Source organism: Oncorhynchus nerka, linkage group LG9b, assembly GCF_034236695.1.
Source record: "Oncorhynchus nerka isolate Pitt River linkage group LG9b, Oner_Uvic_2.0, whole genome shotgun sequence".
Taxonomy (NCBI): domain Eukaryota; kingdom Metazoa; phylum Chordata; class Actinopteri; order Salmoniformes; family Salmonidae; genus Oncorhynchus; species Oncorhynchus nerka.
The window spans coordinates 2,591,210-2,642,820 of record NC_088424.1 but is presented as its reverse complement, the minus strand read 5'-3'; the positions used below and the strand labels follow the sequence as shown (position 1 = coordinate 2,642,820).

Genomic DNA, 51,611 nt, shown 5'->3' with positions numbered 1-51,611 from the left:
CATGTCTGCAAGTCTTCAGCACCATGCCCTTCTGCTACTGCAACACCTGTGACTACGCCAGACGCAACGGTAAGTCCTACTGGCTCTCCACCTCTGCGGCCGTGCCCATAATGCTCATGTCGGGCTGCGAAATCCTCGGCCACATCAGCAGCTGTGCCGTGTGTGAGAGACGCCCTCGCAGCCAAGATCACAACGCCCCCAGCTGTCCCCTCGGATGGAGGAGTTTGTGGGCCAGCTACTCCTTCCTTATGGTGAGTGTGTTGGGGGGGGTGGGGGATCTCTGTATGTGTGTATGACTTTATTGTCTGCAAAGTTGTTTGTTGATGTGTGTGTGTGTGTGTGTGTGTGTGTGTGTGTGTGTGTGTTTGTGTGTGTGTTTGTACTATCCTCTCCTCTCTCCAGCACTCCGGAGCAGGTGGCGAGGGTCAGTCTCTGACCTCGTCGAGCAGCTGCCGGCGTGGAGTGGCACGTGCCAATACTTTGCCAATGTCTACAGCTTCTGGCTGACCCTTGTTACCCGAGCCGAGCAGTTTGGCACCACCCCCGTCCCTGGCGTGTTCCTCCAATCAACAGCGCCAGCAGGTCAGCCGATGCCACGTGTGTACCAAGGGCTGATGCACACACTGTATATATGCACACACCTTATGTCACCTATTTATTTTCTTTATTCTTTATTGTATGTTTATTGGATTGAGAGAGTTGGAGGTGAAAGATAGGAGAGAGAGTGCTGAAAGAGCAGTGGGACGGATTTGAACCCAAGCTTTAAATGTGCTCCAGAGGCAGCGGCATAGACCATTAAACACTCCAGGCCACGTCACCTCCTATTTCATCCATAAGTCAAGTTACCTCATACTATGATTACCGAACTTCCCTGACCCCTCTAAATCACTGCTATTTTGGTTTTTCCCAATTCTGTGCTAGCCCTGTCGGTTTTCCACTGTATAGCCTTATACATTTGTCAACTCTTCGGGGCTACCACCATCATCTACCATTTGATCATGGAGGCACGGGGGCAGAGGGGCTAAGAGGCAGAATTTTCACTAGCGTGCCCAATTTCAACTTCCTGCTTCTCATGCCAAGAATATAAGATATGCATATTATTCATAGATTTGGATCGAAAACACTCTGAAGTTTCTAAAACTGTTTGAATCATGTCTGTGAGTATAACAGAACTTATGCATCAGGCAAAACCCAGAGGACTAACTGTTCAGAATTATTTTTTTTTGCCTCTCTCTGTTCCCTGCCCTGTTATTGCCAAGGGATATTTCTTAGGAACCTGTTTTCATTTCCTACCTCTTCCACTGGATGTCTCCAGTCTTTGGAATTTGGTTGAGGTTATTCCTTTGTGCAATGAAGAAATAGGCCAACTAGGAACTGGGTCCACTTTTGTGAGTTGCGCAAGACGTGAAAAGTGGCGCTGGTTTGTTGTCTTCCTGTATTGAACACAGATTGCCCTGTTTACAATTTGATAGATTATTAACGTTTAAAAATACCTAAAGTTGTATTACAAAAGTAGTTTGAAATATTTTGGCAAAGTTTATAGGCAACTTTTGAAATATTTTGTAGTGACGTTGCGTTTTTTGTAAGCTGTTTTTTTCTGGATCAAACGCGCTTTATAAATGGACATTTTGGAAATATATGGACGGAATTAATCAAATGTGATGTTTATGGGACATATTGGAGTGCCAACAAAAGAAGCTCATCAAAGGTAATGCATGTTTTATATTTTATTTCAGCGTTTTGTGTAGCGCCTGCAGGGTTGAAATATGCTAACTCCTTTGTTTACTGCTGGTGCAGATGGTGCAGGCTATCAGATAATAGCTTGTTATGCTTTCGCCGAAAAACATTTTTTAAATCTGACATGTTGGCTGGATTCACAACAAGTGTAGCTTTAATTGAGTATCTTACATGTGTGATTTAATGAAAGTTTGAATTATATAGCATTTTATTTGAATCTGGCGCTCTGCATTTTCCCTGGCAATTGGCCAGTCGAGACATTTGCGTCCCGCCTATCCCTAACTAGTTTTAACAAAACCATATTGTGGATTGCTGTCTATCCCTGTCGATGGACTGCTTTCAAGGTAAGGAAACAAATATATAAAGTGTGGAAGATGATGTAATTTCGCTGAATAATCCTTTTAACTAACTTCTTGATGGTGGGCATTGGCCAGGCAATAGGCACACAATGGTTAAGCACTGATCAACCTGCATTGAGCACCTCCCAGACCAGGAAGTGAAAGCTAAAAGACACAGCATGCCTTAATCAGAACTCATCTTAACATGTGTAGTTGAAGTAACCAATAATATTATGTTCTTATATCAATACCCATGTCATAGTGTTGTAATGTATATCATTTACACTACTGATATTACAGCTTCAAATGCACTGGTCCCATTTATTCGTACATCATACAGTATCTGTGTTATATTCCTGTTTGTAGTTGTGCAAAATGAAATGACAAAATGAAATAGTTTCCTTTCGTTGCCCGTGTCGGTGTAAATATTCATTTTGTTGGTGCTGATAACAGTGGTGCTCTTATGGTTTTGAATTTGCTATCAAATTGTGCTTTTTGTTTGTATTACAGATAAGTACAAGTTTTTATTCTTTAAAAGTTTCATCCACAAGAACAAAAATCCCTTTAAATCATGTTGTGATTTACAGGGACCTTTTCCATTAACTTTACCAAGTGCCCTTTGAGTACTACAATGTGGGTTACTATTGAAAAAACATATGTATCAGAGTAAACTGTAAAGACCAAAAGCACAATCACATATTCCACCAGGAGTCCGAGCTCTTCCACAGCGGGTTGAAGTTCATATTTATTTCTATCGACAACAGAACCCATGTGACAATCAGCATACAGTACTTCATTTTCGCAAACATTTTTTTTCTTCTTTTCCTTTTTAGAAATAAGACAGATGACTCTGACAGTGCTGTGCTCTCTCTACCTTTCACAGTGCTGTGCTCTCACTACCTTTCACAGTGCTGTGCTCTCACTACCTTTCACAGTGCTGTGCTCTCTCTACCTTTCACAGTGCACATATTCTATACAGACACAAAAGAGATTGTACATCGTTATACATTTCAGACCTGCGCCGACCAACCGTGTGGGGCAGAAAAGTTCATGTTTACAACAATCATTTCAGAGTTGACCTGCATACAGTGTAGCTTGGCACACACTAACACACACTAACACACACTCACACACACATACAGGTATAAAGGACTCGGTGGGACCTCCGTGTTGATTTCTCAATGGAAGGGGTACTGCACTGGCTTAACCAGTTAGGTTGTTCATGCTACTCCTAGGTTTCCTTTCCTCCATTCCTGTAGGACTGCTGCTCATGTCTGCCAATGAATGGACAGATTTGGAGATCTAGCCGTTTATTGGTCTCTCACCCATGTTATTCCCCAACAGCACTACAGTACACTGCACCTTAAACAACCTCAAAGGGATTCATCGCTTGATGTAGGACCATCCCCCAACACAGATCTATAGTTAGATTACCCAAATCCTAACCTTAACCTAGGAGATCATTAAGAAATCTGGCCCTGGAGCAACTGTTAGAGGCAACTCCTGAGTCACCCATGACTTTAGTCACACCCCTATTGCCCATGCAGGTGCATGCTGGTCTATGGAGGACAGGAATAGGAGGGGGGGGGGTACATCTAAAACAGTTTGGCAATGTAGACATTGCATTTCTTACGTGCAAAAGATAACCTCTTTAGATGATGTAGAAGGTAGAGGGGGAGTGGAGGGGTAGCTGGACATGGATCCAGCCTAATTCAGTGTGATGGAGGATGATGGGTAGTGCAGTTTTTCATTATTAATCTTTACTTTACAAAGCCTTGATCTGTAGGCCCTTGTGTAACCCATGTCCTTATACTTGGGCAGAGCTGTGGCCACCCATAGGTCCTTATCATCTGATCCCTAAAATGGATGCTGCCAAGCAGCCAATCACAGGGGACAATGCGTCACAGACAGCCAGTCACGGATGACGGCATGTCACAGACAGCCAATCATCTGTGATCATACCACCCAGCCAACCAGTGATAACGTATTACATGGCACCGCTCTACTACTCTACATTTTACCCAAAAATATATAAGCACATTTTTCCAAAGTTATTTCTCAAGCAAGTGCATAATATACACATATTCTGCCGTAAGTTTAAGTTTTTGTCTAAAAGTTCAGGCGTGGATTGTTCCGGCTGGTTGTTGGTGTGGATTGAGTTCCGTATCTACTCTGTGGGAAGATGCCCTCAATGTGCCTGGCAGAGTAGGAGAGCTGACCTGTGCCAGCTATTGCCACCAACCCATATTAGATAACCAACCCTTGCAAAGTGCAACCTCACCAACAATTTACCTCAGCAGGCTGGTTTGGGATAATAGGTTTGTCCTTAGGTTTATCTCCCTGACCCACCCTCGTTTCTATCTTAGTGTTGTGTACTATGTACATGCTAGCCAACCCATCTCATAACAAATAAATCCTTGTCAAAGGCTCTGACTGACTACACAGCTTGTAAACTTACAAACTGAAGCACAAGATTCCTGACCTGTTCTAGGACTAAGTATTGTACATACTAGAACACATTGGCCCAAGGGCTAATGGCAACCAGAGCCATGTATTTAGATCGAAATATATGGCTCTGATAGTCAGAATATCCTCCATTCAAAAGAATGCTTTGAGTACTGGAAATTCATTGAGCATTTGGCATAAATAATTATCCGTGATAGATTATGCTTTAAAATGTAAAATACCAAAACGAAAACATAAAAGAAACATTGGATTGCTCTACATCTACATAGTTTTTGCTGCTTTATCCCTTTTTGTTTAGAAAATATTTATTCGTACTAAGTATTTTACATGGAGTCACTTGAAATAGAAAAATATCAAATATCACCAGTGATGATGAGAGAACATTACAACCTGAACAAGCGGAAATATTGCTATGGTAACCACCATTGTCCTTTGACATCAGCGATCCCCTCCCTGCTCTTATTGGCTGCCCCTGACCCCCGTGATGCGGAGTAGGCCGATCAGTAGGCACAAAGTCTAGATGGGGATTGGGCGTGGGGCCAAGTGGGTTATAGTTAATCATTGGTTATAGTCAGATGGCTGTGTCCCAGAACACAGTGGTCTGAGTGGGGTACGGGGGCGGCTGGATCTTTTTGGCCCCGTTATTCTTCTGCTTGCACAGGTTCCTTTCTGGGTGGTTTCTGTCTGGGGGCCGCTGCCTGGAGCGGATCTCCATGCATAGGGTGCGCTTCCTCTCGATCTGCTCCAGCATGGTGCTGTCCCCACACATCCACGGCATCTTGGGTACCTGGGGAAAAGTGGAGAAGAGCAGTAGGCAACCAGGGAACGTAAATCAAGCACTTCCCAAGAATGAAAGAAAACAAGATAGATATTGATCCAGGTCTCCAGTAGGGGCCAATCTGTTTTATTATTAGTATTTTTTTTCACCTTTTTTAACCAGGTAAGTCAGTTGAGAACAAGTTATCATTTACAACTGCGACCTGGCCAAGATAAAGCAAAGCAGTGTGACACAAACAACCACACAGAGTTACACATGGAATAAACAAACAGTCAATAACACAATAGAACAGCCTATATACAGTGTGTGCAAATGAAGTAAGATTAGGGAGCTAAGGCAATAAAAAGGCCGGCCATAGTGGTGAAATAATTACAATTTAGCAATTAAACACTGGAGTGACAGATGTGCAGAAGATGAATGTGCAAGTCAAGATATTATTATGGGGATGAGGTAGTTGGGGGGGGCTATTTACAGATGACCTATGTACAGGTGCAATGATCTGTAAGCTGCTCTGATAGCTGATGGTTAAAGTTAGTGAGGGAGATATGAGTCTCCAGCTTCAGTGATTTTTGCAATTTGTTCCAGTCATTGGCAGCAGAGAACTGGAAGGAAAGGCGGCCAAAGGGGGAATTGGCTTTGGGGGTGACCAGTGAAATATACCTGCTGGAGCGTGTGCTACGGGTGGGTGCTGCTAAGGTGACCAGTGAGCTGAGATAAGGTGGGGCTTTACCTAGCAAGGACTTATAGATGACCTGGAGCCAGTGGGTTTGGCAACGAATTTGAAGCGAGGGCCAGCCAACGAGAGCATACAGGTTGCAGTGGTGGGTAGTATATGGGGCTTTGGTGATGAAACGGATGGCACTGTGATAGACTGTATCCAATTTGCTGAGTAGAGTGTTGAAGGCTATTTTGTAAATGACATCGCCGAAGTCAAGGATCAGTAGGACAGTCAGTTTTATGGGGGTATGTTTGGCAGCATGAGAGAAGGATGCTTTGTTGCGAAATAGGAAGCAGATTCTGGATTTAATTTTGGATTGGAGATGCTTAATATGAATCTGGAAGGGGAGTTTACAGTCTAACCAGACACCTAGGTATTTGTAGTTGTCCATATACTCTAAGTCAGTGCCGTCCAGAGTAGTGATACTAGGCGGGTGGGCAGTTGCGGGCAGCAATCGGTTGAAGAGCATGCATTTAGTTTTATTTGCATTTAAGAGCAGTTGGAGGCCACGGAAGGAGAGTTGTATGGCATTGAAGATCGTCTGGAGGTTAATGCAAAGAATGGCCAAAAGAAGGGCCAGAAGTATACAGAATGGTGTCGTCTGCGTAGAGGTGGATCAGAGAATCACCAGCTTCAAAAGCAACATCATTGATGTATACAGAGAGAATTGAACCCTGTGGTACCCCCATTAGAGACTGCCAGAGGTCCGGACAACAGGCCCTCCGATTTGATACACTGAACTCTGTCTGAGAAGTAGTTGGTGAAGCGGGCGAGGCAGTCATTTGAGAAACCAAGGCTGTTGAGTCTTTATTTGATTTATTTTACCTTTATTTAACTAGGCAAGTCAGTTAAGAACAAATTCTTATTTTCAATGACGGCCTAGGAACAGTGGGTTAACTGCCTGTTCAGGGGCAGAACGACAGATTTGTACCTTGTCAGCTCGGGGGTTTGAACTTGCAACCTTCTGGTTACTAGTCCAACACTCTAACCACTAGGCTACCCTGCCTCCCCAGTCTGCCAATAACAATGCGGTGATTGACATAGTCGAAAGCATTGGCCAGGTCGATGAATACGGCTGCACATTATTGTCTTTTTTCGATGGCGATTATGATATTGTTTAGGACCTTGAGCATAGCTGAGGTGCACCCATGACCAGCTGGGAAACCAGATTGCATAGCGGAGAAGGTATGGTGGGATTTGAAATGGATGGTGATCTGTTTGTTAACTTGACTTTCGAAGACCTTAGAAAGGCAGGGTAGGATAGATATAGGTCTGTAGCAGTTTGGGTCTAGAGTGTCTCCCCCTTTGAAGAGAAGGATGACTTCGGCAGCTTTCCAATCTTTGGGGATCTCAGACGATACGAAAGAGAGGTTGAACAGGCTAGTAATAGGGGTTGCAACAATTTCGGCGGATAATTTTAGAAAGAGAGGGTCCAGATTGTCTAGCCCGGCTGATTTGTAGGGGTCCATATTTTGCAGCTCTTTCAGAACGTCAGCTATCTGGATTTGGGTGAAGGAGAAATGGGGGAGGCTTGGGCAAGTCGCTGCGGGGGGTGCAGAGCTGTTGACCGGTGTAGGGGTAGCCAGGTGGAAAGCAAGGCCAGCCGTAGAATAATGTTTATTGAAATTCTCGATAATTGTAGATTTATTGGCAGCATATCTCATCGAATTACCTGTGCCTCTGGTGCTTGCCTCTGTGGGGTCCCCAAGGGAGAGGGTGTAACTGGGGCAGAGAAGGAGCGGCCATACTTCGGAAGTGCTGGTTTCAGTTCTATAAAGAGGGACAATGTATTTAAATTAATACATTTAGTTGACTCTTTTAATAGTTTATATGCAACAAAACTAAAAGTTATGGTGAAGCAATACACAGTTATAAGCCTAATCACAATCGCAAACCCTTACCAATCATCTCTCAGCATGTTTTATGTCTTGTCTATAAGATAACACTTGGAATCACATTTCATTTTATGTTGTGTAGCCTAGGCTTCTAGCTATTTAGACTACAGTGTGTTTCAAAGGGCACCTGCACCTGGTCTCAGTATTCCCGCCAAACCAGAGGAAATCACCTTTCTTGAGTTTGAAACTGCACCCTGATGAGAACAGTTGGCCTAGGTAAGTTTCTTATTTCGTGTGAAATGTGTAAAATTGTGTTTGTTCTTTTAATTTTCAAACTTGACTGATTTAGTATGAAATATCCGTATAATTAATTCAAATTGTCTTCAAATGACAATCAAGGTGACGGACAATATGCTAACTAAATTAGCCTAGCAAGCTAGCTAACAAGCACACTCAAAATATGTTTTATTGTCACACACACCGGATAGGTGCAGTGAAATGTGTTGTTTTACAGCATGTGTCAAACTCATTCCACAGAGGGCCGAGTCACCCGAGTGCCTGCGGGTTTTTACTCCACCCTTGTACTTGATTGAAGAACTACCTTTGTTTTATGTACATTTTAGTTACCCATGTAACCCAGTCAGAGAATGTTCAAATTGTTTGATTATGGATATGCTACTTGCATGTTATTGCAATCAACAGTATAGCATCTCTAAACTTTGCAGATTATTGTGCTTGATGAGGACATGTTTAGTGCGTGTCAATCATTTACCACAGTCACTTCCTTGTGTCTGGTTGTGTTGAGCTGCATGTGCATTTTAAAATAGGCTATCCTCACCTGTATTGCCAGTTCCCAACATCATTGGCGGACTGCCAGCAGGTCTTCCATGCCGAGTTGGTGTGGCCGTCGATGATTGTTGCCCTGATACACCGTTCTTCTCTTGTGCTTTTGATTGCTCATGGTTGTAGGTCCCCCTATCTCTGCTATCACGCCTGGGCAAGACATCTGAGCTGTAACCCACCCGGTCTTTGTCGCGCCTAGGATCTACCCCATTGGCACTCTTGCCATAGCTATCGCGCCGGGGGGGCAGTTCTGAGCCATTGCAGCTTCTGTCCTTGCTGTCACGCCTGGCTTCAAGGCCATGTCTGGCGGACTCTTTGATGTCCTGTCGGGGTAAGAGCTCCATTCCATTGTAACTTCGTTCTTTGCCCTCTTGTCTAGACTCCAGGCCGTAGTTCGCCCTGTCTCGGTCTTTGCTATTACGTCTGCACTCAAGGCCATTTCTGGGTGAATCTTTGCAATTTTGTCTGGGTAGGAGCTCTGGTGGCTGATCAATTCGTTCTTTGCTGTCATGTCTCGAATCTATTTCGTTCCTGGTTCGGTCTTTGCTATCTTGCCTGGGTAGAAGTTCCGGTGGGTTCTGGTGGCTGAGCCTTTCTTTGCTGTCTGGTCTGGACTCCACACCATTCCGGGGAGAGTCTTTACTGTCCTGCCTCAGTAAAGGCTCCATGCAGTGGACACTTCTGTCTTTGCTATTGCGTCTAGGCATCAATTCTATGTTATTGCAGCCCCTGTCCTTGCTGTCCCGTCTGACAGGCGGGGGCTCAATATTTGTGCAACCCCGATCTTTACTGTCTCTTGTCATAGGCAAGGGCTCCACACTATTACAACCCCGGTCTCTGCTGTCCCGTTTGATAGGCAGGGGTTCAGCACTGCTACAGCCCCTGTCCTTGGTGTCGCGTCTGTGAGAAGACGACTCTTTGCTACGTTCCTTACTCTCCCGTTTGGACTCCTTGCTCTCCCGTTTGGACTCCTTGCTGTGACTGTGCCGCTCCTTGCCGTCACGTTTGGACTCGCTGTTAGGCTTACACTTGGACTCGGCTATAACAGAGGATAAACACAGTCAGACACCAGAAAACACCAAGTTTCTTTAAGTCCCTAGTTATTAGTTAGGCCTAGTGGTATCTACTGTTATTTCCTAGGAGAAACACAGTCAAAAATCTTAAAATGCCAAGTTCCTGCATGTCCTTACCAATTAGTTAGTAGTTGTGGCCCAATGCCATATTCTGTTACTTCAACACAACATAACTAGTAAACATAACCTATATAAAAATGAACGATTGTATTAAAGCACTGCACTAACGCTATACGGCCACTTGGTTTCACCCATGCGCTGTGGGTGCTATGAACCACTGGGATGAGACAAGGTCCTTTTGCCTGAATTACTGGGAAATGCTGTGCATAGATACTATTACCAATGGGTAGGTAAAGGCTCAGTAACCACTTTCAATGCATTCTTGTTTAACACATTTATTTGCTGTTTTAATCGGTCATATTTGGTGAAATATTTCTAAAACAATGCAGTAGGTATACATGGCAATTGTAATGTTCTGCTTGTCTCTCTCTATTAGGCTAAAAGACAACACAAAACTGTGCATCAATAAGACATTACTGCATATGCATGAAGAGGACAGAGCCAACAAATGATCCCACAAGCCAATTAAAGCTAAGAAATACACAGAATTTGCATAAAAGGCCAGATGCAAACATTTGCCAGAACCACCAACCAATATTTCCTACATTCAGAGAAGATTTTGGTGTTACAATTCCAGGAAGTCAGCATCTGTCATAGATTGGGGCTTCTTTCTCTCTCCTGATTGGTGACTGTGAAGCTGTTTCCCTGATTGGTTCAATCTTTACTAGCTGATTGGGCCAAGATAGGAATAGAACTCTCTAATCAGGTGTAAATGTCTTGGTTGTCTCTTAGGAAGCCTACTGCTGCTGCACATGATCAGTTGGAAGCTGGAGTGACCTGCACTGCGATTGGCCCACTTCCCCACAGGGAGGGATGCTGCAAATAAGAGAGGCTCCTTCTTCTGTTGCTATGACTGGGTTGGAGTTGGTGGTTGCTATGAAGCTCTCGGAGTTAAGAACAGATTGACACGTGCCCAGTCATTTTTTATGTATAGCCCGAGATGGGTTCAAATGCACTCAACCAGTGGGAATTCCCCCATGGAGTTAGTTGCTATGTTAGATCTCTCTCCAAATCATCAGCCAATCTGATAAAAACCCAATAACACACTTCACTGCTCTTGTGACCATAATTAAGTCCTGGATACCTACACACAATTTACTCTTTTACAATTTGTAATACAGTATGGTGTGCATATGCAATGAATAGCCTATGTGGTTTCAAACACAAATTCATATTTTATTCCTTTGCATTAGGCCCATTTAAATTTCAGGCCATGTGTCAACAGGGGTCATTAATTAGGAGAAAATCAATGGCTGAATTATACATACAAATTAAATAAATAAATCCACGATTGAATATAAAGATTACAGGATGGTTGACAAAGCATGAACATGGAAAACCGGTTCTGAAGTTTTATAAATAAGTATTAACCTCTGGAGTTGGGTAACTATCTGGATTCACCATTTGTGCAATTTTGGAAAAGTACTGCACTGGATGCATTGGTCTCCTGTGTTTAAACATGTTTACATATTTAAGAGTAATGCTGTGCGGTGGCTTAATGCCACTGCGTGGTTTGAGAGGCATGACGACCGCTTTACTCCCTAATCCGGGCCAGATTAAATCATATGATCTGTATCAATCTATGTTTGGTGGGCATAGATTAAACGGGCTCACAGAGGAAATGCTTGCAAAGAGCCACAAACACCCACCGCAAACATCAGCAGCAGCATCTCCTAATTTAGTGGGATTGGAAGTTGTTTAACCAGATGAAAAGGGGTTTATATTAACGCGACACTGATGAGAAAACGAATAAATCATTTCACAAAAAAAATTGAGCCATTGCTGTAGTTTGTGCATCAACGTGTCAACAAACGTGTCAATGTTACACTGTGGGTTATGGCATGGCAGTCAGTTTGGATCAGACTGGATAGTGGATACCTGTGTAGGAACTATTTTTTTTACTCTACCTCTATGTTCATGTTGACTGATTCTGTAACTAGATTGACAAATAGATGATGTGATGCGTTGATTGACTGATTGATTGACTGACTGAATGATTGACACTCACTCTCCCCGGGCTCCTTCGACTTCCTTCCGCTGGTGTTCTTCTTCATCATGTTCCTACCGGCGGTGAATAGGTTGGTCAGCTCGTCCAGGGGGCTGGTCGGTGTGCGTGAGCGCCCCGTCGACACGTTCTGCATTGACCCATGCAGCCTGCCCCCAGCAACGCAGTCCTGGGGTGGCGAGCCCTTTCCGTGGGGCGTGGCAGAGGCACTGCGCGGCAGCCCACCTGGAAAGGGAATGGGGGCGTCGAAGGGTGGCGCACGCATCAGGCTGAGGGGAGTTAGGCAGCGGCCCATGCTGACGGGCGAGGGGCAAGCTGAGTGGCTGCGCTGATAGCCGTGGGTCGAGGAGGCCGAGGACTTGTAGAGGGTGCAGGGCAGAGGCGGGGCCGACGAGCGACCCGACACGGTCAAGGTGGGCGTGGCGGTCAGCTCCCGGCGTAGGTGCGCCAAGGGGGGCTCGGAAGAGGAGGTGGGTGACTTGCTGTAGGCACCGGGGTTGTCCATCATGGGCAGTTTGGTCAGTGCATCCAGAGGGGTGAGCGGGGACTCGTCTGAGTTTGGCGAGCACTGGGCTGGTGAAGGGGGGAACACCAGGAGAGGCGGCCGGTGGGTTAGCAGGTTGGGGAAGGGCGCGGGAATGTCGCAGAGGGGGATGTTGCGCGGAGTGGAGCAGCGGCTGAGGGGCTCTGGGTCCAGTGGTGCCGGGGTGGGGCAGGCGGAGCGGCATCCCGGGGGGTCCCAGCGGTAGTCCATGTCATCCAGGAGGGGGTACTTCATCTCCTCATACACCGACTCGTCCGGCTCCTCGTCCTCACTCCTGGGCGCCTCTGTTTGCCCCCCGCCCCCAACACTGGCGCCCATCTCGATGTAGACGGGCTCATCCGAGTCGGAGTGGTGGCTGGGGCTCTCGTCGCTCGGCGGCGAGGGGTTGTGCTCGCGCTCCGCAGAGGGGGAGTGACCCTTGCAGCCTCCGTGCTTCCTGATGTAGGACTCATCGAAGGAGGTGCTCAGCTGGGTGTTGGGATTCCTCCTGGGTTTGGGGGGAGGGACCCTCTTGCAGTCTTCGCCGCAGCCTTGTGGCGCTGAAGGAGCAAAAAAACAAAACGTGTTAGCCATATCATAGTAAACCTTCCCTGTATTATTACGTTTTACATGTCTTTGTTTTTAGGTCAGATATACGGCAATGTAGTAGTTAAGTGTATCTGAGTCAAACTGTGTGGGTTTTTTCAGGTTGGTATGACGTAGCGTTGCAGTGAATCCATTTGGGTCTTGTATATCACAGCCATATAGAGACAGGTGTTCCTTTAGGCTAGATATGTTCTGGTTACAGTATATTGTAGCGCAGAGAGAGAGAGTGTATTTCTAGGTCAAATAGTGTAGTGTATAAGTGTGTCCCTTTTTCCCGTTGGTCAGATGTAAGTGGAAGATAAGAGCTGGAACATGTCTCCTTCAAACTGCAGATTTTACACCTTTAATAATTCAGACGCCAGATGGTCCAGGCGCACGCTCCTCTCTATGACTCACCACCGCCATCACGACACACACACACACACCCACCCACCCACACACCATTCATCCCTTTGAAATATTTCATGTACAGTACATCCATAACCTCAACCCAACCTCAACATATTCACATTCATCGTCTCTGAACTTAAATCTCTCCCTACTACACACACAGGCAAAGGGCAAATATGTTGTTTTCCTCCAACAAGTGCACATAAAAACACAGGTTGCACAAACACAGGTTGTAAATTCAACAGGGCTTTATATCCCGGCACCATTTTCTCAACCAGATGATAATAGCATATATATATATATATATATATATTTTTATATATATATATATATATATATATTTTTGTCAGTTGAACAACTGAATGCATTCAACTGAAATGTCTCTTCCGCACTTCACCCAACCCCTCATTTGAGCACAGTCAGCTGTGGTTCAGTGCGTGCGTGTGTGTGCGTGTGTTTTTCAATTGTTGATGTGGCTATGTGTCAGTGTAATTTGTGTCTCCGCACTCGGATGTGTGTCCTGTTATTACTATCATTATGCTAACTGGGTTGCATGGTGGATCTTGAGATCTGTTTCACGCACAGATGATGAGTTCATCCTCCCCCGCCTCCCTTCCCCCGCCCCCTCCCCCGTAGCGGATGTGTTTACCCACACCCCCTCTCCTCCTAGGGGAAAAGGAATCTAGGTCAATCGCTCCTCCTGAATGAATTCTGCTTCCGACTGGCCCCTCCCCCCTGCTCGGGCGCAGAGCCTGCTCCGGCTCACGCAACAACCCTTCTTTCTGTGATGGACACCCCCACACTCCGATGGCGATTGGCCGGGACGCCTTAGAGCTCAACCGTTGCCACAGCTTCATTGGCCCTCGCTGCCTGCCGCTGTTCTGATTGGCCGGGCTACGGGGGGTCTTGTTTCTGTGGGATGGTTGCCGTGGTGCAGAGGAAGATCTGTGCGCACACAGTGATCCCCTCCAATCTGAGACAGCCAGGGCAACTCCCTAACCAACCATCACATCGGCACACACGTCAAACTGCAACGCAGTCGAATGCGGCCGTATATTCACCTTTAAGTCTCTCACAGCCCTTTAAGACTAGAATACTTTAATAGCCTGTTAATTTCTTCACTAGTGGTTTCCTTGCTTAGCAGGTGTTCTTTGTTTCTGTCCAACAAACAAAAAAATGTTTTCATGCCATTTGATATAGGTCTACAGCTGAACAGTGATTGAATTTATGGCTCTTATGCTCTATTGGTTCACATCCCAGTATCCACAAGGCCACACTACTGATTTTATAGTGAATAAAGTTCAAACAAATTATATCTGATTAGCGATGGTTGAATGTCGATCCATTCAAATATAGCTTGTCTCTGCTTACATTTTCTAGTAACAGTAACCATCTTTTTCCCAATGTGTCCCGCTTCCGTCGATCGTTTCATTAATCTGCTTTCCTCTGAGATCTGCTGTTATTATTAAATTCAGGGGAATTGCCGATTGCATGCAACAACGACTTACAGTGACCTCTGACACTTTTCCCTCACAACAGACGCAGAGAGGATCACTTTTGTCTACCTGGTGAGGATTCATGCTAGAGCCGATCACAAAGTGGATAAAGGCTAAACGAGTCACACCAGGACATCAAATTCAGATCTCTCCGGATGTGACCCATTCTCGGAGCACATTCTTGTGCAAAATGTAAACTGGATCTTTGTGGGCTTTAAGGAGGAAAACGGATGAGCAGACACTGTAAAACACAGATACTGTAGGTTGCACATGCTGTGTGGAGGCATTTTCCAAGCGGTTAGCTTTCGACAGCTCATCAAAAAGGAGACCGGTCACTTTGCACGCACCCTTCCAACCTCCTCAAGCCTGAATGAGTTACTAGAGTCAGGTTGTGTTGCTGTGAAATCCACAGGAGGTCGGTGGCACCTTAATTGGGGAGAGAGTGCTCGTCTTAGTGGCTGGAGCGGAATAGGTTGAACTGTATCAAATACATCAAACACACGGTTTCCGTTTCGGACATTATTATGAGTAGTTCATCCCTCAGCAGCCTCCTGTGGTGAAATCTCAAGCGGGGGGAATCTAACACTGCAACATGTCCGTGTGGGGAGGAAAAAAGTATGATGAAAATAAAGTCTGTTCGCACATCCGCCATCCAATAATAGTGGAAAAAACTGGCCGACTGGGCCTACATAAACACCATTCATGACCGTCAGGAGCAGTGAGATTGAATGACCATGCAGAGCCTCACTCACCAGAAGCCAATGTTCATCCGCATTGCTACACTCAACCTCATGTACACTCACTGCACTCTGGCTTGTAAGGGCTCATTCAGTCCCACTGCAGTGGATGGTCAGTGTGAGCGTGTGAGCCAAATTGTGTTGTTGTTATGTAAAGTCAGACAGGAATGCTGTACAGCGCTGTCACACATAAACCACTCAGTGCATATTGTAGTGTAGTGTTGCTCAGAGTGTTTCTCAGGTCTTGTGTGTTTGTGTAGTTGTGCGTCGGGTAGTATTTTTTCATAGTTGTGTACTAAGCCCATGTTGCCTTAGCTACGTTGGATTACAGGCTATAGCTAGCTACTTTGCTTAGCTAGCCGTGCCATTCCATACTTACCATCACAACTGTCCGGATTGGCCCTGCAGCCCCTACAGACCAAGGTGGGGCTGTGGTCCACTGTCTCAGAGGAAATGCTCAACTTGGTAGCCGGGTCCCTCCTGGGTTTGGGTGGGGGCTGCTTGCGGGATGTGGGGCTGCCCACTTCCTCCTCCCCACCGCCATTACTGCCCCCACCCACCGAGTGTAGGGACTGGGAGCGCACAGCGAAGCCCGGCCCGCAAGCAAGATAGGGGGGCACGGGCATGCGCTCCGGGGGGGGTGGCATTGTCATGGAGCCCATGCGCAGGAGCTTCCCCTCAGTCACCACCTCTTCGCCCGTCCTGAGAGAGAGAGAGAGAGAGAGATGTTTATGTTATGATACATAACGACTGGTCTGGAATCTGATAGTGTCGGTGCTCGTGTCATAACGCACGACGGTACATAGAACTATCTTTGCATTCGACATAGAAACAATTTATTATGGATGGAAAACCAAGCAAATGTAACCACACTGAACACTATAAAGATGAAATGTATTGCTTTCAAATCCAAAATGATTGATCCAGAAATAAACAATAAACAATAAATCGATCAATCTTTCATTCAAACAGTTGTTGTAAGTTACTGTGACAAAGATTAATCTATAAAGATAATTAGTCAACTTAAAACATCACCGATACATCAGTCCTTCCCTCACCTCTGGAAGTCTGCCCTTTCACAAGAACTTCAACCAAAAATAGCACACAGAGTTCTACTTCGATGTTTGTTTGTGCACGTGGGTGTGTTTCCGCTTGCCCTACTCTCTTTATGAGTGCTCAAATGATGCAAGCGTCAACAATGAGAGCCACATTAGTGCCACTCAGCCGAGAGAATCTCTCTGTGGGTAGCCATTGATTTGTGTTTAACCCTGGGCATGGTTAGCTCAGCGCTCCCAGCCGCAGAGACACAATGACACGATGGAAGTCTCCCCACTCCGGCCACCATCGATCCCTCTTTAAAAACCCGGATGATTAGCCTGAATGGAGTGGTTCATGTGGCAGAATGGGGCTTTAACAGTCACAGGACTGTAGAGTTGATTTCTGACTCTCTTACTGCCAGATGGTGGTGACTTCATTTCAAGTACTATTTTTTTATTTAGAAGGTCACCAGCCAACAGAATATATCACGGCGAAAGTTTAAATAAAGTTTGGAGATGATGAGGTGGACAAAAGTAGGAAGTAGTCTAGTTGGGCGACTGAATCATTTTTTTTTTGTCTTAGTTTTTATAGCCCTATATCATCAGATATTGTCAGATACGAAAATGTGTTGATTGTGGTACAGTATATGGTCAACACCTTGAATACATTTATGAAAAATCAGAGTAAATACCTGTAAGTCAAGTTGAAAAATGACAAAAGCAAATAGCCTAACAATTATTCTGTCTCCAACCACAAACCTACAGAACTTTTTGCACATGCACACACCCACTCACACAGTGCCCATTCAAAACTACTGTGCATCATCTGCTGTGTTGAATGTGTACTTCCTCCCTACTTATGCATCTTTCTCTGTTGGTGCTCAACTACAACTCAAACTCCTCATTGCACTTGATACAGAGTTTTCACAATGTCAGTGGATGAGAGTTGAACCACATGTAATTCATCCCTGATGGAGACAGTACTCCAGTTGCAGAGTGCCTCTTCGAAAAGGTTCGAAAATTGGAATGACCAAATTGTTTTGGAAAATATAGAATGAATGTTCCATCAAGACTAGTTGGACAGAAACAGTGATGTTGACATATTAGTATTCTAAACCGTTTTTGTCCAGTTACTGTCATTGAGGGGAATCAATCATCTGCACTGAATCAGTTAGTTATAGGAAAACCAACCTAAAACCTTTTGTGTTTTTGGTATCTTTTGGTGGTTTAGCCCACATTGTGGAAATTAAGTCTAAGAGTTTATCCATACAAGTCAATGCGTCAGTCAAAATACAAAGTTGGAAGATTATTGTGACATTAAGTGGCATTGTGTGCGTACAAATGCTTGAATGCATGCATGGGCGGGGGTGGGTGGATGTTTGCGTTTTATGTGTGTGTGACTTTGCTGACTCCCACTGACTCCAAGCCAGCTGCTAAGCAGCAGGAGCTTGCAGGGTTGGGTTCATTGGTTAGGGGCTTAACTTTGCCTAGCAACAGGGTACCCACGGAAACCAGACACAAAGCCTGCTGCTGTCCAGCTCCGCACAACAAACGAACAGATGAGAGACTACAACTCCCAAGTCCTAAACCTCGATCTGTAGTTATTAAAAGGAAAAATCCACTCAAAACTATTAATTCCTAAAATTCACAGTGTTAAATAACACTAATATGTGATATAATTTTTTTTTGTGAACAAATGTTTCATTTTATTGTTATACTAAGATTGTATGCAACATCTGAAAATCGTTGTGGAAAACTGTTGCAGATCAAGTCGACTACAACACACGCAATGCTCTCTCAATGGGCTGGCTGACTAGCAAGCTAGGTAGCTAGCTAGCAAATGTAGCTACACACAATACTACCAAAGTCAATATCAGCATGTGAAGTAGCTAGTTAGCTGTAAAATCGCCTAAACAAACGGCACTATAAATGTAGGAGTCTACAATCTCACCATGTTCAATCTACAGATCAGTGTGCCTCGCAGTCTGATATTTGCAACGACCTTGCAATGGCACCATGCAATGCACCCTGGACTGAAGAGGCAGACAAATAGGAGACATGTGGAGGACCCACTGTTAAATGACACATTTCTCGAGGTCGGAATATTGGAGAAATATTCTAAATGGCTCCCGCGTTATGACATCAGCCAGTATTGAAATCTGACATGCATGACAGACGTTTTTGCAATCAGTCTAGTGAGAGCAGCTTTATCGCAATGCTGTGTCATTGCGAATTTCTGCATGCTTGAACGGCAATAGCTCAGATACACATGAAGACATGAAATGACCCAAGGAATCGATAGAACATCGCTCAGAGATGTAGCATTCAAAATGGGTGACTCTTTCCTTGAACCTGTAGACCTCCCTTGTGGATGGCTATATGACACCTACCCTCCTCCAGCTACCAAACCTATCACACACCACCTGAGGGTTCCAGGATCTCAGGTTATGAATCACTACAGTGGACCGTGCCAGTCACGCACATGATGGAGGTAGCATTGAGCTGGCATTTTCAAGACCAGGGAGGGAAAAATCACACAGCTCTCAGTGTATATTCCTGGTCATGCCTTGTGCCCAGAGGAGCTTGGCACCAGCTGATGTTATGTATCCTAGAAGACCGTGCCTGTTTCAAACACTCTCTTTGGTACTTTCCTATTCTTTTTTTAACCATGAACACACTAATCATGGTATCTGAATGGCAGGAGTTATTATTCTCCCTATGTACACTGTTAAAAATAAAGGTTCAAGTTGAAACCAAATAAGGTTCTTCAGGGCGATGCCATTAGGCAGGGCTGCCCAACCCTCTTCCTGGAGATCTACTGTCCTGTAGGCTTTCAGTCCAACCCTAATTTATCATATCTGATTCAGCTAGTTAAGGTCTTGTTAAGCAGCTAATAAGTACAATCAGGTGTGTTAAATTAGGGTTGGACTGAAAACCAACAGGAAGGTAGATCTCCAGGAAGGGTTGTGCAGCCCTACCATAAGGGAACCATTTTAGGCTCTCTGAAGAACCTTAAATGGGATGGTTCTATGAAGAACCACACACACTTAACACCCTATTGTTGAGAAAAATCTGCATATTTCTCAGGGTGCCTTTCAAGTACATTTTTGAGTTACCAGTACCACCAATAACTGTGTTTGCTACAGAGACATGGTTGTTGCATTCATACATTTTCAGTCCTGTGTCCTTCACCATGTGAAATCCTAAGTGAATGTGTTATCATTAAACATTTATTTTTTAACACAGCATAATTCATAAGGCTTATTTTGAGACCCTAGTTTTACCCTAATATAGTAGCCTGAAACTCGTGGTTTACAGGCCACATCAGGCCTGAACGGCACATTATGCCATCTTGCAAAGTGATGTGTAAATCCTATTGGAATCCAGGAAGCGGGGATAGCCAGCATTTGCTTTCAGAATGACTGCCAGTGTTAGGAAGACTAAGATATGAGATGATATAAAGTGGAACAATAATTTCAGTAATGGGTGCAATAGCCTCAGTCCATAGTAACAGATTGAATTAGTTGACAAAAATGTATGTTATTTATATTTGAGTAGAATACGATTAATTAATCAATTGTATACATGCAAAACATAGATATTGAAACAAACAATTCTTAAAATCCACCTGCAGTAGAGCATGCTGGGAAATATGATAACGATGGGCATGGTTTTGGTTCAACTTTGGTTATTGTCACCAACACTGGGGTTATTTTACGCCACTGAGTGTTAATTTAACTCTTCACAGTGTTAATTTAACTCCTGAATCAACACAAAAAGTGTTACACAGAAAAATCAACAGCAATTAATAACTCTTTGGGCTGGGATTCCGCTAACGGGATCGATATGACGACAGCCAGTGAAAGTGCAGGGCGCCAAATTCAAATCAACAGAAATCCCATAATTAAAATTCCTCAAACATTCAAGTATTTTATACCATTTTAAAGATACACTTCTTGTTAATCGCACCACAGTGTCCACATTCAAAAAGGCTTTACAGCGAAAGCTAACCAAACGATTATGTTAGGTCAGAGCCAAGTCACAGAAAAACACAGCCATTTTTCCAGCCAAAGAGAGGAGTCACAAAAAGCAGAAATAGAGATAAATGAATCACTAACCTTTGATGATCTTCATCAGATGACACTAATAGGACTTCATGTTACACAATACATGTATGTTTTGTTCGATAGAGTTCATATTTATATAAAAAAAATCTCAGTTTACATTGGCGCATTACGTTCAGTAGTTCCAAAACATCCGGTGATTTTGCAGAGAGCCACATCAATTTACAGAAATACTCATAATAAACATTGATTAAAGATACAACTATTATGCACGGAATTATAGATACACTTCTCCTTAATGCAACCGCTGTGTCAGATTTTTTTTAACTTTAAGGAAAAAGCACATCATGCTATAATCTGTGTACGGCGCTCAGAGAACAAAACAACCCAAACAGATATCCACCATGTTGTGTAGTCAACAGAAGTCAGAAATAGCATTATAAATATTAACTTACCTTTGATGATCTTCATCAGAATGCACTCCCAGGAATCCCAGTTCCACAATATATGTTTGTTTTGTTCGATAAAGTCCATCATTTATGTCCAAATACCTCCTTTTGTTTGCGCGTTTAGTTCACAAATTCAAACTCACTAGGATCACTTGGAGCAGACGAAAAATTCCATTACAGTTCGTAGAAACATGTCAAACGATGTTTTGAATCAATCTTTAGGATGTTTTTAACATAAATCCTCAATAATGTTCCAACTGGAGAATTCCTTTGCAATGCAATGGAACAGAGCTAACTCTCACGTGAATGCGCGTCACCAGCTCGTGGCTCTCTGGCAGACCTCTGACTCATTCCCCTCTCATTCGCCCCCATTTCACAGTGAAGCATCAAACAAGGTTCTACATCTAGCGGAAGCCTTAGGAAGTGCAATTTGACCCCATAGACACTGTGTATTCGATAGGCCAAGAGTTGAAAAACTACAAACCTCAGATTTCCCACTTCCTGGTTGGATTTCTTCTCAGGTTTTTGCCTGCCATATGAGTTCTGTTATACTCACAGACATCAATCAAACAGTTTTAGAAACTTCAGAGTGTTTTCTATCCAAATGTTTGTATAGTTTACTCTGGGCACCTTTTTCATACAAGCTACTCAATACTGCCTACAGCCCAAAGAAGTTAACACTGGCCAATTTTCTGTATGCCATGAAAGGGACACATCTACATTTACATTTAAGTCATTTAGCAGACGCTCTTATCCAGAGCGACTTACAAATTGGTGCGTTCACCTTAAGACATCCAGTGGAACAGCCACTTTACAATAGTGCATCTAAATCTTTTAAGGGGGGAGGGGGTGAGAAGGATTACTTTATCCTATCCTAGGTATTCCTGAAAGAGGTGGGGTTTCAGGTGTCTCCGGAAGGTGGTGATTGACTCCGCTGTCCTGGCGTCGTGAGGGAGTTTGTTCCACCATTGGGGGGCCAGAGCAGCGAACAGTTTTGACTGGGCTGCGCGGGAACTGTACTTCCTCAGTGGTAGGGAGGCGAGCAGGCCAGAGGTGGATGAACGCAGTGCCCTTGTTTGGGTGTAGGGCCTGATCAGAGCCTGGAGGTACTGAGGTGCCGTTCCCCTCACAGCTCCGTAGGCAAGCACCATGGTCTTGTAGCGGATGCGAGCTTCAACTGGAAGCCAGTGGAGAGAGCGGAGGAGCGGGCTTCCATATATTTCCATCTGCAGGCTTCCATATATTTCAAGACCTTTAAGAATTCCCGAAGAACTGTAGATGTCCCATCAAGAAACCTCCACTTAACTCAAAGGTTCTTTATCGGCTAAGAGTTCCCCAAGGAACCATACCAGCTGAGGAAGAACCCTTTAAGAATCTTCATTGTTTTCAGTGTAGTAAATCAAGTGACAGGTTGTAGCTTTTGCTTTGCACTCATAAACGCTGCAGAAATGATCGGCTAATGTTATAACATTATTGTTATTTCATAATCATTTGTTATTTCCCTAGAATTGGAAAAACTTTATGCATGCAATGTGGAAATATGGCTTCACTACAACATGGTGGTACTTAATTCATATACTCTGCAGAAATGACAATAATAATGTAATCATAATCAGACGTAATAATAATTAAGCTCTGCTCGCTCACACACAGGCGTCTGCAGGAAAGCACCCATGAACATTAACACATACAGAACTGTGTATGTACCAGGTGTGTAACTGCTGGACTGTATGTGTGTGTTATTTATAGGATCTTTGCCCAGTGATTGGCTGGAACTTAGACCACAGGTGCACAAGGAACAGTTGGATGAAGGGTTGTCGTCGGGCAGTTCTGGCTCTGTGTCAGTAGGCTACTTGAGTCTATGTGACATTGAATGCACAATAAGACACCCAAAAAGAACAGAACTAAGTTTGTGTGTGTGTGTGTGTGTGTGTGTGTGTGTGTGTGTGTGTGTGTGTGTGTGTGTGTGTGTGTGTGTGTGTGTGTGTGTGTGTGTGTGTGACAATACACACGGAGTGTTATGGAGACAGACTTTTCCCTTACAATTAATCTCACACATAAACCCAATTATTTTGTTTGTTGGTGACATATTGCACATTCCAAGTCACATAGAGACACAAGTAGACACAGAACCAGAACTGCCCGACAACAACCCTGTGCGTGTATATCCCTGTGTGTGTGTGAATAACTACTCCTTCAGATACAATGGAAACACAAGTGGGATGGCACTGTAGGCAGGAAGACCCTCCTCACTCAAACCAACTTGGTGCTCTGATTGGCCTGCGGCTGTTCCAGCTGTCACCAGGCAGAACACATCTCCTGCTAGTGAGCTCTCCACACTTAATCTCTTTCTAACAGGTTTCTTTTCTCTCCCCCTCCCTCTCGCTCTCTCCCGTTCTCTCCCATTCTCTCTCTCCCATTTTCTCTCGTATATCTCTCTTTCTCCCCCTCTCTATCTCTCTTTATTTTTGCTTCTCTCTCTCCCTCCATCAGTTACTGTAAAAATGGGTCGTCTCATTGACCTACTTATAGGCCTCATCCAAAATCCAGCTATTTTTTTTATACTCTTCCTCTAGCTACTGTGTATTAATATTTTACATTGACAACAGCTGAGAAACGGATAGAGAGATATCAGGACACTAGATAGCACTTTCCTCAAGGCAGCACCTCCCTTGGAATGGGTACAAAATTAGGATGACATCAGACTCGCTGTCGGTGTGCTAGGTAACTTTTGCTGCAATGTGTTTATTAAGTTAAAAGTAATATGAGTTTCTTGTGCTCTCCACAGAACGTTTCGTCATACGACTGGAGGACCTGGGACTTTTTGCTGGCCCCTACTATAATATTACGAGTCAACTGTAGTTGATTTACTATCAGAAGAAGACACTAAATGGCCAAAGCTGCACATACACTGCACATACCTGACACTCTCCACAACATTTGCAGAGCTTAACAGGTGAAAGCAATCAATGCCGTACAAGGCTTAAAGAGTGATGACTGTTCAGGTTTGGAACACATTCCCTAGACCTAGAAAATGTCGCAAACACTTGTAGAATGAGAATCTGTCGAGGAACTCTGCTACCACTGTTAACATGTAGCATTGGAAAGTACACAACCAGACGCCTCTCTATCCATCTGCTGTCATGTCTTTTATGGGCGAACCACACACTTGCCTCCACAGCGCCTACTTGTTCACACACAACCAAAGCACGCCGGCTCCACGTGTTGCCCATGTCGTGCAGCCACTTCCTATTCGCTCAGCTTTCGGATGCCACGTGGTGCCGCTACATAGCCCCAAGTAAGGACAACCAGTCTCCTCTGCCTCACTTTCACGTGGACAGAGGATGAAAGAGGACGCAAACATTTGCAAGACACTACTGACTATTCCAATGCAAATTCCAATGCTTTGTAGGAGTGTTTGTAACCACTGTATCAGATGACTGAAATTACAAACTCTCAGTTAGTAAATAATATTATGTACATTATATATGACTGGTTTTGAGTTTTGGCCCAATCTTCCATCATTAGCCAGCTAACAAATATAGCCTAGAGTTCTGTTGATAGACCCTACATTAAAAACAACCTTAAACCAATCACACACTTAGTGCATTTATGTCCAATAGTGAACGTGGGCTCATCCATCAATTTTATGATCACAATCTCCCTAAATCTAGCCTGGTCCCAGATCTGTTTGTGCTCCTATGGTTGTTGTCATCTGTTTCTGCCGTCTTGCCAAGTCCTATTGTCGTTACCATGCCAAACAATGACCATAAGGGTTGGCTGTACGGCACAAACAGATCTGAGACCAGGCTACCTTAAAACTACTCTCCATCAAGTGGAGCAGGCAGGGACGACCTCTAGCCAAGGACAAGTCCCAAATAAGTCAGTAAATGATAAATTAACTCTACTCCGTAGAGAGGCCCGCACCGACCCACTGGCACCCCAAAGTATAGCAATATGCCATGGCTTAAGGGACACACACACACACGCACACACTGTGAGCTCTTAACAGAAGGGACTGAGGACATGTTACACACCCAAGACACACACGCGCACACACGCACGCACACACATGCACACCCGCTCAAGAACCACAAACAGTACACACATCCTTTCCTCTCTGTTGTGTATGGAAACTCAACAGTTTGACCAACGCCATACAAGACTTTGCTCCAAATCAGAATAGCACACCAGAACGCCGGGCGGAACACTAGACAACTTTTAAAATCCTAACATCGCTGAGCCTCTCACATTAAACAACCGTCTTTCACATTGCCGACGTAGTGGTGTGCACCGTGCACACCAAACGATGTGGAGCAGACGTGGGAAAGATTGGACAAGGTGCCCTAAGGGCTCGTTTGGGCCAGATTCATTGTCTTGGAGGCTGTACATGTAATTGTAAGAGGTCCGTGGCATCAGCAGCACAGTGCAACTTAAGCCTGCGACTTTACAAGCATATCATGTATAAGTGAATCTATATATAACTGTATAAGCATGCGGTGTGTGTGTGTGTGTGTGTCTTCAGGTGTATTATAAGATGCATGACTGTCGTTGATGCTTTGCTACATTTAACGTTAAGTCCTCACACTAGTATGGTGTGACATCTCACGTCTATAGACAAGCATGACGTGCCTGTATATTTGTATCATTTCTCAAAGGTCTGCGGCCCAGGTTTTGGAAGGAGTGTCCTGTAGGTGTACGAACACATTTTTAAGTCTCCTACCTCTTTATGGCTTCTTCCTGTTTTCTCTTCTTGTCGTTCTTCTCCTGAAGGTAAATCCTGTTCCTCTCATTCCTGGCGTGATCCAGGTTCTGAGAGACCAGCCCGCTGTAGGCTCTTAGTCCGCTATCTTCAACATACTGGAGAAATCTCAGAGTTTCTTCCTCTTTGGAGCTCATCATTCTTCACAAGCGATCCGGCAGCCTTCTTCGAGAGGAACACAGAGTAGTGTTAATGACAAATTTGGTATAGTGGGCTCAGTGATGTTTACGGTGGCTGGTGGCTGTGTATGGGTGGTTTTTTTTTGCTTATAAATGGGTTGTTAGTATTAGTGGTAACAGTTGCGTCATGGCTGCGACCACAAGTTTCATCATTATCCCCCCTGGAGCATGGGAAACATATAGTACAAACGCACAACTCTGAAGGGGCCCCACTGTCTAGTCGCCCTGAGAAATGGCTTCAATGGATCAAGAACTTACGGATGAAAGAAGGAAAACAAATGACACCCGACCGAATGACAGTAGCCTTAGGCTTAGGATGAAGCAACATACAGTACTGAGAAGTCCTTCAACGTCACGTACTACGCATACAGAATATCAGGCATTATGCTACCGATTGCACTCATGTGCATTCCTGTGATTTGTGCTGGATTTACACGTAGAACTGCTGCGGTTCCTGATCAAATAATCTGGTTTGTGCTTTTGCCCGCTTCTCCACAAGATTATTCTTTATAAGATTCCTCCACAAACAGTTGTGCGTCACAGGCGAGCTGCGTGAAGGAGGATGCTCCATTGGGGGAAAAAGAGCCTCTTTCCTGACGGCTGCTCGACTGTCAACCCCTTTGCTTTCGCTCATATGAGAGGAATGGACGGTGAAAACAGCACTGTTTACAGCCACATCCAAACGCACCATTGAGCATCTGACATGAGGTGTGCGAATTCAGTGAGCACGTAGATTCAGAGTGCACACTGTGCATAGATGCTGTTTGAGAGGGAATGTGTGTGTACCGGTATGTGTGTGCGTGCAACAGCACAATGTGTCCTGCAGGAGTCTGTAGCAGAAGAGAAGAGAACGCACACTTTTATGTAGGTCAATGTTTTCAGATAAGCCTAAGAGACTCGTGCTGTTTACGTGTGAGCAGCACTGAGTGGACTGTGTGTGGAGTGGGGGGAGGGGACCTGGGGGACAGTGTGTGTGTGTGTGTGTGTGTGTGTGTGTGTGTGTGTGTGTGTGTGTGTGTGTGTGTGTCTGTCTGTCTGTCTGTCCATGTGTGCATGTGAGAATGTGTGTGTGTGTGTGTGTGTGTGTGTGTGTGTGAATGTGTGTGTGTGCTCTGGCCCCCCAATGGTGGAACAAACTCCCTCACGACGCCAGGACAGCGGAGTCAATCACCACCTTCCGGAGACACCTGAAACCCCACCTCTTTAAGGAATACCTAGGATAGGATAAAGTAATCCCTCTCACCCCCTTAAAAGATTTAGATGCACTACTGTTCCACTGGATGTCATAAGGTGAATGCACCAATTTGTAAGTCGCTCTGGATAAGAGCGTCTGCTAAATGACTTAAATGTAAATGTAAATGTGTGTGTGTGCGCGAGTGTGCGTGTGTGTGTGAGTCAGAGAGTTTGGAGAGCAGCCAAATGGATGGCATGGCTAACTTAGAAAGACCAGATAATTGTCTGGCACACTATACCTCTACTGTCTGTCTGTTCTGTCTGTCCATGAATAACCTCGACGTTGGGGTTAGTGAGTTTAACTGCACGTGGGGCAGTCTGTTCCGGTTTGCTCCAGAGACCACTCATTTTTAAAAGGGCCCAGTTTTAAATCAGGGTCACAGAGAGACGAGAGACAGACCTAATTTACAGAACTGTGTTTTAGCTTGTGGCTGGAGCGCTACAGTTAATGCTGCAGAATTGCATCTCATAGTTGAAGTTTATCATTGATGCATAGGCACAGGGCACTTTTGCATCTTTTTCTGAGTGCCGACCCTCTACGCTGCATCTAGTGGTTGAATTTTGGTCCATGTACCATAGTTTCAAAGCGCAGTGGTTTCATGAAGCTGCTGAGTGGTGAAGCACTTTTGAAGCCCACCGTGAAATCTCAGTGTTGAAGTGATGAGTGGACATGTTAAGTGGATGTGTTCAGTGCAGAGGTAAAATTCTGTCAGTGACAGGGGGGGGGGGCAACGCAGGATTCAAACACTGCTGGAGCTGAATTAAGCCTGCCTCTGTAATCCCTGTAAGCCTGCAGCGCTGTGCAGCACTGGGATCAGCTTGTTTATCACACTGTTTTTCAGTAAAACCTTGCAGCCCTGTTTCTCCTCCTATGGTCCTGTACAGTTCATCATCTCTTCCCTTCCTTTCACCTCTTTCTTTTATCTTTTCTCTCGTTTAAAATCAGCTATATCTGTTGGAGATGCTCTCTCTCCAGTGCATGCAATTTGTTACTCAATCTTTTCTCTTAAAATTTTGTTTTGCAGCTCCGAACCTAACCCACATCCTATCTTTCCCTCACTTTTACTGCCCTCTCCATCCAATCCTCTTCTTAGGTGACATTGATTGCAACAGTTGGTCATCCAAGGCAGCCTTTTCCCCCAAACGGGAATGAAAGTGGCGCACCACGTCCGTATCTAGGCAACGGTGGCACTGGGGGTATGGGGATATTCTCGAGTGGTGTCAAAAAAATTGCACAGCTAGGTCAGTGAAAACCTTCCCTCATCATACAGAGGATCAGGTAACAAAGGTGAACCCTATGAAATCAATGGCGCTGTTTGCTGACGACACAACAGTGGTAGACCTGATCACCGACAACGATGACAGCCTATAGGGAGGAGGTCAGAGACCTAGCAGTGTGGTGCCAGGACAACAACCTCTCCCTCAATGTAAGCAAGAGTTTCAAGTTCATTGGTGTCCACATCACTGATGAACTATCATGGTCCAAACATACCAAGACAGTCATGAAGAGGGCACGACAATGCCTTTTCCCCCTCAGGAAACTGAAAAGATTTGGCACGGGTCCCCAGATCCTCTAAAGGTTCTACAGCTGCACCATCGAGAGCATCCTAACCAGTTGCATCAGCGCCTGGTATGGCAACTGCTCGGCATCTCACCGTAAGGCGCTACAGAGGGTAGTGCGTACGGCCCAGTACATCACTATTTACATTGACCCCCCCCTCTTGTTTTTACACTGCTGCTACTCGCTGTTTATTGTCTATTCATAGTCACTTTACTAATTACCTCGACTAACCTGTAAATAGCCTCGTTATAGTTACGTAATTTTCTTGTGTAAATTTGGATTTAATTTTTTACTTTTGTTTATTTAGTAAATATTTCCTTTATTTATATTTTCTATATTGCTGGTTAAAGGCTTGTAACTAAGCACTTCACAGTAAGGTTGTATTCTGTTATATTTGGCACGTGACAAGGTTAGGAGAAGGTGTGTGTGTGTGTTACTTACAGTGGAGCTGTGTCCCTGCTGACTTGAGGGCCAAAGCGGTGTTCTCCAGGTGAGTCCAGTGCGAGCCGCTGAACAACTCGGACAGATCCTGGAGCATCTGTGCAGAATTCCACTTAAATCCACAGGGAAGTCCAGTAGCCATTGTACGCTCCCGACAGTAAGGCTTGCTCAGAGGAGTACTCCAGGGCAGGGGCAGTGCCAGCAAGGCCGGTGGGTAGCCGGAGAGACCCGAGACCCAAGTCCCTGTCCAAACGATGCTAGACTCCAACCCAGGGGTCAGCTTCACACTCATCTGCACATGCTACAGAGCACGGAAGGAGGCAGCAGCACTGGACCAGACCCTAACAGCATCACACACACATCCTCACTGACAAACAAACAGACAGACACAAACAAGCCTCGCACACACTCCTCTTGACTTGCAGCCACTTTCTGCAGAATGAATTCACTTGTTCTTCGTGGCTTTTTCTGTCTGATCCGATGAACCCTCGGCTTTCCAGGTGTGTGTGTGCCACAGGTGCAGTTCGTGCCCGTAGATGAAAAGAAGAGCGGTGTGTGTATGTGTGTGTCAGGGGGTGTTCAGTCGGAGCATCCCTCCACTGCCTCTCTCATCCACACAGAGCTCCTCTCTGCTAGCCTGAGCCACAGCAGATGAGTCCAGGCTTCAGAAGCGTGGATCACAACACAAAGAACACGCCTACTCTACCTTCCTCTCTCTCTCGCTCGCTCTCTCACTTTCTCTCTCTCATGGCCGTACTGAACCTACTGTGTGTCTGAATGTGTTTTTCTCTTTTCAGCACCACGGAGAGCTCTCTAATCAGCTGCCTGGCGTTGTGGTTTGGAGTAGAGGGGGTTGGGGGTGGGAGGGGCATTGGTGCCTCCGCTGCTGCCAGGGTGTGTCCTCTTTAGACACAGCCCCCCTGTCCCGGCAACCACACTACCGCTCCCTCCCTCTATCCCCCCCCCCCTCTCTCTCGTTCAGCTTGTAAACAAGCATGGGATACACACAAAAACACAGCAGACAATGAATACACTGACTTACATTCACATGTATGCATTCATACGTCCATACCAAACAAACCAACGACTCTGTATGCACAAATGGAACAAAAACAACAAATGCACATAGAGAAAATGTCAGAAAGCACCCAAAAAACAAAACCCATCTGCAAAACACAACTTCACCCCCCCCCCCATTAATTAAAACGCACTCTGCACAACCGCGCAAAGAGGAAATCTATGTTAAGGCTGCACATCCCTGGCGCAACTCAGACGAATGGACACACAAATGGCACAGTTAGAGTTTGAGGTTGTGATCTTGTGTGTTTGTTTTGAGATGCTACTGCTGCTAGTGCTGTGTTTACAGTATGACTATCCAGACATTGCTTTCCATAAGGACACAGGGTAGTTGTTTGTGTGATGGGAGCGCTCGGGTACAAGGCGCGGATGCAGCGGGCTTTTACGGCTGGATTAACACAGTATACACAAAAGGATTAGGGTAGCAGCGATCTGTTGTTTTCATCAACCCTACCCTCCGTTCCCTTGCCCCCTCCCCTCACTTTCCCCCCTCCCTCCCTCCCCCCTCGGTTCGGTCTCGCACTCGGCTGCAGAAACAAGGAGTCCTGCAGAGGGGAGGCGGGGGACGGGGACTGTGTCAGAGGCGACCACAAATGAGTTTACAGAAACAAATGGGAATTTAGGGTGTATTAACTGCTGTCCCTAATTCAATTGTATTGATTTAGATACAGCAGAGAGCAGAGCAGGTAGGGAGCAGGAGGTTCAGTTTTCCAGCAAAGGTTGGTAAAAATGTACGTATCTCCAAGCAAAGCTTAAACCATGAGGACGTACAACTTCTAGTGGTTGATCAATTGTATTGCAAGCTCATGTTGTTGTTTTGGGGAACTTGGAGGTATTATGGTGGTTAGGAATAATAATAAAAACATTCAAACGTAGGCCAAATGATTAAACAGATGCATTTGCCATTGGTAATGCTATCGCACAGCAGCATATAGCCTAATAGGCCTCTGTTTGTTTTACTTTTCTTATGTAGGCTTAAATCATAATCATTTTGCAGGACATATTACTGTCCCTACTTTTCTGACATCAAAAGGTCAAACAGGTTGATTCCCGCTGCACAACAAAAATGAGTCTACCATCTATCCATTGTTCATTCAATAGCCAAGCGTGCTTGAAAGTAAATAGAACGTTAGCCTATTTAAACTATTCAACTGTACGTGTAGGTTGCAGTATTCCTGTGCAATAGGAGCGCAACATCATAGTCTATTTCATCTCAGAGCCTATACCAAGGAGGAAGGAGGCAGGAGAAAGAAAATCATGTATTGATCAACAAAATACTGAACAATATACACTACAAAGTATGTGGACACCCGATTTAAACGTGTTAACCCTCGCAAGGCTGCTGGCACAGATGGCATCCCTAGCTGCGTCCTCAGAGCATGCGGGTACATTGTTCCTGTACCCAAGAAGGCAAAGATAACTGAACTAAATGACTACCGCCCCGTAGCACTCACTTCTGTCATCATGAAGTGTTTTGAGAGACTAGTGTCGTGTCTTTGGCAATGCCGGATTAAGTGATATGACATGCTATTCTATAAAATAATTTCTCGGTAATTAATATCACCTGATTGAGCTAATCATGTAAATGTAATTAACTAGAGAGTCGGGCACCACGAAAAAATATTTATAGAGCTGATATCTTCCGAATAAACTCTTAAAGACCTAGTAATATTTTACATCAATATCAATCGTCATCTTATTTCAGTCTCATCTGAAAGTTGTAAATACTTGGTTATCTGCAATACAAAATTGGGTTTAGTTATTTATTTACTGAATACCTAACTAATCACACAGAATTACAGATACACATAATTAAATCATAACTTGATTACAAATGACGTCATAAAGGAAAACGTCCCTAGCGGACGGAAAGAGATATGTCAGCTTGTTACACAAAAGAAAAGGGCTGGGTTTGAGTGAGAGAGCGGGAAGACTGAGTAACAAAGGAAGAAGCTGTGCTATTGTAAATACAGTATGTTATGCATTCTAAATTACCGCCCATTTGGAAAAGGAAAATGCAATAAATATTTACTCTGAGCTGCGCTTCAGTAGGTTGTAGATGAAAGGCAGTGTTGCCCAACCAAGTCCTATGAAGAATGTTGGTAAATTGGATACGTTGTAATAACGTCGTTGTGTGGTAGACGGTATACTCTGTCTGTTCCTTTCTAACCTGCGTTTGCAGCTGCGGTTACTAACTCAACGGCTAGGAGGTATCACTTCTGTAGTGAATAAGAGTTCAAAGTTCATACCATTCGCAACCAAAGCTCACGCTTATGTTGGCTTCGTTCTGTAGTTATTATCTGAACCATTCTGACATAGGACCGTTGTCCTCAAGGGCTTATATAGGAAGGGAGAGGAGGGTGTGTTTGAAAAGTTGTATAGCCCATGTCCCTTCACAGGGCGGGCCACTGATTGATTGAGCAGCCCTATCTTATGAAAACCCACATCTCCCATTTTAGAAGCTAAAATCACATTTCATCCCATCACAAATCATTTAATATTCAAAATTTTTAATTGAACAACAATTCCATGTGAATCCAATAACTCTGAGGTGTAGACTTTCCACTGTGGAGTTTATGTCATCTTATCATTGATGAGCATGTCTCAGATGACAACCGAACTGACATCATATTCATTAAGTACCACCGCATATGTTCAATTGTTCGGATTACCAGAATATAGTTAATTTCTCCCCACCTACTGATGTTCCCAGAATCTCTATGTTATCCAAGGGTTTTGCAAATGTAACCTCAGTAGGGTAGAGAGAGGAAAAAGGGGGGAAGAGGTATTTATGACTGTCATAAACCTCCCCCCCAGGCCAACGTCATGACACTAGTCAAGGATCATATCACCTCCACCTTACCGGCCACCCAAGACCCACTTCAGTTTGCATACCGCCCCAAAAGGTCCACAGATGACGCAATCACCATCATACTGCACAATCTCATACCTATGTAAGGAATACCTATGTAAGAATGCTGTTCATCGACTACAGCTCAGTATTTAACACCATAGTACCCTCCAAGCTCATCATCAAGCTGGAGGCCCTGGGTCTCGACCCCACCCTGTGCAATTAGGTCGTGGACTTTCTGACGGGCCGACCTCCAGGTGGTGAAGGTTGGAAACAACATCTCCACTTCGCTCCTCCAGCCCCCTCCTGTACTCCCTGTTCACCCACGACTGCGTGGCCATGCATGCCTCCAACTCAATCATCAAGTTTGCAGACGACACAACAGTAGTGGGCTTGATCACCAACAACATGACGAGACAGCCTACAGGGAGGAGGTGAGGGCACTCGGAGTGTGGTGTCAGGAAAACAACCTCTCATTCAACAAAACAAAGGAGATGATCGTGGACTTCAGGAAGCAGCAGAGGGAGCACCCCCCCTATCCACATCGAAGGGACAGCAGTGGAGAAGGTGGAATGTTTTAAGTTCCTCGGTGTACACATCAACGACAAACTGAAATGGTGTGGTTGTGAAGAAGGGGTTAAAAGATAACTATTTCCAATGAAGGGTTTTGGTCAATCTAACTGCAACTGAGGTAGGCTATTCTAATTCTGTAGTAACCACTGTCTTCCCCAACCCCAGGAATAGTTCTCCTTTAAGGATGTGCATGTACTTACTGTAGTGTAGATTTAAGTGATAGGAGGTAAGCAGGCATTATTGATTTGGGTCATTGATTGACAGTAGACCTCATTAGGGCAACTAATCAGGGATTTCCCCATATTGAATTTACTGTACTCTAGTGTTTTTACAGTTCAGCCAAGCAGGTAACAACGTAAACGAAATATTGATCTGCTACTGTAATTGGCAAATGATGTGGCTATAGGACAATTGGTCAATCAATCAAAAACAATTAAGAAGGCAAAATCGTTAGGAACAGTCATAAACTTGCATGAACATTTAACGTACTATACACAATTAAATCACGCGAGGACAGCTATTTTCCATAGCTTCACAATAAAGCTCCACAAACAGTTTCAATAGTGTCTTTGTGTTTAGGAGACCGCAGAATGTCTGTCTCGTATTAAAGTAGGTTGTCTGTCTGGTTTTCACTCCACATACAGGGACTGTTGGATGAGGATGAGGACAGTGAGACGGGTCGTGTTGAAGATGTCAGACTCTCATTAAAGTTTCAGGGCAGCTTACTTCCACCCCTGTAGGCTCCCTTGTAAAGTGAAGCGCAAGCTTCCCACTCTGGCCTGCAGTGCACGGACACCTGGCATACCGGCACACACACACTGAAGTGAAGCTTCCTGCTCTGGCCAGCAGCACACAGACACCAGACATACCACACACACATATATATACCGGAACACACACACACGGCACAAATACAGGAACATGAACACACACAAAACCACATACTGGTAAACACATGCACGCACACAGGCATACACAAAAACACTCACTTTTCCATTCATTCACATAGGCACAAAGTTGACCTCATTCTCACACACATGCAGCGCATGCACACACCCATATAGTCAAATCATTACCGTACTGCTAGCATAGGCCGTTCTTGTAAACCATTAGAGCAGGGCAGTCCATTAGGTAGTCAATCTCATCGATACATTAATACGGTTGTAGGCCTACGTAGTATCTTTGATGTCTATTTATGCTGTTGCATAACACCCCCCTCAAAAAGATATGGTGCATTCCACTGGCTTCTATCACTCTAAAGGTCCTCAGCATCCGTCTTTATGTTACAATACAGCATGTACCATTTACACAACCTTTTGAACAATATGGCAAAATGTATCAGGGATCAAGGTAAGACCCAAGTGTAAACCGTGTGAAGTAACAATGTTTATTGTAACAACAGGGGCAGGCAAACGACAGGTCAAGGCAGGCAGAGTTCAGTAATCCAGAGGTGGAGCAAAGGTACCGGACGGCAGGCAGGCTCAGGGTAGTCAGAGGTCAATAATCCAGAGGTGAGACAAAGGTACCGGACGGCAGGCAGGCTCAGGGTAGTCAGAGGTCAATAATCCAGAGGTGAGACAAAGGTACCGGACGGCAGGCAGGCTCAGGGTAGTCAGAGGTCAATAATCCAGAGGTGAGACAAAGGTACAGGACGGCAGGCAGGCTCAGGACGGGCAGAGTGGTCTGGCAGGCAGGTACAAGGCCCAGGACTGACAAGGGTCAAAAACCAGGAGGATGAGGAAAAAGAGAGCCAGTGAAAAATACAGGCGCTGACAGGACGAACACTGGTAAGCTTGACAATCAAGACGAACTGGCAACAGACAAACAGAAAACACAGGTATAAGTAAGCAGGGGATAATGGGGAAGATGGGCGACACCTGGAAGGGGGTGGGGTCAAGCACAATGACAGGTGAAACAGATCAGGGTGTGACAAAAATGTAAATTTCCACTCAAATAGACATGCCTAAAAGTAATACATCTTCATGAGATAGCCATAAACAATAATTAGAAATGTTGCATAGGTCTGAAACTCACCTTTCTGATAAAAATAGATAAGTTGCTGAGGTGTACAAATATTATGAAAATAATAAGAAAAAAACATCCTATTCAACAAAAGTAAGGGAATAGGGTTTGAAATTAATTAAATGCTTTCTAAATGTAGTAACAATCAATCAACAAACAATCCCCATTTCATACAACTGATGAAAAATAAAAATAAAGTGGTCGTGATTCAATTCTACTAAGTTATTTAGTATTTTTTTTTCATGTTGAGAGCTGAAAATCGGAGAATATCACAGCGAGATGAAACTGCAACTGCTGGATTCGACAAAAAGTCATTCAAAACCGGTCCAGAACTGCTTAAAATAGGGGACTTAATTAAAGACATGCTCGGGTACTTTGGAGACTAGTAAGTATTTTTTTTTACCTCCAGCTTTGGGCTGGATTTGTCAATGTGTAGTTCCTTCATGCATAATCTGTGAGCAGAATTACTGTTTTACCTCAATTAGCCACGAAATCCATAGTCTGAAGAAAGTGACCGTTTTTTGGAAGCTGTGTGGTGCCATTTTCCCAACATTATGAGTTTCAGCCCCCTAGCAATTTGAGTTTCAGCCAATAAGCTTCAGCACCTTGCCGTTTGAGTGACAGCTAGCAAACGCACACACAGCAGAGAGAGAGAGAGAGAGAGCAATGACGTAGTGCACATATCTGCACATTTGAGACGTAGAGATATAGAATCTTCATTTGATCACTATTTTGTTGATGATAATTTTCCTGCACGGCAGTGTTGTATTCAAGGTTTAAAAAGCCTACCAAAGCTTATAATTTCCATTTGATACATTTTATGTTAGGGCAAATCTGTCTGAAAAAAAGTCTGAAATTCTAAAACCCTACAATAAATTGTCATTAATTATAATACACACAATAATTCAATTTTCCTGTTGCTGCAAGATAATTTTTCTGCTGTATCAAACTGGCTCAAATTAAGATCCCACAACTGTAGTATGCAATTTTTGGGGACCACTTTTAGCTCATGGGCGCTACTTTCAAAACTACTGGCAAAAAATATATATAAACGTACCGGAGAATCTCTTTAACGACTAAGAGCAGTTAGCCCACTCATTTAGAGATCCCTCGCCCCCAGAGATGTCAGGCAGAGACACGAACACAAAGACAACCCCCACTTCTCGTTAGCCAAGATGAAGAGGTGAAAATGGGGGTCTGAGGAGTGTAATCCCTCAAACAGGCGGCTGGGGGCTTGAATCCGGGGGTTTAACCTCCCATAAGTCCTTAAATCCCCAGTTTAGACGTCCAAAACTGATGGGATGAAGCCCCATGCAATGGCTGCAGACAGGCTGGACCCAGACAGAAGACCCTCCTCATCCCTGAGTGTTCAACGGATGGACACGCCGGAGGGGAACAGTGGTTACGGAGTTGACCAGGAGATACAATGTGGTTACGGAGATAACAACCACGTGTGAGAGGTGCACTGTGGCTGCGGTGTTGACCATTCTGAAATGAACTGTGGTTACGGTGATGACTGTACAGGTTAACTAGCTATTCATAGACCACAACCTTGTGGTTATCATGCAATTTTTTTTCGTTTTTTTTCATCGTTTTTCAATGTGCTTACGGTGTCATAAAAAGCCCATTACAAGAAAAATCCTGTTTCTTAAAAAGCAAACACAAAACATTTGTGACCCTATAGGTCCACTAAAATGAAGATTGCTAACTGACTTACCAAGAAAGTATTCTGTGTCAGTCAAACTGCAGTTGTTAAGCTTGTGTTCTGGCTTTCTGTCCCCAAAGCTCTCTCTCCATGCCAACCCCTTCATGATGTCATGCCTGTAGCACCTGTAACTGTGACATCCAACTGTAGCCAGACAACTGGCTACAGAGGGAGCAAATAGGAATCCAAGGCAGGCATTGATATCTTTAATAAAGTGCACACCACCTAGTAGTCACCTCTGTAACCTCAGTTCATTTACACAAATATCCAATGACTCCTATGCTTAACATACTGTCTCACAACTGCCCATATAGGCTTATATAGTGATTAGGCTTATATATACATACCAAGGTGACCCATCATTCATTTTAAGCACCACACTTTTGGGTTAAAAAATAATCTCAATGAGTTAATAAAGCTGCATCCAAACATGGTCTCTTTTTTTGCTTTCTTGAGTAAGGCAGGTGTTTCAACCTAGCTCAGTGCTTTCTGTGGTGTTGGGGCGAGCCAGCAGAAAATATAGAGCGTTGAGCCTGATTGGCTCAGTTTTCTGTCTAGATTGGCTCAGTTTTCTGCCACTCATGGGACAGTACGTAATCCCCAATTCTAAGGTTAGAGCTCGAAAATGTTAGCCCCTTGGGTTTATTATTTATTATTTTATTTATTGAACCTTTATTTAACCAGCTAGGCTAGTTGAGAACAAGTTCTCATTTACAACTGCAACCTGGCCAAGATAAAGCATAGCAGTGTGAAAAGACAACAACACAGAGTTACACATGGAGTAAACAATAAACAAGTCAATAACACAGTAGGAAAAAAAGACTATATACATTGTGTGCAAAAGGCATGAGGAGGTAGGCGAATAATTACAATTTAGCAGATTAACACTGGAGTGATAAATGATCAGATGGTCACGTGCAAGTAGAGATACTGGTGTGCAAAAGAGCAGAAAAGTAAATAAATAAAAACAGTATGGGGATGAGGTAGGTAAATTGGGTGGGCTATTTACCGATGGACTATGTACAGCTGCAGCGATCGGTTAGCTGCTCAGATAGCAGATGTTTAAAGTTGGTGAGGGAGATAAAAGTCTCCAACTTCAATGATTTTTGCAATTCGTTCCAGTCACAGGCAGCAGAGAACTGGAAGGAAAGGCGGCCAAATGAGGTGTTGGCTTTAGGGATGATCAGTGAGATACACCTGCTGGAGCGCGTGCTACGGGTGAGTGTTGCCATCGTGACCAGTGAACTGAGATAAGGTGGGGCTTTACCTAGCATGGACTTGTAGATGACCTGGAGCCAGTGGGCCTGGCGACGAATATGTAGCGAGGGACAGCCGACTAGAGCATACAGGTCGCAGTGGTGGGTGGTATAAGGTGCTTTAGTAACAAAACGGATGCCACTGTGATAAACTGCATCCAGTTTGCTGAGTAGAGTAAAAGTCGATGTCAGTTTTACTAGGGTAAGTTTGGCGGCGTGAGTGAAGGAGGCTTTGTTGCGAAATAGAAATCCGATTCTAGATTTGATTTTGGATTGGATATGTTTTATATGAGTCTGGAAGGAGAGTTTACAGTCTAGCCAGACACCTAGGTACTTATAGATGTCCACGTATTCCAGGTTGGAACCATCCAGGGTGGTGATGCTAGTCGCGGGTGCAGGCAGCGAACGGTTGAAAAGCATGCATTTGGTTTTACTAGCGTTTAAGAGCAGTTGGAGGCCACGGAAGGAGTGTTGTATGGCATTGAAGCTCGTTTGGAGGTTAGATAGCACAGTGTCCAAGGAAGGGCCAGAGGTATACAGAATTGTGTCGTCTGCGTAGAGGTGGATCAGGGAATCGCCCGCAGCAAGAGCAACATCATTGATATATACAGAGAAAAGAGTCGGCCCGAGAATTTAACCCTGTGGCACCCCCATAGAGACTGCCAGAGGACCGGACAACATGCCCTCCGATTTGACACACTGAACTTTGTCTGCAAAGTAGTTGGTGAACCAGGCAAGGCAGTCATTACAAAAACAGAGGCTACTGAGTCTGCCGATAAGAATATGGTGATTGACAGAGTCGAAAGCCTTGGCCAGGTTGATGAAGACGGCTGCACAGTACTGTCTTTTATCGATGGCGGTTATGATATCGTTTAGTACCTTGAGCGTGGCTGAGGTACACCCGCTTTCCAGTCCTTGGGGATCTCAGACGATATGAAAGAGAGGTTGAACAGGCTGGTAATAGGGGTTGCGACAATGGCGGCGGATAGTTTCAGAAATAGAGGGTCCAGATTGTCAAGCCCAGCTGATTTTTACAGGTCCAGGTTTTGCAGCTCTTTCAGAACATCTGCTATCTGGATTTGGGTAAAGGAGAACCTGGAGGGGCTTGGGCGAGGAGCTGCGCGGGGGGGGGGGGGGCAGTTGGCCGAGGTTGGAGTAGCCAGGAGGAAGGCATGGCCAGCCGTTGAGAAATGCTTGTTGAAGTTTTCGATTATCATGGATTTATCGGTGGTGACCGTGTTAGCTAGCCTCAGTGCAGTGGGCAGCTGGGAGGAGGTGCTCTTGTTCTCCATGGACTTTACAGTGTCCCAGATTTTTTGGGAGTTAGAGCTACAGGATTCAAATTTCTGCTTGAAAAAGCTGGCCTTTGCTTTCCTGACTGACTGCGTGTATTGGTTCCTGACTTCCCTGAACAGTTGCATATCGCGGGGACTATTCCATGCTATTGCAGTCCGCCACAGGATGTTTTTGTGCTGGTCGAGAGCAGTCAGGTCTGGAGTGAACCAGGGGCTATATCTGTTCTTAGTTCTGCATTTTTTGAACGGAGCATGCTTATCTAAGATGATGAATAAGTTACTTTTAAAGAATGACCAGGCATCCTCAACTGACGGGATGAGGTCAATATCCTTCCAGGATACCCGGGCCAGGTCAATTAGAAAGGCCTGCTCGCAGAAGTGTTTTGGGGAGCGGTTGACAGTGATTAGGTTAGACTACTGCTTCTAGGTTAGACTACTGCAATGCTCTATTTTCCGGCTACCCGGATAAAGCACTAAATAAACTTCAGTTAGTGCTGAATACGGCTGCTAGAATCCTGACTAGAACCAAAAAATGTGATCATATTACTCCAGTGCTAGCCTCTCTACACTGGCTTCCTGTCAAAGCAAGGGCTGATTTCAAGGTTTTACTGCTAACCTACAAAGCATTACATGGGCTTGCTCCTACCTATCTCTCTGATTTGGTCCTGCCGTACATACCTACACGTACGCTACGGTCACAAGACGCAGGCCTCCTAATTGTCCCTAGAATTTCTAAGCAAACAGCTGGAGGCAGGGCTTTCTCCTATAGAGCTCCATTTTTATGGAACGGTCTGCCTACCCATGTCAGAGACGCAAACTCGGTCTCAACCTTTAAGTCTTTACTGAAGACTCATCTCTTCAGTGGGTCATATGATTGAGTGTAGTCTGGCCCAGGAGTGGGAAGGTGAACGGAAAGGCTCTGGAGCAACGAACCGCCCTTGCTGTCTCTGCCTGGCCGATTCCCCTCTTTCCACTGGGATTCTCTGCCTCTACCCTGTTACGGGGGCTGAGTCACTGGCTTACTGGGGCTCTCTCATGCCGTCCCTGGGGGGGGGTGCGTCACCTGGGTGGGTTGATTCACTGTTGTGGTCGGCCTGTCTGGGTTGGCGCCCCCCCCTTGGGTTGAGCTGTGGCGGAGATCTTTGTGGGCTATACTCGGCCTTGTCTCAGGATGGTAAGTTGGTGGTTGAAGATATCCCTCTAGTGGTGTGGGGGCTGTGCTTTGGCAAAGTGGGTGGGGTGATATCCTTCCTGTTTGGCCCTGTCCGGGGGTGTCCTCGGATGGGGCCACAGTGTCTCCTGACCCCTCCTGTCTCAATAGCTAGCCAGCTATTGTCGTTCTCCTAACGCAACGTAACGTAACCAACACTGCTAGCTAGCCAGCTAGCTCCCGATAAGCAGCATTGTAGAAACTTCACACTCAACGGTACGACTTGATTAGGGTAGTGTCAACAACGCAGCTAGCCTACCCCAGCAGTACTCTATCATTTTAATCATTTTAGTCAATTAGATTCTTGCTACGTAAGCTTAACTTTCTGAACATTCGAGACGTGTAGTCCACTTGTCATTCCAATCTCCTCTGCATTAGCGTAGCCTCTTCTCTAGCCTGTCAACTATGTGTCTGTCTATCCCTGTTCTCTCCTCTCTGCACAGACCATACAAACGCTCCACACCGCATGGCCGCAGCCACCTAATCTGGTGGTCCCAGCGCGCACGACCCACGTGGAGTTCCAGGTCTCCGGTAGCCTCTGGAACTGCCGATCTGCGGCCAACAAGGCAGAGTTCATCTCAGCCTATGTCTCCCTCCAGTCCCTCGACTTCTTGGCTCTGACGGAAACATGGATCACCACAGACAACACCGCTACTCCTACTGCTCTCTCTTCGTCCGCCCACGTGCTCTCGCACACCCCGAGAGCTTCTGGTCAGCGGGGTGGTGGCACCGGGATCCTCATCTCTCCCAAGTGGTCATTCTCTCTTTCTCCCCTTACCCATCTGTCTATCGCCTCCTTTGAATTCCATGCTGTCACAGTTACCAGCCCTTTCAAGCTTAACATCCTTATCATTTATCGCCCTCCAGGTTCCCTCGGAGAGTTCATCAATGAGCTTGATGCCTTGATAAGCTCCTTTCCTGAGGACGGCTCACCTCTCACAGTTCTGGGCGACTTTAACCTCCCCACGTCTACCTTTGACTCATTCCTCTCTGCCTCCTTCTTTCCACTCCTCTCCTCTTTGACCTCACCCTCTCACCTTCCCCCCTACTCACAAGGCAGGCAATACGCTCGACCTCATCTTTACTAGATGCTGTTCCTCCACTAACCTCATTGCAACTCCCCTCCAAGTCTCCGACCACTACCTTGTATCCTTTTCCCTCTCGCTCTCATCCAACACTTCCCACACTGCCCCTACTCGGATGGTATCGCGCCGTCCCAACCTTCGCTCTCTCTCCCCCGCTACTCTCTCCTCTTCCATCCTATCATCTCTTCCCTCTGCTCAAACCTTCTCCAACCTATCTCCTGATTCTGCCTCCTCAACCCTCCTCTCCTCCCTTTCTGCATCCTTTGACTCTCTATGTCCCCTATCCTCCAGGCCGGCTCGGTCCTCCCCTCCCGCTCCGTGGCTCGACGACTCATTGCGAGCTCACAGAACAGGGCTCCGGGCAGCCGAGCGGAAATGGAGGAAAACTCGCCTCCCTGCAGACCTGGCATCCTTTCACTCCCTCCTCTCTACATTTTCCTCCTCTGTCTCTGCTGCTAAAGCCACTTTCTACCACTCTAAATTCCAAGCATCTGCCTCTAACCCTAGGAAGCTCTTTGCCACCTTCTCCTCCCTCTTGAATCCTCCTCCCCTCCCCCTCCTCCCTCTCTGCAGATGACTTTGTCAACCATTTTGAAAAGAAGGTCGACGACATCCGATCCTCGTTTGCTAAGTCAAACGACACCGCTGGTTCTGCTCACACTGCCCTACCCTGTGCTCTGACCTCTTTCTCCCCTCTCTCTCCAGATGACATCTCGCGTCTTGTGACGGCCGGCCGCCCAACAACCTGCCCGCTTGACCCTATCCCCTCCTCTCTTCTCCAGACCATCTCCGGTGACCTTCTCCCTTACCTCACCTCGCTCATCAACTCATCCCTGACCGCTGGCTACGTCCCTCCGTCTTCAAGAGAGCGAGAGTTGCACCCCTTCTGAAAAAACCTACACTCGATCCCTCCGATGTCAACAACTACAGACCAGTATCCCTTCTTTCTTTTCTCTCCAAAACTCTTGAACGTGCCGTCCTTGGCCAGCTCTCCCGCTATCTCTCTCAGAATGACCTTCTTGATCCAAATCAGTCAGGTTTCAAGACTAGTCATTCAACTGAGACTGCTCTTCTCTGTATCACGGAGGCGCTCCGCACTGCTAAAGCTAACTCTCTCTCCTCTGCTCTCATCCTTCTAGACCTATCGGCTGCCTTCGATACTGTGAACCATCAGATCCTCCTCTCCACCCTCTCCGAGTTGGGCATCTCCGGCGCGGCCCACGCTTGATTGCGTCCTACCTGACAGGTCGCTCCTACCAGGTGGCGTGGCGAGAATCCGTCTCCTCACCACGTGCTCTCACCACTGGTGTCCCCCAGGGCTCTGTTCTAGGCCCTCTCCTATTCTCGCTATACACCAAGTCACTTGGCTCTGTCATAACCTCACATGGTCTCTCCTATCATTGCTATGCAGACGACACACAATTAATCTTCTCCTTTCCCCCTTCTGACGACCAGGTGGCGAATCGCATCTCTGCATGTCTGGCAGACATATCAGTGTGGATGACGGATCATCACCTCAAGCTGAACCTCGGCAAGACGGAGCTGCTCTTCCTCCCGGGGAAGGACTGCCCGTTCCATGATCTCGCCATCACGGTTGACAACTCCATTGTGTCCTCGTCCCAGAGCGCTAAGAACCTTGGCGTGATCCTGGACAACACCCTGTCGTTCTCAAATAACATCAAGGCGGTGGCCCGTTCCTGTAGGTTCATGCTCTACAACATCCGCAGAGTACGACCCTGCCTCACACAGGAAGCGGCGCAGGTCCTAATCCAGGCACTTGTCATCTCCCGTCTGGATTACTGCAACTCGCTGTTGGCTGGGCTCCCTGCCTGTGCCATTAAACCCTACAACTCATCCAGAACGCCGCAGCCCGTCTGGTGTTCAACCTTCCCAAGTTCTCTCACGTCACCCCGCTCCTCCGCTCTCTCCACTGGCTTCCAGTTGAAGCTCGCATCCGCTACAAGACCATGGTGCTTGCCTACGGAGCTGTGAGGGAACGGCACCTCACTACCTCCAGGCTCTGATCAGGCCCTACACCCAAACAAGGGCACTGCGTTCATCCACCTCTGGCCTGCTCGCCTCCCTACCACTGAGGAAGTACAGTTCCCGCTCAGCCCAGTCAAAACTGTTCGCTGCTCTGGCCCCCCAATGGTGGAACAAACTCCCTCACGACGCCAGGACAGCGGAGTCAATCACCACCTTCCGGAGACACCTGAAACCCCACCTCTTTAAGGAATACCTAGGATAGGATAAAGTAATCCTTCTCCCCCTCTCCCCCCCCTTAAAAGACCTAGATGCACTATTGTAAAGTGGCTGTTCCACTGGATGTCATAAGGTGAAAGCACCAATTTGTAAGTCGCTCTGGATAAGAGCGTCTGCTAAATGACTTAAATGTAATGTAATGTAATGTCTCAGCCTCCAGTATTTATGCTGCATTAGTTTATGTGTCGGGGGGCTAGGGTCAGTTTGTTATATCTGGAGTACTTCTCCTGTCCTATTCGGTGTCCTGTGTGAATCTAAGTGTGCGTTCTCTAATTCTCTCCTTCTCTCTTTCTTTCTCTCTCTCGGAGGACCTGAGCCCTAGGACCATGCCCCAGGACTACCTGACATGATGACTCCTTGCTGTCCCCAGTCCACCTGGCCATGCTGCTGCTCCAGTTTCAACTGGCCTGGGCCCTAGGACCATGTCCCAGGACTACCTGACATGATGACTCCTTGCTGTCCCCAGTCCACCTGGCCATGCTGCTGCTCCAGTTTCAACTGTTCTGCCTTACTATTATTCAACCATGCTGGTCATTTATGAACATTTGAACATCTTGGCCACGTTCTGTTATAATCTCCACCCGGCACAGCCAGAAGAGGACTGGCCACCCCACATATGCTCTCTCTAATTCTCTCTTTCTTTCTCTCTCTCGGAGGACCTGAGCCCTAGGACCGTGCCCCAGGACTACCTGACATGATGACTCCTTGCTGTCCCCAGTCCACCTGACTGTGCTGCTGCTCCAGTTTCAACTGTTCTGCCTTATTATTATTCGACCATGCTGGTCATTTATGAACATTTGAACATCTTGGTCATGTTCTGTTATAATCTCTACCCGGCACAGCCAGAAGAGGACTGGCCACCCCACATAGCCTGGTTCCTCTCTAGGTTTCTTCCTAGGTTTTGGCCTTTCTAGGGAGTTTTTCCTAGCCACCGTGCTTTTACACCTGCATTGTTTGCTGTTTGGGGTTTTAGGCTGGGTTTCTGTACAGCACTTTGAGAGATCAGCTGATGTACGAAGGGCTATATAATTAAATTTGATTTGATTTGATTTGATTAGGGGTGGTCGTTTGACTGCGGACCCGTAGCGGATACAGACAATGAGGCAGTGATTGCTGAAATCCATATTGAAGACAGCAGAGGTGTATTTGGAGGGCCAGTTGGTCAGGATAACGTCTATGAGGGTGCCCTTGTTTACAGATTTAGGGTTGTACCTAGTGGGTTCCTTGATGATTTGTGTGAGATTGAGGGCATTTAGCTTAGATTGTAGGACTGCCGGGGTGTTAAGCATATCCCAGTTTAGGTCACCTAACAGAACAAACTCTGAAGCTAGATGGGGGGCGATCAATTCACAAATGGTGTCCAGGGCACAGCTGGGAGCTGAGGGGGGTCGGTAGCAGGCTGCAACAGTGAGAGACTTATTTCTGGAGAGATTCATTTTTAAAATTAGAAGTTTGAACTTGTATGGACCTGGAAAGTATGACATTACTTTGCAGGCTATCTCTGCAGTAGACTGAAACTCCTCCCCCTTTGGCAGTTCTATCTTGACGGAAAATGTTATAGTTGGGTATGGAAATCTCAGAATTTTTGGTGGCTTTCCTAAGCCAGGATTCAGACACAGCAAGGACATCAGGGTTGGCAGAGTGTGCTAAAGCAGTGAGTAAAACAAACTTAGGGAGGAGGCTTATGTTAGAAGCTCCCATCCCGTCAGTGATACACCCGTCCGGTTACCTCCTGTGGGTGTTCTTCTCGTATCAGGCGAGAAGCGTAATGGTGTGGTCTAACACGGGTCCTCGGGCAGAACAGCTGCCGTGGCACTTTGGCCATGCGGCCAAGTGGCTGCGTGCGCACCCTGAAGTTGCCGAGTAGGTTTAGATCACAGGCACCTGTACGAGGAGGTCAGACAGGCAGGGAGTCCGGGCCTGGACAACAGGCTCAAGGACCTGAATTGGTTGAGCCTCCACAAGTGCTTGCCGGTACGTTCCATCATGTATAGTTTGGCGCAATCCCCCACCTGTCCAAGATCCTCTTGTGGCAGGGAGGAGACTGTGCGCCATGTCTTTTGGGACTGTGCCTTTGCACAGTAGTATGGGCTAGGGCACGGGTGTTGTTAGGTTTGGTAAGAGGGGATTTTGTATTGATGTGGGCCAGGTTAGAGAGAGGTGTAGGGAGAGCAAGAGGGATGGATAGGGACAGGTTTCTGCTCTGGCTTCTCATGAGTCTCTTTAAACGGGGGCTGTGGGAAGCCAGGCAGAACATGGTGAAGACAGGGAGAGATTGGGAGGTGGAAGGGATAGTGAGGAGGGTGGAAGGAGATTTGAGGGGGAGGATGAAGAGGGAGGAGAGGAAGTGGGGGCAGCATGCTGCCCGGGAGAGGTGGAAGGGGGGGTGTAGGGCTGGGTGTCATTTAGATTTGTAAGGGGATAGATTAGGGACGGGGAGATAGGGAAAGGTAGTTTGTAGGATGAGTTCTGAGTTCTGTCGCCGTACATTTCAAAAGTGCTGAACAAACAGTTATATTGACTTTGTCCGTCGTCGCTTGCTCATTAATGTCTGAATCGAAATTACGGTTTGCCTCTTATCCGCTTGCTGTCCCCTTATGCCATAATTTGTACATCTCAGTTGTCAGTCTTGAAGGAGTTCCCATATATGCTGAGCACTTGTTGGCTGCTTTTCCTTCACTCTGCAGTCCAACTCAACCAAAACCATCTCAATTGGGTTGAGGTTGTGTGATTGTGAAGGCCAGGTCATCTGATGCAGCACTCCAATCACTCTCCTTGGTTCAATAGCCCTTACACAGCCTGGAGGTGTGTATTGCTGCAGAATGCTGTGATAACCATGCTGGTTAAGTGTGCCTTGAATTCTAAATCAATCACAGACATTGTCACCAGCAAAGCACCACCACACCATCACACCTCCTCCTCCATGCTTCAGGGTGAGAACCACACATGCAGAGATCATCCGTTCACCTACTCTGTGTCTCACAAAGACATGGCGGTTGGAACCAAAAATCTCACATCAGACCAATGGACAGATTTCCACCAGTCTAATATCCATTGCTTGTGTTCCTTGGCACAAGCAAGTCTCTTCTTATTGGTGTCCTTTAGTAGTAGTTTCTTTTCAGCAATTCAACCACGCAGTCTATTCTGAACAGTTGATGTTGAGATGTGTCTGTTACTTGAAGTCTGTGAAGCGTTTATTTGGGCTGCAATCTGAGGTGCAGTTAACTCTAATGAGCTCTAATGAACTTACTTTCCTGTGGTGGTCCTCATGCCAGTTTCATCATAGCGCTTGATGGCTTTGCGACTGCACTTGAAGAAATGTTCAAAGTTCTTGACATTTTCCGTATTGTCTTAAAGTAATGCCAGACTGTCGTTTCTCTTTACTTATTTGAGCCGTTTTGCCATAATATGGACTTGGTCTTTTACCAAATAGGGCTGTCTTCTGTATACCACCACTACATTGTTACAACACAACTGATTGGCTCAAGAAGGAAAGAAATTCCACAAATTAACTTCCAGGTGACTGCCTCATGAAGCTGACTGAGGGAATGCCAAGAGTGTGCAAAGCTGTCATCAAGGCAAAGGGTGGCTACTTGGAAGAATCTCAAAACACTTTGATTTCTACATGATTCCATATGTGTTATTTCATAGTTTTGATGTCTTCACTATTATTCTACAATGTAGAAAATAGTAAAAATGAAAGAAAAACCTTGAATGAGTAGGTGTGTCCAAACTTTTGACTGGTACACACACACACACACACACACACACACACACAAAATACCCAAATGCAGACTGTGTTGAAGTAACAATGTTAATTAGAGCAACAGGGGCAGGCAAACGACAGGTCAAGGCAGGCCCGAGGTCAATAATCCAGAGTAGTGGTCAACGGGACAGGACAGCAGACAGGCTCAGGACAGGCAAGGGTCAAAACCAGGAGGGTGAAAAAAGCAAGACTGCGGAAAGCAGGAGCTGAGACAAACCACTGGTTGACTTGACAAACGAGACGAACTGGCAACAGACAAACAGAGAACACGTGTATAAGTACACAGGAGATAATGGGGAAGATGAGCGACACCTGGAGGGGGGTTGAGACAATCACAAGGATAGGTGAAACAGATCAGGGCGTGACACGTGCCTTACTTTAAAAACGTCTTTCACTCCATCAGAACAATGTTTGTAAATAATGTAATTGTTACCAAGCACTGTAAAGCCTAAAAAAAACTATAATATTGATATCAGAGATGGTCATGGATGGACATTTCTTTAGCCTCATCCCTTAGCTCTTTACCAAAACAGTAGTGAGGAGACCGCTTTGTCATTGTTTGAACTACAGATTGCTCATTTAAATATTTCTAACAGAAAATACAGAAAACAATGAATGAGACCGATATAATGTCAATGTTTTCATTGATTTAAAATGGATTTGACATCCTGCTTATATAACCAGCGTATCCCGTTTGTCCTAAGGGGTAGTTACAACCAAGGTTGGAGACTATTGGTAACTGTTGGTGATATAACACTGACGCTCGACATTTTAAGATGACTTCACAGTTGTCACAGAGAGAGAACCCAACAAACAAGATCATGGATAAAATGCAATCAGCAGTTGCAGCAACTCACTGGAAGCTTTAAAGCAAGTCTTTACATTTAAATACATGAATTGTGTTTAATAGAGACAGTTGTGGTTGAACAACGAAGCAGTGTAGCCTGATCCTCTCGCACATTCAGATGGTTCTTCTTCATTCAGAACAATTTAATATAAAGAGTTGCCTGTTTATTCACTCTGTTTATTCACTCACGCTTGTGGTGAGTTTATGTTATATCTGCTTATAAAACCAGTACTACATGGGATACTAATTGATTGCCACACAGTGATTCATGTTTATTAAAGACGTAACAATAAGGGTCATGGTAAGGAAGCATGAGGTTTTACAAAGGGAGCTGTGTGCTCTTTCCCCATAGGAGCCAGTTTTCCCACAGTTAATATGAGCTGGTTTCCAGTGTTGAACTAGTTTAACAGAATCAGTGTTTTGTAAATGAAAAGACAGTCTGGTAATATTATTCCTGAACATGTTGGGTGTGTTTGTTTTCTCACAGATATTCTGATCAAAGGAGTTTGCGAGTGGCGGTGGTGAGACGGCAAGGAGAAAAGAGAAGACGGAAGAGCGGCAAAGGCACAAGTCAATAAGGAGATGAGACGGCGGGTTGAACAAGAGTGCTTATATGACAGGTGATCAATGAAGGGAGAGAGTGGTAGGGGGATGGAGAAGGACAGGGGAGAAGCGGTGGTCTGTTGGAGTGGTGAGGAGCATGAAGATCTGCTCCGCAAGCAAAAAGGGTGGAGGAGGTGGTGGGAAGAGAAAGAAGGACAAATAGAAAGAAATTAAAGATCAAATGAGATTGAGCACAATGAAGGAGGAGACACCAACTATCCAGGAGGCTATGGAGAGAGAGAGAGAGAGATCAGTGATTCTATCAATGTGATACAGAAAGAGAACGAGGGGGGATAGAGGGGGAGAGAAAGATGGAAAGAATGACGGAGGAACAGGAACAGAAAAATAAAGAACAGCAGAGGAGGAAGCAACAGAGGAGCATAAAAGAGAGTGGGAACTCCACTGGAACAACAGAGAAAAATAGATGGAGTTTGAGGCCCAATGGGGAAAGTTGAATAGATTGACAGAGAAACAACAGAATAATAGAGAGACTAAAGTGTGAAAAGCCAGAGAGACAATTGATTGAACTCAGCCTGTAATGACTGACCGAGAGAGCGAGAGGGCGACAGAGACCAGGTAAGGAAGACATTTTTGTTGTGTTGTTTAAAAAATATATATTATAAGTAATCGTACAAATGAATTGTATTCCTTTTGATTATTATTTACAAACATAATTTTACTTTCAGTTCGAGGGTGGTTGGATATCGGAGAACAGCTTGAAAAAAACTGAAAAAGCAAAGGAAGTTGGGGGGAAATGGAGAGACAAAGAAAGAGGGTAAGTCAAACTAGATAATTGTATCAATTATATTGAGGATGTCTTGTGGTGATTACAAAGTATAATGTTCAAATTCCCAAGCCCACACTGTAGTTCCATACACTGTAAACCCCAAGACATTTTTAACTCAAATACTTCTAGTAAAGTTGAACTGAAAGTAAATGAAAAGTCATTATTGCTCAAAATGTTTGTGGTCCTGACTCAAAACTACACTGACCAAAAATATAAATTCAGCATGTAAAGTGTTGGTCCCATGTTTCCATGATCACATACTTTTTCCAGACGCACAAAAAGCTTATTTTTCTCAAATGTTGTACACAAATTTGTTTACATCCCTGTTAGTGAGAAATTTCTCCTTTCCCAAGATAATCCACCCAGCTGACAGGTGTGGCATATCAAGGAGCTGATTAAACAGCATGATCATTACACAAGTGCACCTTGTGCTGGGGACAATAAAAGGCCACTCTAGGGAGTATGCAACTGTCCACCAGAGCTGTTGCCAGAGAATTTCATGTTCATTTCTCTTGGAAGTACCATAAGCCGCCTCCAACTTCGTTTTAGAGAATTTGGAAGTACGTCCAACCGGCCTCAACCGCAGACCACGTGTAACCTTGCCAGCCCAGGACCTCCACATCCCGCTTCTTCATCTGCGAGGCCAGCCACCCGGATAGCTGATGAAACTCTGGGTTTGCACAAGCAAAGAATTTCTGCATAAACTGTTTTGAACTGTCTCAGGGAAGCTCCTCTGCATGCTCGTGGTTCTCACCAGGGTCTTGACTAGACTGCAGTTTGGCATCGTGACCGACTTAAGTAGAAAAATACTCCCCTTCGAAGGCCACTGACACGCTGGAGAAGTGTACCCTTCATGGATGAATCCTGGTTTCAACTGTACA

At 45.4% G+C, this 51,611-nt stretch overlaps 1 protein-coding gene across 2 annotated transcripts; it reads right to left on the bottom strand.

Moving 5' to 3' along the window:
* Nucleotides 1-2,799: 2,799 nt before the first annotated feature.
* LOC115114107 (neuronal tyrosine-phosphorylated phosphoinositide-3-kinase adapter 2-like) lies at nucleotides 2,800-30,196 on the bottom strand. 2 transcript variants are annotated; one of them, XM_029642097.2, is made up of 6 exons: nucleotides 29,392-30,196; nucleotides 16,045-16,367; nucleotides 11,917-12,996; nucleotides 8,711-9,754; nucleotides 7,710-7,807; nucleotides 2,800-5,328 (listed from the first exon to the last, which is right to left on the bottom strand). In XM_029642097.2, the coding sequence occupies exons 2-6, from the start codon at nucleotides 16,325-16,327 to the stop codon at nucleotides 5,113-5,115; spliced, it is 2,721 nt and encodes a 906-aa protein (XP_029497957.2). In that variant the 5' UTR covers nucleotides 16,328-16,367; nucleotides 29,392-30,196; the 3' UTR covers nucleotides 2,800-5,112. The 2 variants fall into 2 exon arrangements, with proteins under 2 accessions (XP_029497957.2, XP_064869349.1); XM_065013277.1 differs by lacking the exon at nucleotides 29,392-30,196 and adding an exon at nucleotides 25,939-26,136.
* Nucleotides 30,197-51,611: the final 21,415 nt, after the last annotated feature.

What these genes read in the sequence shown, in the direction of transcription:
- LOC115114107 (XM_065013277.1), bottom strand. Translation starts at nt 26,117, where the DNA reads ATGATGAGCTCCAAAGAGGAAGAAACTCTGAGATTTCTCCAGTATGTT. An exon ending in CAATCCGGACAGTTGTGATG is followed by an intron (nt 12,997 to 16,044) that starts GTAAGTATGGAA and finishes TTGCTCCTTCAG; the next exon opens with CGCCACAAGGCTGCGGCGAA. An exon ending in GTCGAAGGAGCCCGGGGAGA is followed by an intron (nt 9,755 to 11,916) that starts GTGAGTGTCAAT and finishes CCTCTGTTATAG; the next exon opens with CCGAGTCCAAGTGTAAGCCT.